This window comes from Calonectris borealis, chromosome W (assembly GCF_964195595.1).
Source record: "Calonectris borealis chromosome W, bCalBor7.hap1.2, whole genome shotgun sequence".
Lineage (NCBI taxonomy): Eukaryota > Metazoa > Chordata > Aves > Procellariiformes > Procellariidae > Calonectris > Calonectris borealis.
This window is the reverse complement of record NC_134351.1, coordinates 46,870,447-46,942,535: the sequence shown is the minus strand read 5'-3', so window position 1 is coordinate 46,942,535 and position 72,089 is coordinate 46,870,447. Positions and strand designations below refer to the sequence as shown.

Sequence of the window (72,089 nt, the reverse complement as noted above, 5' to 3'; positions counted from 1 at the left end):
CTGAGTGAAACCCTTTGAGCTCTCCTGGACCGCAGCGGGCTGTGCCCAGCATCTCCCTCTGAGTGGGACGCCTCTCAGAGCTTGTGACCTCTCAAGTCTGCGATATTCGGAGGACCGTCACCAACGATGGGACCTGGACTGAACCCCTTCACTCCTCAAAGCTCAACCCTTCGCCTGTTGAGAAAGAAATGCCTAGACATTCGACATGAATATTTCTTCACTGAAATTGAGGGGAATTTTTAACAGGTATACCTTCTGTACATATTTTTTTTTTTTCTGTCTGTATGTATGTGTGGACTAATAGTAAGTGTAATCTGTAATTAAGTCGTGATTATAGTAGACTCTACTAACACTTGTTTTGTAAATATTAAATTAGTTAATGATTAAGTGCTACTAAAGTTTGTTAATGATTAGATGATGATGAAGTGCTGCTAAACACATATAGTCCCTAAGATATAAACCCTTAGATGATTTTCCTTTATATGTTTCGTCCGTGTAATAAGTAATAGAGCGAACCTTGCCATCGAATTCTGTTAGGTCGCACCTTTATAAATCTCTATTAAAATCACTTTCTGCTAATACCTTTGATGGTGGTTCTTTAAGCGGCCTCTAAACCACTCATTCGCAACAGGGACTGTGTCAAAGGACTTACAGAAGTCCAGATAGATGACATCTGTAGCTCTTCCCTTGTCCACTGATGCAGTCACTCCATTGTAGAAGGCTACTAGATTAGTCAGACACAATTTGCCCTTGGTGAAGCCCTGTTGGCTGTCTCTAATCACCACCCTGCTTTCAATATGTTTCGACATGTCTTTCAGGAGGATCTGCTCCTTGATCTTCTCAGGCATGGAGGTGACGCTGACTGGTCGCTAGTTCCCAGGGTCCTCCTTTTTACCCTTTTTTAAAATGGGTGTGATGTTTCCCTTTTTCCAGTCACTGGAAAGATAATTCAGACTCTTCAGTCTAGTAAAAAGGGTGGGTGGGGTGTGTTGGGATGGGGTAGTTCAGTGCTATTATCCTTCAAATGCATTTTGCTGAAACATTGTATAGGAAGCATAATTCCTACTTCTTCTTACTTCCCTTGCCTATCAGACAGTATGAAACAATTAAGAAAAGTCTCATTAAAATGTTTGCTATAATTAAGAAGTAGCTCAGTTAGGAAAACATTTGATTCTTTGTCTTGCATATGTTATGATTCATCTGTTGGCAATTCCTTCTTGTTTGTTTCAGTGTTGCCATAGCAATCCTTGCCTTTCAAGTACCAAGTAAATTGTTGAAAAGTACATTTTTTTTTATTATTTAAACAGCATGCTCCTATAGAAGGAAATACTTTATTACTATGGGCACCAACATTTCATCTATTGTAGCTACACCCCCCCTTTTCAATATAAGCATATCCATTAAGATCCCACTTTTAAAATTATTTTCTTATCATGACTTCAGAAGACTTTCTCCTCACAATGGCATTCAAAAGATTTGCTCCTCAAAAAGGGCATGTTAATCAAATTATAAGTGTTAATATATTTCCTTTTTCATATCTGTTTTGTAGTATTGTTGTGCAAACCAAGCACTTAACAACAGAAGTCTGCTGCGAGGTACCCACCAAGCCACTCTCTCACTCCCCTCCTGTGGTGGTGCATTCACACCCCCTTTTTTTTCCCTGGGCCACTTGTTGATCTGGGCCGCTTGTTGATCTCAGAAATTTCCATGAAACCTCGGCCTTGGTGTATTGAAGTCTGGCAGTTGAGCGCTCCTTGACTGTATCAGAAACTCTGCATAGCTGAGGCTGGGAACATCCTCCTACTGCCTGGCCCAGGTGTCCAGTAGAACAACACCGAAACCTTGAGAATTTTTTAGTAATTACCACCTGGGACTGTGGCCAGGATGGAAATTTACGGATGACTAAAGCCAACCATCTTGTGAACCTATAAACGGTGGTCCTAAGCGAGGCCCTTTGAGCTCTCCTGGACCGCAGCGGCTGCGCCCAGCATCTCCCTCTGAGTGGGACGCCTCTCAGAGCTTGCGATCTTTCGGGCCTGCGATATTCGGAGGACCGCTAGGTCCTGGGTGAGTCCCTTTCGAAGCTCAACCCTTTCACCCGTTGAGAGGGAATGCCTAGACATTCGACGTGAATATTTCTTCACTGAAATCAAGGGGAATTTTTAACAGGTATCTTCTGTATATTTTTATATATATATATTTTTCTCTGTGTGTGTGAACTGATAGTAAGCATAATCTGTAATTAAGTTGTGATTGTAGTAGACTTACTAACTCACTTTGTAAATATTGAATTAGTTAATGATTAAGTGCTACTAAAGTTTGTTAATGATTAGTTGATAATTAAGTAAGTGTTGCTAAACTGTGAATGAACCCTAGACTGCTACTAAACACATATAGTCCCTGAAATATAAACCCTTAGATGATTTTCCTTTATATGTTTCACCCGTGTAATAAGTAATAGAGTGGACCTTGCCATCGAATTCTGTTAGGTCGCACCTTTATAAATCTCTATTAAAATCACTTTCTGCTAATACCTTTGATGGTGGTTCTTTAAGCGCCCTCTAAACCACTCATTCGCGACAAATTGGCGTAGTCAGCAGGATGGCAAGAAGTATCACTGATTACTTACAAAAACATGGAATAAATCCAAGTCCCAACTTCTCAGAAGAATGGGCTCGTAATAATTGGCATGATTGGGAAGCTGTGGAAAAACAACTAAATGTAGCCAGGGGCTATATAAAAGATGGAAAAGGAATTATTTGCAAAATGTTAGGCACCTGTTTAGAAGCTGCTTATCAGTATAGAAAGAAAAAAAATAGAAGGGAGCAGGACCTGAAAGAAGAAATAGAAGGCAGAAAGGAAGCTGAATTAATACTGTCCTTGAAAATCAAGCAGCTGCAAAAACAGTTACAGGAAGAGAAGAAAACGCAAAAGTTGGAAGAAAAGATCGAGATGATGCTTATGCGGGCTCCCAACCCCCCTGACTTTGTACAGATTAGGAAATTAATTGTATCCCCTGAGGAATGGGATGGTGATATTTGCGGTGATCCTGATGACTATGATGAGGGAAATGATGACCCCTTGTTCCCTTCAGATTCCTCTGAATATGAGGCTAGACCCATCATTAAAGCAAAATATATTTTAATTCCAGTTGGTCCTCGACAACAATTGGTAAAATTTCTCATAGTTACGGGAGCACAAATTTCAATATTAACACAACAAGATGCTGAGAAGCTGGGTGTACGACCTGGACGGCAAAAAGTTAAAATCACTGGAGTGAACGGAGCAAGTGTTATGTGCCAAGCTGCAAAAGTTAATTTATGGCTCCTGGGTGAGAAGCGTATATCATCCACTCGCTTTGCAGTTAAAGATCACAATGAAAATATTTTAGGTTTTGATGTTTTGAACGGCCGAACCTGGCGTCTGCCGGACGGCAGCGTGTGGTCCTTTGGTTCAAATTGTCGACCCTAACCCTGATAAAAATCGGGAGTGTGTGTACTCCGCGCAGCCCCTGCACTCCCTGATTCAAAAATCACTAACGTCGCACAGTATCCAATTTCTGCTGTGGCACGAGCTGGAATCTCTGAAGTAATAGCAGATTTGGAGAAACGGCACATTATTTCCAGAACCCACTCCCCATATAATTCACCGGTTTGGACAGTCCAAAAACCAGACGGGAGGTGGCGACTAACAATTGATTATCGGCGCTTAAATGCCAACACAGCTCCGCTAACGGCTGCAGTACCTAATATTGCAACTTTAACAGCCACACTACAAGCAGCCGCACACCCATGGATGGCAGCACTAGACGTAAAGGATATGTTCTTTATGGTCCCCTAGCAGGAAAAGGATAAAGAGAAATTTGCTTTTACTTGGGATGGCATACAATATACCTTTAACAGACTCCCACAGGGGTATAAACATTCACCCACAATTGCTCATGCTGCGCTTGCTGAACTTTTACAGACAGTCTCACTTCCCCAGAATGTGAAACTGTACCAATATATAGATGATATTCTAATTGGAGGAGATTCCTCTGAAGAGGTAGGGGAAGCAGCAACAGCAGTGTGGCAAGTGTTACATAATGCAGAAATTGAAATCCCCTCTGAGAAATGTCAGGGACCAAGTAAAAAGGTAAAATTTTTAGGTACTTGGTGGATTGCAGGTAGTGCAACAATTTCCACCGGACACCCTAAGTAAAATAGAACAATTGCAGATGCCCCGATCTAGGAAAGAATTACAACAGCTTATGGGTGCTTTAGGATATTGGAGAAAACATGTACCTGGATTTTCTATCATTGCTCGCCCACTATATTCACTTTTACGAAAAGGAAAATCATGGGAATGGAATTCAGAACATGAAGAGGCAGTCAAAACTCTAATACAGGAATTAAAAGCATATCAATCATTGGGACCACTACACCCCCACGACCCTATTATAGCAGAATGGGGTTTTGCAGAGCATGGTACTTACTGTAACCTGTTCCAAACTGGCCCTGATGGACCAAAAAGACCTTTGATGTTCAGCTCGACTGCATTTAAAGAGACAGAACAAAGATATTCTGAGTGGGAAAAGGGACTATTGTCTTTAGTCCGAGCAGTGAAACAAGCTGAGAAAATACACCAGGAACAACCCGTACAAACCAGAGGTCCATTTAATTTATTAGAATCAGTTCTAAAGGGGACTGCCCCCCCAGAAGGAATTGCACAAAAGCCTACAATTAGGAAATGGTATGCTTATTTGACAGGAATTGCAGAGGAAATGAGATTAACTGAAGGACACACTAAAATTTCCAAATTACAGATGCCTATAAATGCAGACACATTAGCATTACAACAACCTTTTAAACCCTCACCTATTTTAAACACACCTCCTCTCACCGAGGGAACACCAGTTGAAGATATTTGGCTTACTGATGCCTCAGCAAAAAGAATAGATGGCAAATGGCAATACAAGGCTGCTGCATTAAACATCAACACAGGCAAACAAATTATAGAAGAAGGTGAAGGTAGTGCACAAGTAGGAGAATTAAGGGCAGTTGTTCTAGCAGCACAAAACAGAGCAAAAGTTATCTGTGTCGACTCCTATGCCGTGTGGGTGGTGCATTCCAGGGTGGCAACACACTGGAAGCCCTGTGAGCTGAGCATTCGTTGTAAAAGCTGAGCCTAATATTCCCCCTACTGATGAAAGAAAACGCCTGCTAACATTACAGCCAGGACAACCTGTTATGGTAAATTTACCACAAATTGGAACCGTGCCTATGACTTTAACTAAACCCCGTGGCCCACTGGCTTGGGAAGCTACTGATAGCAGTGATGCAAAATATAGAATCAGTACTAGATGGATTTTTCCTTCTTTCTAAAAGGGGTAACCTGTTCGGCCTTCCCCACTAAAACATCTTCTTTCTTTTTCTTTAACAGGAGAAGATGAATCTATATCGATGGCAACAACAACAGCAGCAGCATGTCCCCAATCCAATTTTGTTTTTCCTCTTAATCAGGACAAATATAATCCTTCTAGTTCAGACACAAGATCCCTGGGACCATGCACTACTAAATTACACTGGAAGTGTGGGAACTCTACCAACAGATAAGACAAACCTGAACCTTGCTATTTTAGTTATACATGGGAATGAGGCATATCCAAAGGATGAATGGAGATGGGAGACACTACACCAGAAAGAAATTAAGATATCTCACAATAATAATAATAATAATAATCAAATTTTATCACTTCAAGCCACACCAGGGGAAGAAATAAAAATAGGGTGCCGTGCAATCAATGGATCTACCCACAAAAAACCCACTGAAATTAAAATATACTACACCAATTTCTCTAAACCTAAAAACAATGAGAAGTCTTGCTATAAGACACTAGAACCAGATTGTTGGTACAATTTCACTTTTACACAACCTGTACTCGCATTTTGCTTCTGGGGTAATCGTGGTGTAGAACTATTGTTTGATTTTATGATTAGTGAGCGCAAAATTTGGAATTTGTGTACGACAGGGTGGCCGTGGATTGATGCATACGTGCCTTTTAACGTACCTACATCTAATTTAAATTTATCTGCAATAGTACTACACAACAACATCACCTTTCATAGGCAGGAATGGATTATTACAGATGAAAATGAAAATCAACAAATTCCATCCTTAAAGGGAACCAAAGGAGACACCATTTCGATAGGATGCCAAATTGAAAATCACACTAAATGTATGACAGCAACCTTACACATTGTTATAAACAATGTTGAAGGAAAAGACAACATACATACCTGTCCTTTTAAACACGAATGCTGGTATACTTTTACTATATCCCATTCAGTACTCGTAAGGTGTCTTTGGACAAACCCTAACTCTCATTCCAGCTTAGGTTTTCAGTTCAGGATTGATACCGCACAACCATATTCACCAACTCAGCCTCCTATCAAACTGTCTCCTTACATTTATAACATTGGTCCCTACATAATCAAGAACATAGGACAACAGCAAGTGCTATTTAATCCATCGTGGTCTCTAAAACGAGTGGAGCTATCAATGCAAGTTGATATCTCTACAATTAAACCTGCTTGCTCACCATTCCTGAATACGTCTTTTACAGGATGGTTAGCGTGGGTGCATGGGCGAACCCTCACCTCTCCAAAACGATCAAGGAGAGATGTGATTGGCATTCTGGGAACAGGACTAGGAATATTGAACAGCGTGGATGCTGAAGTTTTAGCAAACAAAATAAATTCAGCAACAAGTGATTTACATAAATTAGAACACCCATTACGATCTTCTTTGACGGCACTAGAAACTAGTCAAAGGCTTTTAGCTAATATATTGCCTACGTGGGAAAGAATTAATGAAAAGGACCACCAACTAATCACAAATACATTTGGCATAATTCAAAATAACATTTCTCTAGCTCTTAGCTGCATCCAGGCTCAATTATGGATACAATCTACTGTGGCAGCAATTATAAGGGAAGGTGATGAGGGCACCTTGCCCACTGAAATCCGAAAGGTAATTTGGGATAATGCAACTAAATTTGAAAAAGAATTTCAAGCTTGGTGGCGTCTAGTCAATTTTACTTATGACCCCACTGACACAGCTTGTTTTAACAACACGCAATGCTTTGGTATACACCATATACCCAATCATTGCACTAGGATTAAATCACAATGAAACGGTACTCTATCTGTTAGAACATAGAGTATGGGCCCCAAAAAAATGGGAATAAATGGCAAACTATTGATGTTGACGCATGTGTTGTGTGAGAACAACAGGGATTTATTTGTGAAAGCAATACCATCAAAGCTCAAGACATTTGTCTAGATACTAGACAAAATGTTTGTAATTTTGAAATACATCCTGATGAAACCCCTGAAACTGTACTTATATATGTTGGACATGGATGTGTTTGCATGAGAACTCTTTGTGATTCTATATTTACAGACAACACCACTGTGGAAACATCTAACCACTCAAATATCTGTATTTGTAATGTTACCAAGATTATGGGATGCGACTTCAACTATTCAGCTCCTGTTACAACCCATCAGTTGCTACAATCAAGCTATACGTCTTATCAAGATCTACTACCTACCCCCATTGGAATGAATCTTACATTAATACGAAAACTGTTACAACATGATGACCTGAGTCAATTGCTAAACCAGATTCGAAACAACGGACAAAGAACTCTGATTACTGTCCATCATGATGCAGAGCAGATACATCATGTCCTAGAAAAGGTGAAGAAGGATGGAGAACATCACTGGTGGGATGCTTTATTTGGATGGTCACCAACAGTAACAGGAACTTTGAGTCAGGTATTATATCCCATGACAATTTTACTAATTTCTATTGTGCTATGCTTATTGTTGAACATTATTCTATGAGTGTGGAAAATAACTAAACAAATAGCACTAATACCAAAACCTCCTCGTATATATAACATTGCTTAATTGTATTTAATAAAACCTTAATAATTAAGTATACAAACCAAAAATTTCCCTCAAATTACAATTGGAATATGGCATTAATCTATTTATAGGCACAGAGGCAAGAGGCGACCACACTGCCACTCTGTGATCACGAAGGATTTACTTTAGTCACGGGGTGGATTGTGGTGGTGCATTCACACCCCCTTTTTTTTCCCTGGGCCACTTGTTGATCTGGGCCGCTTGTTGATCTCAGAAATTTCCATGAAACCTCGGCCTTGGTGTATTGAAGTCTGGCAGTTGAGCACTCCTTGACTGTATTAGAAACTCTGCATAGCTGAGGCTGGGAACATCCTCCTACTGCCTGGCCCAGGTGTCCAGTAGAACAACACTGAAACCTTGAGAATTTTTAGTAATTGCCACCTGGGACTGTGGCCAGGATGGAAATTTACGGATGACTAAAGCCAACCATCTTGCGAATCTATAAACGGTGGTCCTAAGCAAGGCCCTTTGAGCTCTCCTGGACCGCAGTGGGCTGCGCCCAGCATCTCCCTCTGAGTGGGACGCCTCTCAGAGCTCACGACCTTTCAGGTCTGCGATATTCGGAGGACCGTCGGGTCCTGGGCTGAGTCCCCTTCGAAGGTCAACCCTTTTGCCTGTTGAGAGGGAATGACTAGACATTCGACATGAATATTTCTTCACTGAAATCGAGGGGAATTTTTAACAGGTATACCTTCTGTATATTTTTTTATATATATTTCTCTGTGTGTGTGAACTGATAGTAAGCATAATCTGTAATTAAGTTGTTATTGTAGTAGACTTACTAACTCACTTTGTAAATATTGAATTAGTTAATGATTAAGTGCTACTAAAGTTTGTTAATGATTAGTTGATAATTAAGTGTTGCTAAACTGTGAATGAACCCTAGACAGCTGCCAAACACATATAGTCCCTGAAATATAAACCCTTAGATGATTTTCCTTTATATGTTTCATCCGTGTAATAAGTAATTGGACCTTGCCATCGAATTCTGTTAGGTCACACCTTTATAAATCTCTATTAAAATCACTTTCTGCTAATACCTTTGATGGTGATTCTTTAAGTAGCCTCTAAACCACTCATTCGCGACACCTCCTCAGTGCGAAAGGGGGGAGAAAATAAGGTGAAAAACTTGTGGGTTAAGATAAAGGCAGTTTAATAAAGAAAAGCAAAGGCCATGCGCAAAAGCAAAGGAAACCAAAAAGATTTATTCTCTGCTTCCCATCAGCAGGTGATGTCCAACCACTTCCTGGGAAGTAGGGCCTCAGTACGTGGAGCGGTTGCTTCAGAAGACAAACACCTTAATAATGAATGCCCCCCCTTCTCCTTTCTCTTAGCTTTTATTGCTGAGCACAACTTCATATGGTATGGAATATCCCTTTGGTCAGTTTGGGTCAGCTGTCCTGGCTCTTGCCCACCCCCAACCTACTGGCCTTTGGGGGTGGGGGGGTGTTGGAGAGACAGCCTTGATGCTGTGGGAGCACTGCTCAGCAGTAGCCAAAACATTGGTGTGTTATCAACACCCTTCTAGCTACAAATACAAAGCACAGCACTATGAGGGCTGCTATGGGGAAAGTTAACTCCATCCCAGCCAGACCCAATACATACACATATACCAGAATTCCAGTCTAGCATCTCTATGTAAATGGAATTACTTTCAGGCAACTGAGCAACACCAAAACCAAAAAGAAATGCATTAAAAGATACAAGGTGTCGTGGTTTAACCCCAGCTGGCAACTAAGCACCACGCAGATGCTCACTCACTCCCCCCACAATGGGATGGGGGAGAGAAATGGAAGGGTAAAAGTGAGAAAACTTGTGGGTTGAGATAAAGACAGTTTAATAGGGAAAGCAAAAGCTGTGCATACAAGCAAAGCAAAACAAGGAATTCATTCACTACTTCCCATCGGCAGGCAGGTGTTCAGCCATCCCCAGGAAAGCAGGGCTCCATCACGCGTAACGGTTACTTGGGAAGACAAACGCCATCACTCCGAACGTCCCCCCCCTTCCTTCTTCTTTGCCCAGTCTTATATGCTGAGCATGACGTCATATGGTATGGAATATCCCTTTGGTCAGTTGGGGTCAACTGTCCCGGCCACGCTCCCTCCCAGCCCCCCACACACCCGGCAGAGCACGGGAAGCTGAAAAGTCCTTGACCAGTGTAAGCACTGCTCAGCAACAACTAAAACATCAGTGTATTATCAACATTCTTCTCATACTAAATTCAAAACACAACACTATACCAGTTAATAGGAAGAAAATCAACTCCATACCAGCCGAAACCAGGACAAAGGCTTATGAATTGTTGGGCTTTTTCCTGCTTATAAAAGCAATGTCTTATCAGGACTGCAAACAAATGAACTGGGAAAGGAGAACGGATATTGCATAAAGTGATGTTGCTGGTTCGTTGGGGGGTTTTTGGCAAGTTTTTTTTTATTTTAAGATCATAGGATAATCTAGGTTGGAAGGGACCTCAGGGAGGTCTTTAGTCCAACCTCCTTCTCAAAGCAGAGTCATCTTTGACATCATACCAGCTTGCTCAGGGCTTTATCCAGTCAGGGCTTAAAAAGTTCCAGGGATGGTGCATTGGGTGTATGTGGCAAGGTTTTGGTAGTGGCAGGGGGCTGCAGGGGTGGCCTCTGTGAGAAGAGACCAGGGGCTGCCCCCATGCCAGCCACACTTGGTTCCAGCTGAGTCTGCAACAGACCCACTGCAGGCCACAGCTGAGCCAATCAGCAAAGCTGGTAGCTCCTCTGTGTAAACATATTTAAGAAAGGGCAAAATGTTGCCTGGGAGTGAGGAGTGAAGAAAAAAAAAAAGTGTGAGAAACAACAGTGCGAACATGGTCAGAAAAAAAAGAAGGGGAGGAGGTGCTCCAGATGCTGGAACAGATATTCCTCTGCAGTCTGTGGAGAGAACAATGCCGGAGCAGATATCCATGCTGCAGTCCATGGCGGACCCCACGCTGGAGCAGGGGAAAAGTGTGAGGAGGAAGGAGTGTCAGAGAGGAACTGTTTTGAACTGACCGCAGCCCCACATTCCCCATCCTCCTTTTGCTGTTCGGGGTGGGGGGAGGAGGTAGAGGAGTTGGGAATGAAAGAGTGAAGTTGAGCCTGGGAAAAAGGGTGGGGGGAAGGTGTTTTTAGTTTTGTCTTTGTTTCTTACCATCCTACTCTATTTTTAATTGGCAATAAATTAAATTCATTTTCCCCAAGTCGAGTCTGTTTTGCCCATGACAGTAATTGGTAAGCAATCTCCATCTTTATCTTGACCCATGAGCATTTTCATGTTATTTTCTCCTCCTTTCCTGTTGGGGAGGGTGAGTGAGAGAGTGTCTGGGTGGGTGTCTGGCAGCTGGCCAAGGTCAACGCACCACAGATGGACACAGCACAACCTCTCCGGGCCCCTGCTCCACTGCTGGACTATCCTCATGGGGAAAATGTTTCTCCTGATATCCAGTCTGAACCTCTTGTTTCAATGGGCCATGCATCACTGTGAAGAGCCTGGCAGCATCTCCTTGATCCCCTCCCCACTGGTGCTGGGGGGCTGCTGTTAGGTCCCCCTGAAACCGTCCCTCCTCCAGGCTGAACAAGCCCCAATCCTGCAACCTCTCCTCACAGAACCTCTGCTCCAGCCCCCAACCATCTTGTGGCCCTCTGCTGAACTCCCTCCAGTTTATTGATGTTTTTCCTGTACTGGGGGCATCAAAACTCGATGTAGCATCTAGATGTGGTCTAATGAATGCTGGGTAGAGAGTGATAATCACCCCCTCGACCTCCTGGCTGTGCCCCTGTTCACACAGCCCAGGACACTGCTGGCCCCTGCTCAGCTCGCTGCCTGCCAGGGTTCCCAGGCTATCTCCACAGAACTGCTCCCCAGCTGGTCCATCACCAGCATGTATCATTGCCATGGCTCTACCTTCCCAGGACTCGGCATTTGTCCTTGTTGAATTTCAGGTTCCTGTCGGCCTATTCTTGAAGCCTGTCTAGGTCCCTCTGGATGGCAACTTTTTCCTTGAGTGTATCAACTGGTTACCCCCAATTTGGTGTCATATGCAAACTTGACAAGAGTGCTCTCCATCCTGTCCTCCAGATTATTGATAGACATGTTAAACATGACAGGTCCCAGGATAGACCCCTGTGGTACCCCACTTCTTACCAGCCTCCAGGTAGAATAAGATCCAGTAACTATTACCAATCATCCAACCAGTTTTTTATCCATCTGCTTGTCCACCCATCCAGACCATAATGTCCTAACTTGGATACGAGAATATAGTGGGAGACAGTGTTGAAAGCCTGGTTAAAGGTAAAGGACATCCACTGCTTTTCCCTTGTCTACAAATCCAATCATTTTATTATCAAAGGCACTCAAGTTGGTTAGGCATGATTTACCCTTGGTAAATTCATACTGACTGTTCTCAATTTCCTTCTTCCCTTTCGTGTGCTGAGAAATGTGCTCTAAGAGGACATGCTCTGTGACTTTCCCAGGGACCAAACTGAGAGTGATCAACCTGTAGTTCCCTGGATTGACTTTTGGCCTTTTTTGAATACGGGTGCGCATTCTGCACTTGTCAGGAACCTTCCCCAGTTTCCACATTTCAAAGGTGTACTTTCAAGTACATTGGTCAGCTCCCTCAGCACCCTTGGGTGCAGCCCATTGGGTCACAGGGACTTGTGTGGGTCGGGTTCTCGCAAAACCCTCACTCAACCCTCATCCCCAGCTGGTAGCTCCTCTTGCTCCTCTTTGTGCCCTGTCACTAAGCACAGAGGCCTGGCAGACCTTGCCGGTGAGACAAAGAAGGCAGTGAGTACCTCAGCCTCATCTGTGTCCGCTGTCACTAAATCACCCCCTACCCTTTCAGCAGCCATCCCATATTTTCCTTGTTCAGTCTTTTACTGCTAATGCAGCAGTAGAAGCTCTTCCTGTTGCTCTTGACATCCCTTGCAAGTCTCAGCCCCAGCTGAGCTTTGGCTTTCCTGACACCATCCCTACATGCCCAGGCAATGTTTCTAAATTTATGCTTTGTATCCTGGCCCTGCTTCCCCTTCCTGTACGCTGCCTTCCTGTACGCTGCCTTTTTGCATTGGAGCTGTGCCATGAATTCCCTACTTAGCCAAGCTGGTCTCCCAAAATATTTGGGAGGATGCTATCTTTAAAGACTCACTAGCTTTCTTGAGCTCCTTTACCCTTCAGAGCTGCCTCCCATGGGATCCCACCTACCAGCTTCTGAAGTCAAAATTTGCTCTCCTAAAGTCCAGGGTCTGTGCTCTGCTGCTCTCCTTCCTCACTCTCCTCAGGATCTTGACTCCGCTATTTCATGGTCACTACAGTCAAAGTTGCCATTGATTACCACATCCCCAAACAGTGCTTCCTTGTTAGTGAACAGCAGATCCAGCTGTGCATCACCCCTGGTTGGCCCATCCAGTACCTATATCAGGAAGTTTCCCCTGACACTCTCCAGAAATCTTGATTTATTGTGTCCTGCTGCATTGCTCTTCCAGGAGATGTCAGGGAGGTTAAAGTTCCCCAGAAGAACTGAGGTCTGTGACACAGAGACTTCCTCAACTTGTTTAAAGAAGACTTTGTGCACTTCCTCACCCCGAGTGGCCGGTCTGTAACTCACTCCCACACATTGTCAGCTTTACTGGTCTCTTCTGACCCTGACCCACAAGCTCTCACCTGCCTGTCCTCTGTCCCACATATCCTACTGTTTCTTCACACAGAGGGCAGTCCCCCTCCTCATCTTCCCTGCCTGTCACTCCTGAAGGGCTTGTGTCCATCCACCACAGCACTCCAGTCATGTGAGCTTTCCCACCACCTCTGAGTGATTCCAGCAATGTCGTATTTTTGTGACTGCACATAGAGCTCTAGTCCCTCCTGGTTGTCTCCCAGACTGCATGCATATGTGCAAATATACTTGAGGTGTGTGTCCCTTCACCCTATTTTATCATTTCTGAAGTTTTGCTTGTTCCCATCACCCTGCATCCATTGCTTTCCACCTCATCCAACATTTCCTCACTTAACTGTGGTTTGCCATCTCCCTCTCCATCATTCCTAGTTTAAAGCTCTCCTCACCAGGTTGGCCAGCCTGTTGACAAAGATGCTTTTGCACCACTTTGCTAGGTGGATCCCATCTCTTCCTAGCAGTTCTCAATCCACAAAGTGGGTCCTGTGGTCGTAAAAGCTAAATCCCTGTCCATGACACCAGCTGCGCAACCAGGTGTTGACCTGCAGGATCCACCAGCTCCTCTCCAAGCCTTTCCCCTTCACCAACAGGATAGATGAGATGCAACCTGGGTCCTCATGCCCTTGACCCTCATCCCCCAGAGCCATGCAATCACTCTTGATATGCTCAAGGTCTCCCTTGGTTGTATCATTGGTATCCACAGGGATGAGCAGCAGGGAGGAATAGTCCAAGGGCTGGAAAAGCCTTGTCTGTCTCTCCACAACATTCCAGATCCAAGCCCCCAGCAAGCAGCAAACCTCCCTAGACAGCAAGTCAGGTCAGCAGATGGGGGTCTCTGTCCCCTGCAGCAGGGAGTCACCCACTATCACTCACTGCTTCCTCCTGGTGCTCCTGCGGGATTCAGGCTTGGACGCCACTGACGCTTCTCCAGACAGGGCCTTCTGCCCCTCGCCTGCTACCAGGGCACTGAGCCTAGTCTGCAATTACAGATCTGCAGGCAGAACAGGAGCCATCCTCCTGTTACCAAAGTCAACTGCTTCCAGCCCTCTCCATGTCTCTGTCCCACAGTTGAACACAGTCTCTGGCTACCTCTGGTTTTGTGCAGTTAGGGGTTCAGGCTTTGGTCTCTGCAGGGTTTCTGTGAAAATCTTGTCTTTTTTTTTAATTATCTTCCCTGATGCTGTGCAGTCTGTTCACTCATCTCCTTAAGTTGGCAATGTGGCTCCTTGGCCAGCACACCCTTCCTGCAGATGAGGACATCACTTCCACCTGCACCAGGCACTGCCTGCAGCCCCAGGCCTAGGGAGCTGATTCCTTCCTCTGGAGCTTTGTCTGAATTGAGGCATCTGAGGTATTTTACCCTCTATAGCTCAAGTAAACTGTCAAAATATCAAAGTAGGGGACAGTCAGTTCCAAAACCCAAAATATTTTACAAAAAGTCAGCTGCTTCTTTGTGAATCAAATGTGTTGAAGATAAAGGTCATTCTGCATCTGGTCTTCCTAGTCACGGTATTACAGACTTTTTCCATTAATGCAGTATCCAATATTTCCAATAATATCTGCCACCAGGTGGCTTAGGCAGAGTAGCCTTGTCCTGGTTTCATCTGGGATAGGGTTAAATTTCTTCCTAGTGCTGTGTTTTGGATTTAGTATGAGGAGAATGTTGATAACACACTGATGTTTACAGTTGTTGCTAAGTGCCCTCCTAGTCCAAGGACAGCTCCCGTGCCTACTGACTGAGCTAGGTACACAAGATGGGAGGGAACATAATCAGGACAGCCAGCCCAGCTGGCTAATGGGGTATTCCATACCATGTGATGTCATGCTCAGTATATGAAGGGTAGGCGTGATCCAGGAAGTACTGATCGCTACTTGGTTATCGGTCAGCGCGGGTGGTGAGCAATTGCATTGTGCATCACTCATTTTGTATATTTTATCATTATTATTTTCCTTTTTTTTCTGTTCTATTAAACTGTCTTTATCTCAACCCACGAGTTTTTCTCACTCTTACCCTTCCGATTCTCTCCCCGTCCCGCTGGGGGTGGGGGGAGTGAGTGAGCGGCTGCGTGGTATTTGGCTGCCTGCCAGGTTAAACCATGACTTTTCTGTAAGGCATCACACTGTCAGCTATTAAAATGTCTTCTCACAGCAGCCATTCAGTCAGGTGTTACCTGTGGTATATGTTCTGCTATTAGTTTAAGTACCTAAACCCACATCGAGAATGCCACTATACCAGAAGATCCTGATATTAGGCCTTATTTATTCTAATTATTTGTATTGAGACTCATGCGGTCACATTCTAACCACTGCAGTTTTGCACTCATTAGCTAAACTCTACTGTCATTGAACACCCAGTCTGAAGCCCAGTGCCTGATTCCATACTCCCTTGGGTTGAGAGTTGGCTGATTTTCTGGCACAGTGAATTCTGAAAACTCTGAAAAATCTTACTGTGAGAAACACTGAACCTAAAATCTAAAAACCTAAAAAATTAAAAACCTAAAAATAAATTATCTAGGTATCTATGGTATCCCCATTTAGGTATTTCATAGCACTGTATTTAATGGTAGTTACTTAAGATTCATACTTCTCCCTTAAGGCAATGAAGTATTTTCACAGCTGTGGAAACTGAGTGATGTCTTATGACAAAATTAAAAATTCCTAATAAAAAACCAATAACTTTAAATGTATATTCTCAATTCTTCACTTTTTGCTGTCAACAGTTGTCATAACTTCACCATACATGCTAGTTGAGATTTTGCTGAATTTTTAAATGCAAATCTTATACTGTTCCTCCTTTCTATTTTAAAATTATTAAATGAATAATCTCAGTAAAAGAACAAATTTTAATTTATTAAGAATTTTTATGAACAACAGGGAGTAAAAATTAATTTTAAAACTGACTTGCATGCTGTTGGCAAAATAAACCCTGCAACTGAAATGTGAATTTTGGTTGCCCCTATTGATTTATGAGTCAGAATGGAACTCTTTCACTTGCTCACCACTCAGTTCTTCAGTGCCAACTGAAGACTGGAGTCGCTAAAGTCCATACATATAATTTTCACATATGCTGTACAGAATGACTGCATTAAAGTACTTCTTTTACAATTACAGAGGGAATCTACTTAATAGACTTTTAACTTTTAAATATTGTTATTGTATACAAATAGAAATATTATCACATTTTGAAAATGATTTATAGGTGACATAACTGCTTTCAGCAAAAATAAAGAAATGGATATGGAAGCCATAGTTGAATCACCCTAGATAATAGCCTTTTTCACAGGAATGTGCGCAGGTACATCAGAAGTAGAATATTCTTTCCTTTAATCGTTGATCAGTAAATCTGGTTGCAACACTTTCAAAAGACATTTTTGTGAAAATATCCTGGTTTTCTAAGCTGAAACATGAAAGAGACTTACTGAGTTCTACAGAGCTTTCGTTGGGAAGGTTTTATAGCATCCCAGGCCATACAGTTACTTCAGATTAGAGAGAATAAAATTGATAATATTTTATCTAGAAATTGATATTTCAATGCAATTTTACTTGTGAAAATACTTTAAAGGTTTTGGTTTTACTCCAATGCAGAACAGAAACAAACTTCAAAAGCTTGAATGTTATAATGAAATTGAATTGTCATCTCTCACGAACTTTAATAATCAAGAATAATACTTTGCATTATAGTTTTGCTTTTCAGAGGATTACAAGATTGGACTCAAAATATCCATCCAGATAATAGTACTTTTTAGAGCCTCTTTCATCCTAAGATCTCAAGTGTAATTAATTAAGCCTCACAATACTCTAATCATTAACATCCTGCCTACATATTACAGAAAATACAGCACTGAGGTTAAATAATTTCCCACTGTCATACTGGCAGCCTGCTGTAGAAATCACATTTCCTGACTCCCAGTCCTATCATCTGATCACAATGACTCTGTCAAGTTGTGGGAACTATTGACTATCATGAAGCTACAATCCAAAATATTATTGTCCACAAAAGCAGAAGTGACACTAGGTCTCAAAGGAGACAAATGTTAAAGACAAGGAGGCAAGCTGTATTTAATAAGTGACTTACTATCTGTTGATAAGGAAAGTTCAAAATAATTTATTTTCTTTTTCAAAAAATGAGCTATTTTACTATTATGGTCAAATGATGCATCATTCATTTATTAAATAAGAGCGCACTATTACATCTGAAATGTGGACTAATTATTCTAAAAGCATTAATCAATTTGTTAAGAACTCTGCAATAATAATGTAGTCCCTTTGTTGCTAACACAGTAAGATTTACCTCACATAACCGTAATCTGCTTATTGATACAAATATCTCCTTTTAGTTAATTTCAGGAAAACTTAGAAGTGCTCTAGTCTGATAATTTTTAGACTGAAAGTTGAAGTGGATTGATTAGGAGCAATTTTTTATGTTTTACACAATAAAAAGATGAACTACATGGTTCACAGAGCCAATTTGCAGAGCAACCTCTTCCCTCTAATTGCTGCTAGACTAATGTAGAAGCACACTCCTAGGAAGTAGAGAAATCCATTTACCCAACCATGTAATTTAAGTAACAAATGCAAGTAGTGGATTTTTCCATTACCTTTCATATTAGCCTTGCTACATTCCACCTGTGACCCTCATTTTATGAGGGCAATGCCCTTTTATACAATTTTATAACTATAATAAAGGTCCACTTCAAAATCTTTCAAAGTAGACTAAGGACATTTTAAAAAAACATAATTAGGGACACAGCCAATCTCACTAATTCCTGGTAATGTATTGTAAAATCAAATTATTTGCTAAAAGGTCTAATAATTCCACATCTTCAGATGTAGAAAAGAACATATCCTCTATTTCCTCTGGCATGAGCATCTAGTGACTGTTCTCTTCTGACTACTCACTCTGCAGTTGCCCCAGCTACTGTGAAATTTATTTTAAGAAGCATTTTTTTTGTAACAGGAAATGGACAGACTCAAATGGACAGATCTTATTTAAATCGAGATAGGATTTTTTTTAGTACTCTTCACATGAAAATAGATAACATTGTAGTTGGAGAGAAAAAGGAAAAACATACACTTAGCTCCACCCATTATAGCAAGTCAGAGTATACAGATCGAAGCAATTAGCTTTATGTTTCAGATGTCTTCTCTAAGGAATGCTTTTATTAATTGGAGGAACTGCATTAAAAAGAATGACATAAGTAAAAACTATTCTGGGAGCAATGCTTCAAAGTTTCTTTAATGGAATAAGAATATTTTTTAAAATTCCATAAATATCTAGGAAGAAAATGTTAATGTTTTAAGAAATTTATTTCAAAACAAAGTTGTTTAAAATCAGATTGTGATAATCACAGTTTTTCAGTACTGGAGGTAGTCAACAGCAATTAGCTTCTTTGTGGATTCAGTACTGGATATCAGAAAAGTTTTCTGTTCAGGTAAAGTGACCATATCTTCTTTACCATCTCTTGCCAACATATGGTACAAGTTGCAATCCTAAAGTTACAATTACCCAAATAAGCCAGGTTTATATCAGAGATGCCTGCTATGTGTGAAGAGGTATAACTGATGAGTGACAAGAGTTGTACCAGCAGAAGTCCCTGGCATAAATAGAATTCCACTGACAAAACCACTTTAACCATTGGAACTAGTAGATGCAGAAATGAGGACACAGCAGTGGATAGGCAGAGAAGACGACACATTTGTAGATGACGGTTAGCTTTAATTAGGATTAAAACAAGCCTTTTAGGTAAGCTTAAGTATAACTGCATCCACCCCGGGACAGCTTTAGAAATTTCCCAAGTGTTGGTATTCTTAAACAGATAAGCACTCTGCATGTTAATCTTAAAATACTTTTCAGCTGTTTATAATTTTACAATCACAGGAAAACACATCTGAAGGGACTCAAAGTTATCTAGTTCTATTGTCTATTGTCTCTAAACCACAATAACTATACTCAGGTCATTCCTGACTGATTTTGTCTACCTGTTCCTGAAGGTCTCCCAATCATAGAGCCCCACAACCTCCCCAGGCAACCTATTTGAGATCTCTGTGAATAGTACCTTTAATAATTTTTCCTCATGTTTAACCCAAATCTTTTTTGCAGCAATTTAAGCCTGTTACTTCTTGTCCTATTATAGATACAGAGAATAGTTTAATCTCTTTGTGTGTAATAGCTTTATGCATATTTGAAGACTATCATGTTTCCTCATTCCTCCCTTCAGTCTTCTTTCAGGTAAACAGCCTGATTTCTTTCAACCTTTCCTCACCAAACATGTTTTCTCTCCTGATGATCATTCTTGCTGCTTGTCTGGACTTTCAATGTGTGGTTGACATCTTCCCTGAAGTGCGATTCCTAAATCTGGACAGAGTAAACCTGCACAGATTTACCAGTGCTGACCAGAGGAGAATTACAGAGGAGGAAGCCACCGAGGCGAAGGGCTCCGGAGGGGAGGATCGCGCCGGGGGACCCTTCCTGAAGCGGCGAAACCGCGGCAAAAACCGCGAAGGCAAAAGCGCAGGGAGCGAGAGGGTGCCCCAGCCCCCCTCTCCTGAGCCGGAGGAGCGAGCTCCTGACTAGCGGCAGCTCTGACTCAGCGTGGGCGGGGACAGGAGGGACGGCGGCCAAACCCCCTCAGATACAAGAGCAGCCCCCAGGGAGCGCGAGCGACCCGGAGCGCGGCGCGGCAGTTTGTGGCGGCAAGGCGCAGCTTCGCTCCAGGCTCTAGAGGCTAGCTCAACTCGTGGTTGTCGCCCTCCCAGAAGAGGACCTGGCCATGGTTTCCACTCGGCCGAAAGCCATCGCCAGGAGAAACGTGGCGACCCAGATGGAGCCCCTACGCAAACACACATCTGTCCAGGTCTCCGGCTGCAGGGAGTGCCTGAGGCTGTCCCTTGTACAGGAGGGCAGCAGAGATGACACCTGTGTGCGCTGCGACCAGGTGGATGATCTGCTCAGCCTGGTGGCAGAGCTGAAGGAAGAAGTGGAGAGGCTAAGGAGTATCAGGGAGTGTGAGAGGGAGATAGATTGGTGGAGCCGCACCCTACCATCCCTGAGGCAAGGGCAGCACACGGAGGCTCCGCAAGAAGCAGAGGATCCCCTGCCCTCTTGCCACCAGGCAGAAGGAGACCCAGGCAATGGAGGGGAATGGACACAGGTCCCTGCTCGGGGTGCCAGGCGAACCCCCGGCCGGCCTTCCTCACCTCAACCTTCCCAGCTGCCCCTACACAACAGATATGGGGCTCTGGAACTTGAGGGCCAGACAAACGAGGACGAAGATGAAGGCCCATCCAGGGGGTTGCCCAGGGCGAGTCAGTCAGCCCCACACTTTACGACTGCCTCCGCTAAGAAAAAAAGGAGGGTAATTGTCATTGGTGATTCCCTTCTGAGGGGGACGGAGGGCCCAATATGCCGGCCAGACCCATCCCACAGGGAAGTCTGCTGCCTCCCTGGGGCCCGGGTTAAGGACATTACTAGGAAGCTCCCTAGTCTCGTGCAGGCCTCCGATTACTACCCACTACTGGTTATACAGGCTGGCAGTGAGGAGATTGCAGAGAGAAGTCCCGAAGGGATCAAAAGGGACTTCAGGGCACTGGGGCGACTGGTGGGAGGATCGGGAGCACAGGTAGTGTTTTCCTCGATCCCTTTAGTGGCAGGGGGGAACACTGAAAGGAACAGGAAAACTCATCGGATCAACACGAGGCTCAGGGGCTGGTGCCATCGGCAGAATTTTGGCTTCTTTGACCACGGGGAGGTTTACACGGCACTGGGCCTGCTGGTGACGGACGGAGTTCAGCTGTCTCACAGGGGGAAAAGGATTCTCACGTATGAGTTGGCCAGGCTCATCGAGAGGGCTTTAAGCTAGATTCGAAGGGGGAAGGGGATAAAACCAGGCTCACTAGAGAAGAGCCTAGGGACCGCACGCCAATGTCGGGGGAGAAATCGGCAGCCCGGCTCAAGTGCATCTATACCAATGCACACAGCATGGGCGGCAAACAGGAGGAGCTGGAAGCCATTGTGCAGCGGGGTAGCTATGACTTAGTTGCCATCATGGAAACGTGGTGGGATGAGTCTCACGATTGGAGTGCTGCAATGGATGGCTATAAGCTCTTCAGAAGGGACAGGCGAGGAAGGAGAGGCGGTGGGGTAACCCTGTATGTTAGGGAGTGCTTCGACTGTCTAGAGCTCAATGGTAGTGATGACGAGGTCGAGTGCTTGTGGGTAAGGATGAGGGGGAAGGCCAACAAGGCAGATATCCTGCTGGGAGTCTGTTATAGACCACCTAGCCAGGATGAGGAGGCAGATGAAATATTCTACAAGAGGCTGGCAGAAGTCTCACAGTCGCTAGCCCTTGTTCTCGTGGGGGACTTCAACTTTCCGGATGTCTGCTGGAAATACAACATGGCAGAGAGGAAACAGTCGAGGAGGTTCCTGGAGTGTGTGGAAGATAACTTCCTGATGCAGCTGGTAAGCGAGCCCACCAGGGGAGGTGCCTCGCTTGACCTGCTGTTCACAAACAGAGAAGGACTGGTGGGAGATGTGGTGGTCGGAGGCCGGCTTGGGCTTAGCGACCATGAAATGATAGAATTCTCAATACTTAGTGAAGTAAGGAGGGGGGCCAGCAAAACCGCTACCATGGACTTCCAGCGGGCGGACTTTGGCCTGCTCAGGACACGGGTCGAGAGGGTCCCTTGGGAGACAGTCCTGAAGGGCAAAGGGGTCCAGGAAGGCTGGACGTTCTTCGAGAAGGAAGCCTTAAAGGCGCAGGAGCGGGCTGTCCCCATGTGCCCTAAGAAGAACGGGTGGGGAAGGCGACCGGCCTGGTTGAATGGGGAGCTCTGGCTGGGACTCAGGAAAAAAAGGAGAGTTTATCACTTGTGGAAGAAGGGGCAGGCAACTCAAGAAGAGTACAGGGATCTCGTTAGGTCGTGCAGAGAGGAAATTAGAAAGGCAAAAGCCCAGCTAGAACTCAACCTGGCCACTGTCATGAGAGACAACAAAAAATGCTTTTACAAGTATATTAATGACAAAAGGAGAGCCAAGGAGAATCTCCATCCTCTGTTGGATGCGGGGGGGTACGTTGCCACCAAGGACGAGGAAAAGGCTGAGGTACTTAACGCCTTCTTTGCCTCAGTCTTTAATAGTCAGAGCAGTTATCCTCAGGGTACTCAGCCCCCTGAGCTGGAAGACAGGGACAGCGAGCAGGATAAACCCCCCATAATTCAAGAGGAAGCAGTTAACGACCTGCTATGCCACCTGGACGTTCACTGGTCTATGGGGCTGGATGGGATCCACCCGAGGGTGCTGAGGGAGCTGGCAGAGGAGCTTGCCAAGCCACTCTCCATCATTTACCAGCAGTCCTGGTTAACAGGGGAGGTCCCGGATGACTGGAGGCTCGCCAATGTGACGCCGATCTAAAAGCAGGGCCGGAAGGAGGATCCGGGGAACTACAGGCCGGTCAACCTGACCTCGGTGCCGGGGAAGATTATGGAGCGGTTGGTTTTGAGGGTGCTCACGAGCCATGTCCGGGACAACCAGGGGATCAGGCCCAGCCAGCACGGGTTCATGGAAGGCAGGTCCTGCTTGACCAAGCTGATCTCCTTCTATGACCAGGTGACCTGCCTAGTGGATGAGGGAAAGGCTGTGGATGTGGTCTACCTGGACTTCAGTAAAGCCTTTGACACTGTCTCCCACAGCATTCTCCTAGAGAAGCTGGCGGCTCACGGCCTAGACAGGTACACTCTTGGCTGGGTAAAAAACTGGCTGGACGGCCGAGCCCAGAGAGTTGTGGTCAACGGAGTTAAATCCAGTTGGTGGCCGGTCACGAGCGGTGTTCCCCAGGGCTCAGTACTGGGGCCAGTCCTGTTCAATATCTTTATCAATGATCTGGACGAGGGGATCGAGTGCTCCCTCAGTAAGTTTGCAGACGACACCAAGTTGGGCGGGAGTGTTGATCTGCTCAAGGGTAGGAAGGCTCTGCAGAGGGACCTGGACAGGCTGGATCGATGGGCCGAGGCCAACTGTATGAGGTTCAACAAGGCCAAGTGCCGGGTCCTGCACTTTGGCCACAACAACCCCAGGCAACGCTACAGGCTTGGGGAAGAGTGGCTGGAAAGCTGCCCAGAGGAAAAGGACCTGGGGGTGCTGATTGACAGCCAGCTGAACATGAGTTGGCAGTGTGCCCAGGTGGCCAAGGCGGCCAATGGCATCCTGGCCTGTATCAGAAATAGTGTGGCCAGCAGGAGCTGGGAGGTGATCGTGCCCCTGTACTCGGCCCTGGTGAGGCCGCACCTCGAATACTGTGTTCAGTTCTGGGCCCCTCACTACAAGAAGGACATGGAGGTGCTGGAGCGTGTCCAGAGGAGGGCAACGAAGCTGGTGAAGGGCCTGGAGCACAAGCCTTATGAGGAGCGGCTGAGGGAACTGGGACTGTTTAGCCTGGAGAAGAGGAGGCTGAGGGGAGACCTCATCGCGCTCTACAACTACCTGAAAGGAGGTTGTAGCGAGGTGGGTGTTGGTCTCTTCTCCCAAGTAACTAGCGATAGGACGAGAGGAAATGGCCTCAAGTTGCGCCAAGGGAGGTTTAGATTGGACATTAGGAGAAATTTCTTTGCTGAAAGAGTGGTCAGGCCTTGGAACAGGCTGCCCAGGGAAGTGGTGGAGTCACCATCCCTGGAAGTATTTAAAAGACGTGTAGATGAGGCCCTTAGAGTCATGGTTTAGTGGGCATGGTGTGTTGGGTTGACGGTTGGACTCGATGATCTTAGAGGTCTTTTCCAACCTGTATGATTCTATGATTCTACTTCATGTGCCTTTCAGGTTACAATCCTTTTTATATTTCCCCAACATCTGTCTTTTCACAGTCACATGAGGTTGAGGCTCACTCATCCTGTGATCCACTGTAACCCATAAATCCTTTCCTGAAGAACTGCTACCTAACCAGTTCTTGCCTATACTTAATTTGTGCAGTTGATTGCTCTTCCTCAAGTATAATATCTTGTACTTGTTCCTACTGAATGTCATTTTGTTTTTTTAAAACCATATATCTGATTTGCCAAGATCATTTTGAATCATACTTTAATCATTCAAGCATCATGCTAGATTCCTGCCTCAGGCTAAACTGAGAGAAATTTTAGCAGAAATGGTTGAGTCATTTCTGAGAATAAGGTGATGGAAAAAAATGCTATTTTGCCCAGTGACTGTAAGGATATTTTAGAAATACTACTGCATACAGTCTGAACTCTCATGTCTCTGCTCATAGGCACTATACCCCCAACTTGGCTGCCTGTACCTTTCTGCCATACCATCAAGCTGCTTTTTCTCCAGCTCCGCAAGTTTCCAGTGTCACAGCTTTCAGTTTCTGCCTATCTACTGTCATCTTATAGTTCATGCTCAGACTCTTTCTCACATCTATTCACGTTTCTCACTTTAGCTCTCCTGCCCTTTCCCTTCTTTACACTTCCACATACCCAAATTTCCTCTTCTTCTCTGTCTACCTGACCCCTAGCCCTTGCCTCCCTCCTATGCGTCTCTCCAACTTTTGCTTCCTGTTCTTCTGTCCATGTACCCAAAAACTCAGGACTGTCTTCTGCCCTTACACAACCCCTTTGCAAAAATGTTTTGCTGCATCTTTGATGCTTTCATTTCCTCTAGCCTCTGCCTGTTTCTTTCTGTTTTCTGAAAACTCAGTTCTCCCCCACTGCAATTACCCATTTCTCTCCACTGGGGTCAGTGACTTCTACTGTCTGCAGGGTAGGAAAAAATTCTCTCATCTTAGCTGGTGTGCTGAGTGCCAGAATGCCACTCACAGCCAATGACAGTAATTACAGGGAAATCCTAGTCAGTCATTTCAGTTTCGAGAGACAGCACACAACTGCGCAGTACAGTTAAGGCAGAAAGCCTGTGAAGGGAGGGGGTATGTGTAAACTGGTTATCTTCAGAGACCCTATTTTTATTAAATTTGGGTAAATTTTCACAAGATATCAAAAAGTATCTACAAATATTGGGGATATATTAGAGTAAGAAGACAGCACTGTCTCCACTCCAGGTGCTACATGATTACCTGAAATCATTTAAAAAGCAGAACAAGACAACCCCTCCCAACCATATACACTGATTGTGGAGGAAAGTTTGAGAATATATATCCTTAGGCTCGAATATCAAGAATTAAACAAAAAAGTCTTAATATTTTTGAGATGTGTTTAAAAAAAAAAAAAGTTATGCCACTCATGCTTTCTTAGGGCAGAAATCACTCCTCTGTTCCCACTATTGTCGTCTTATTCATCACTCAAAAGCCTGGAGCAAGGAGGGAACATGATGGAAAAGTGCCGCATTCTGGTAATCTCTATCTTGTGAAATTAGCAGCCTCAACTGTCTTCAGGATTGTAAACTAATAATCTTACAGTTCAAGTAAACAAAACATGTAAAGGATAGAAGAAAAAAAAGTATTAGCATTATACAACAAGAAAGTGAGAAACTGGAAGACAAGATTAAATTCTTCATAAGGCTGTCTGTGAGACTGAGGTACTTGTTCTTGGTAATATAACTAGTTCTATGTATTTATTTTTTTAACCTAAAAAAGATTTTCCATAAAATGGTACTCTCTAACATCATTGAAGTTAACAGTTCTCAAAAAGATCTTTCAAAAGAATGCCATGATTATTATTTTATTTAGTATTGCTATGAATTCTGTATCCAAACAAGTATTAATTAATATTATTATGATTAATATTACTTATAAATGTTCAGTTAGTAGGTTAAATTAGTTGATTTTAGTGCTTGGATAGAATAACTTATTTTTGTGGGTTTGTTTCTGTTTTTTTTTTTTTTTTAAAAAAAGACTTAAGAAAAATAATTGATATGGGAACATGAATGGATTATGGCATTAACTGTACTTCTATTAGTGATTGTGAGCATATTATCTCTTTTAAACCAGAGAGCATCCTGAATAAGGTCTATTTTGTATTAGAAAGGGATAGCAATACCAGTGAACTCCTTTACTAGGAATACAGCTTATACTTACAAAATATTTGTTCTGCAAATATAAATTTAGTAATCCCTGAATGAAAGATGGTATACGACAATCACATTTTTAGCCAATATTTTATGTTGACAAAACCTTCTGTTGTAAGTCTAGTCCAACTGTTGCACTTTCTTAATTTCTATCAGGAACTATTAAGTGCAAAGGTACAACCTCTGGCTTAGGGGGTTCACAAGCAAGAGACTGCTGAAAAAATATCTCAGGGAAATAGCACTATATGCTTTCCATGCTACCCTAGGCACCCACTACTGGCCATTTTCAGGGACAGAATACTGAATTATATTGGACCATTGGTCTCACCCTATACAGGTTTCTTAGATTTTGTTTATAAAACAGAGAGTTATAAAAATGTCATGCACTTGCCCTAGTATTCCAACATCAGTTAATATTTTATTTTTTTGTATTAGTTTATTGTGTTTACAAATGGTTTTCCATACATTGGAGGTGTGGAAAATCACATTTTGCGTTTACCACATCATTTATACATTTTTAGTAATGTATTCTGAGAACTCATTAGGACACACGGTTGGAAAATTCTCATTTTAAGTAGAATAGTTATTAAGCAACTTCAAAATTTAATTAGAACTCTTTGCTGCATTTCATTATGAGGTTATTTCATAATTACTCAGCAGGTTCTAGGTATTTACTAATGCAGAAGTGTACATGATATTGCTGAATTATAACTGCACAGCTGGAGAAGATACTTTGAAAAATGAAGAACAGATAAATGCATTGTTTAAAAAGCATCAGGGGAAAACTCAGCATTGAGCAGAATCCTTTTTCTCCCCTATAGCTACTATTCACAGTTGCAAATAATGCTACAAAATCCAGCATGGTCATCTATCTTGTAATGACTACCTAATAGAACCAGTTGGTTCTTTACATATGCAAATTACAGGAATTAGGATACATATAAGTAAAAGGAAGGTATGCTCCTAACTAACGGAGAAATGGGGGAACTATTACAATTAGGCCCGTACTCACCAAGTTGAATTTAGTGCTGTGGGCAAAACTGGGTTCTAATTATGCTGAGACACACCATGTGGGTTTTTCTTGGGGGGAAAAAACCCCAAAACCTACAATTCATAAAAAATGAAGTTACCACCACCATTCAAGTCTGTTTAAAAAATATGGTAATATGTTGCTACCACTCAGATATAAACATTATTATTATACAGACATTATTTGTGCACTCATCCACAGAAGTACAGTCCATATTTTAAGCTCATGCAGAAGCAGGTTTTCTGGCAGGACCTGTGACCCCGCGGGGGACCCATGCTGGAGCAGTCTGTTACTGAAGGACTGCACCCTGTGGAAAGGACCCATGCTGGAGCAGTTCATGAAGAACTGCAGCCTGTGGGAAGGACCCATGTTGGAGCAGTTCGTGAAGGACTGTCTCCCATGGGAGGGACCCCACGCTGGAACAGGGGAAGAGTGTGAGGAGGAAGGAGTGGCAGAGACAATGCGTAATGAACTGACCGCAACCCCCATTCCCTGTCCCCCTGCGCCTCTCAGGGGGAGGAGGTAGAAGACTCAGGAGTGAAGTTGAGCCCGGGAAGAAGGGAGGGGTGGGGGGAAGGTATTTTTTAGATTTGTTCTTATTTCTCATTGTCCTACTCTGATTTGATTGGCAATATATTAAATTAATTTCCCTGAGTCGAGTCTGTTTTGCCCGTGACGGTAATTGCTGAGTGATCTCCCTGTCCTTATTTCGACCCACGAGCTTTTCTATTGTATTTTCTCCCCCTGTTCTGTTGATGGAGGAATGACAGAGCGGCTTGGTGGGCACCTGGTGGCCAGCCAAGGTCAACCCACCACATCAGTATAAATATATATGATTTTCTTTTTTAGCGTCTCTTGCAGCCAGATCAGCCTTTCTGTAATCACTTATTGTTTTTCAGTGTCCCAAACAGTTTAGAATTTACCTTTTTTCCCTCCTCCCTTGTTTATTATTCTTTACTATTTCTGACAAAGCCATTGCTTCCTTCATGGAAGAAAAGAGAGGATACAGTAAGCTTTTTTTCATTGTTATATTCAAATACTGAACAACTTGGCTTCCTTCTCTTGTGTTCTTTACTTGGCCTCTTCCTATATTTTTATCCTACCTTCCTCCAGCTGGTTCCAAAAGACACCTGTTGCTGTCCATCAGCAGAATTGTGTCTATGGCTGGAGTTTCACATGTTTTAAACAAGCATATGCACCTCTCCATGACACCCCACTTCCCCCATCCCCACTTCTTTCCACCCCTGCTCCATTTCCTCTTTTGTACCTCAGGGAACTGATCCAGGCTAAAAGCCAAACCAACAGCAGCAACTAAAGATAGTTTTTAACCTAGCAGCATTATGGTGATGTTTTATAGTTTTTAACCCAGCACAAAGAAGATGGTGTGCAAGCATGAAAACGGGGCAAGAGAAATCTAATAGCTTCATTCAATGGTGTTGTGGTTTAACCCGGCAGGCAGCTAAACACCACACAGCCACTCACTCACTCCCCCACAGTGGGATGGGGGAGAGAATTGGAAGAGTAAAAATGAGAATACTTATGGGTTGAGATAAGAACAGTTTAATAATTGAAATATAATATAATGATAATAATAATAAGAAGAAGAAGAAGAAGTAATGAAAAGAAAGATAACAAAAAGAGAGAGAAGTAAAACACAAGAAAGACAAGTGATGCAAATGAAAAAAAAAAAAACCAAAAACAATTGCTCACCACCAACTGACCGATGCCCAGCCAGTCCCTGAGCAGCAGCCCCCCAGCTAGCTTTCCCCTAGTTTATATATACTGAGCATGATGTCATATGGTATGGAATATCCCATTGGCCAGTTTGGGTCAGTTGTCCTGGCTGTGCCCCCTCCCAGCTTCTTGTGTATCTCCAGCCTTCTCAGTCGGTAGAGCATGAGAAGCTGAGAAGGCCTTGACTCTGTGTAAGCAGGTCTCAGCCATAACGAAAACATCTCTATATTATCAACACTGTTTTCAGCACAAATCCAAAACATAGCCCCATACTGGCTACTACAAACAAAATTAACTCTATCCCAGCCAAAACCAGCACAAATGGCAATGCTGACTTATATGGATGTGGGACTATTGCATGAAATGATCAGGCCCTTCTTTTTTTCAGTCAGCCAAATTCCACCTAAATCTTAAGGCATTTAGGGGTATGATTTGCCTTTATTTTTCTATACTCAGCATAGCTATACTGATTTACTGCTTTAATATGGACACTACTTTATTAGCTGGGCTTATTACAAAAATGGAAACTGGCATAAATTATACCAGTTTAAACATCTTTATACTGATGATGATACTAATGATGATGATACTGATATTGATACTAATACATTATTAACACAATGTCTATAGATTTTGTTAGTCTGTGTCAATTGTATCATGAGTAATGTAGTTACACTGAACCTGTCCCCCATAAACAACAAACAAATCCAGCTAGTGTGACTCAAAGGCCTTAGGTTAGCCCAGACATCTGAACATTTTACAGGCTTTTTCCTTAAAATGAACATGAAAGTTTTTGCTTCCAACAATATGCTAGATGAGATACTACTGTCAAAAGCACAGTAGCCTGAAGTTTTGACACACAAAGTTTGTAAGTACTATGGAAGTATTAAGCAGCACTTGCTGTAGATGAAGGTCTACTATGAACAGGCCCAATAAAAATTTTGCTACTGATTGATCTGTGGACACCACTAATGCAACACAGATATGCTGTATTTATAAAGAACAATATTTCCTTGCCTAGAACAGCAACCTTAGTTTAAATATATTTTTCTATTTAAAAAAGAGTTAAATTAAAATCAGAAAAGAATGCTGTACTGGGCCTGGCTGGGACGGAGTTAACTTTCTTCATAGCAGCTGGTATGGTGCTGTGCTTTACATTTGTGGCTAAAATTATTGATAACACACCAATGTTTTGACTACTGCTGAACAGTGCTTGCACAGCATCAAGGCTGTTTCTCACTCTGCCCCTCCAGCCAGTAGCTAGGGGTGGGCAAGAGACTGGGAGGGGATGCAACCAGGACAGCTGACCCAAATTGGCCAAAGGGATATTCCACACCAAATAACATCATGCTGAGCAATAAAAACTGGAGGTAGAGGAAGAAGGGGGGTTGGCTTTCAAGGTGGCCGTTGCTTGAAGACTGGCTGGTCATCAGTCTGCTTGTGGGAGGTGGTGAGTGATTGCCTTTGCATCACTTGGGTTTTTTCTCTTTCCTTCACTTATGAAACTGTCTTTAACTTGACCCATGAGTTTTTCTTGCTTTTGCTCTTCCTATTTTCTCCCCCATCATGCTGGGTGGGGAGAAGTGAGCAGCTATGTGGGTGCTTGGCTGCTGGCAGGGGTCAACCCACCACAAATGCTTAAGACAATGTTCTTTTAATGTTGCTTTACTTAATCTTTTGCCTTTTTTTTTTTCATTTAAGTAAAGAAACATCCTGTTAAAACACCCTTCTTTTAAGATACCTGACATTCTCACCAATCACACCTTCCTTTTCCATTCATAAATCCTCCCCCTCTAACAATCTCTTATGCTCCAAAAGTGAAGTCAGGAATAGAAATGTACAATTTCCCAACATCAGACTAACAAACACAAAATTTTAGCTGGCAACTTATTAGAATGTCTCCATCATGATAAAAATTTGGTTTGCTTACTTCCATCACAAAACATCTCTCTTGAATTTTTAAATACCTGGTAGAATACAGTATGAACAAACTGACCATATTTCTCAGGAAGATCTAAAGTGGTAAATTACACTGAAGACATAACATCTGATTTTTAGATTCAAAACTATTAATTTCACAAAATAACAACTTTTCAGAAATAATGTGCCTTTAAATCAGTTTAAGATTATCATTGTTGTGAAAGTACTTAATATTTTTTATCAGACATTTTCATATATCTGAAGCTGAAAAAAAAATTTTAAGAAAGCTTTCTTCTGCAAAGAGGCAACAGAGGCAGTAATAATAGTTTATTCCTGTCTACAAGACAGTAATTTTGTAAGAGCTCCAGCAATACATAGTATACTGTTGAAGTATATCACAGTCTATGTCACAAGAATAACTTACTATTACAAGAACAGAAAATATATAACAAGAGATAAATACATAGCCGTGTTTCATTTTGTACATTTGCAACAGTCTATGCAAACTCATTAACTATACTTATATATGAATAGTTAATACTTAGCTGTGAGCGTACACAATTATTTCACTTTTAAATTTTTCTATGTGTACCCAGGGCCTAATTTACTGGTTATTAACTTCATAAAAGCCACTACTAAGATATTATTAGATCAAACTAATTCCCAGTTCTGTTTTTCAAATAGCAGAAATGGAAGAAGTATCACTGAATCAGGAGTTTTAAATACAATTGGGAAAGAAATAGTAGCCTAACTGGTATCACCTGATATAAGAAAATCCAGATTTTTTTTCTGCTTCATGCTTAGTCATCTACCAGTACTAGAGACAGTAGATTTAGTATTTTGCTAGAGATATTGAGGATTATTTTACATTGTTCTTTATTATTTTACATTAAATAAGATGATAGCCTATGTTCTACAAGATTAGTATCAATCTCATTTCCTTTTATGATAAGCAACAGACCCTGTAGGTAAGACATTTGCTTTTCTCCTATTTTGGCTTTGCCTATGCTACCAAATGTGACCACATTACAGTATTTAAAAACTTGATGCCTGTCTGTTGAACTTCATATCTGACCACATGTGTGTTCTTAGTAACTTGTGAAATAAAAGGTAAAATCTCTTTCAGTGTTTTTGTATTTTAACATACATTTTAAAGAGATATAATATTTATTTTATTTAGGCACTTGCTGCACATATGCTTTATGCAGTATGTCAGTTTAGGTATGTCAGCTCAAAGGTATTTCTCATCAATTTTTGTACTCAAGAGGAAATCCTCAATCTGTAAGTAAAGGATCCAGACAATAACACGTTTTCATGAAATGTATCTATTGAATGATTTTTTTAAATGTTTTAAATTACAAGTGGATCTTTAATTACACTTTCTATTTAATAGCACTGTATTTTCTAGTTTGTAGAAACTGTATGAGGGCAACTACACTAATAGGTGATACCAGGGGGTAAATTATCTAAGCACGTGTTTAGGAAGCCAGCAGTCCTGGGGCTGCTAAGTATGTTTTTCTTTACAATAAATGCCAGATTTGTGGTTTAATAGTAACCTTTCTGGCCCCCCATTTCCCCAAGCCTATTAATAGAGTCTGTGGAAATGTAGTACTACCTACTGTGGGGAAAGATACAGTTAGGGAGTATTTAACCCAACAGACATATACAGCTCCATGGGACCAGACAGGATGCAGCTGAGGGTGCTGAAGGGAGCTGGCTGATGTCATTGCAGGGCCACTCTCTATCATATTAGAAAGGTCATGGCAACTGGGGAGGCGTTCCTGATGACTGGAAAAAGGCAAATGTCACACCCATCTTCAAGGAGGACAAGGAGGATGATCCAGGGAACTACAGACTGGGCAGCCTGACCTCAGTCCCTGTGAAGGTTAAGAGCAAATCCTCCTTGAAGCCCTATCCAGGCACATGAAGGAGAAGGTGGTGATCGGGAAGAACAGCCAGTATGGGTTTACCAAGGGCAAGTCATGCCTGACCAATCTGATTACCTTCTACGAAGAGATTACTGACTGTGTGGTTAAGGGGAAAGCAGGGGGGAAGCTACCAAACTGGAATACACAAGTTGAACATGAGTCAGCAGTGTGCTCTTGCAATGAAGATGACCAACCACATACCAGGCTCTATTAGAGAGTATCAGGCAGGTCCAGGAAAGTGATCCTTCTTCTGTATTCAGCACTTGTGAGACTGCATGTGGAGTACTGTGTCCCATTTTGGGCTCCCTACTACAAGAAAGCCACTGACATAGTGGAGCAGGTCCAGCGGATGGCTGCCAAGGTGGTCATGGGGCTGGAGCATATGCCACTCCGTGGAGAGGATGAAAGAACCGGGTTTGTTCAGCCATAAGAGAAGGCTAAGAAGCAGAAACAGGTCAGATTCTGACAAGAACACATTGCAATTTGCCCTGTTAGAAAACACGATGTGAACAGGGAAAAAATCCTCAAGGACAAAAGATTAAAGTGACACACTGGTACAAAAGTCTGCTACACATACATTTATATGAGAAGCAGAGTTGTAGGAAACTTCTACCTCTTATGTTGGATTAAAAAAGAGTTGCAATGTCAGGCTGCCCTTAATCTTCAGTTTGCTGTCATTATTCCTAGCACTCTGTTCCTTCTAGGACGATAATTAATAGAATTGGATTAGAAATGAGAAGTAGTATTTACTTTTTAAAGTCCTTTTTGCCCTTTCCTCCCAGGTAAATACATTTAAGTTTGCTTGACACCAGATAACTCAAAAACACTGTACTGTAAATCACTCTACCTACAAAGAAAAGCTTAAAGTTATTTTATTTTATTCTAAACAGAAATGTTTGAGATTATTATAGCAAGCGAAGGGGAAATTCAAATTGTAACTGCTCAGCAGTGGTAATTTGTGACCAAGGAATGATCTTGGCCCAACTGCAGAAGGGATTGAACTGGCTGGAAACAGGAATGCCAGAGACAGAACGACTCCCTGTAAGGGAGTGAAGTTTCCCCTGGTGATAAGAAACAGCCACAGCATTGTCTTATAGCCGTCCTGGAATGCAAGTGCTCAGGGGCCACCTTTGCACAGCAGAGCTGGGCCGGGGGATGGACCCAAGGCCAGCTGAATGTTCATAAGTCCATGGGGCCAGATGGGATTCACCCCAGAGTACTGAAGGAGCTAGTGGATGTTACAGCAGGACCCCTCTTGATCAGCAGGATCCCCACCAAAAGTCTTGGGAGTCTGGGGAGGTCCCCACTGACTGGAAGCTAGCCAACGTTATTCCAATTTACAAGAAGGGCACAATCTCCAACAACCTCTGTGGTGGGTTGACCTTAGCTAGCAGCCAGGTGCCCACCAAGCCACTCTATCACTCCCCTTCCTCTTCTGGACAGGGGGAGTAAATAAGATTAAAAACTCGTGGGTCGAGATAAAGGCAGTTTAATAAAGAAAAGCAAAGGCCATGCGCAGAAGTAGAGGAAACAAAAAGATTTATTCTCTACTTCCCATCAGCAGGCGACATCCAGCCACTTCCTGGGAAGTAGGGCCTCAGTATGCATAACGGTTCCTTCAGAAGACAAACGCCTTAATAACAAATGCCCCCCCTCCTCCTCCTTTCTTTTAGCTTTTATTACTGATCACGACATCATATGGTAGGGAATATCCCTTTGGTCAGTTTGGGTCAGCTGTTCTGGCTCTGTCCCCTCCCAATCTCTTGCCCACCCCCAGCCTACTGGCCTTTGGGTGGGTGAGGGTTGGAGAGACAGCCTTGATGCTGTGGGAGCACTGCTCAGCAGTAGCCAAAACATTGGTGTGTTATCAACACCCTTCTAGCTACAAATACAAAGCACAGCACTATGAGGGCTGCTATGGGGAAAGTTAACTCCATCCCAGCCAGACCCAATACAGCCTCTCAGAAAATAAGAACCCAAAGATCACTTGCAGGGTCATGGTTTGCTCAGGTTTTCTTTTGAAAGAGAAAAGGGAGGAGAGGAAGGGAAGGGACCCAGGAATTCATACATTTATTACCTGTATGAAATAAAGCCTAAAAAGGCTCATGCTTTACAAAGCTTTCCCCTCTTCTACCTCCCTCCATTTTTACCTTACTTAACAAATTATCTCTAGTTTTCTTTAGGTCTCTTGGAGTCTCAAATGATGCCTCTTAATTATTGGCGGGGGGGGAAGGCAGTAATGACAGTCTCTTAGAGCAGTTTACCATGGTCTAACAGCTATTATTTGGAGGAAGAAAAGGCTACCAAAGAAGATACTGACAGTCCAATCCAAAAAAACCTCCTAACTACCAATTTTACATTCTTTGAAAGAAAAAAAAAATATCAAGGAAAGGAAAGAACAAAAAGCAAGCAAACCATTTCTGATACTCTATACACACTTTGAAAGTGACTAAAGAGCTTCCACCAAAAAGTTTTCATTTATACTTTGTTAGGCTTGTTTCTTTTCAAATACATTCTAAAAGCAGAAATAAAAAAATTTCAAAATTAAGGCCAACGTAAGTATACATGTACAACATATACGGAACACAACAAGTATTTGAGTACATTGTTAAAAGATTAGACTAGTAAACATTAAGAGCTAATGAATAAGGTTGGCTATGGGTTTAAAACAATTAGTAATGATTAACATGCCAAAAAATAGATTCCCTGTATGTTACAATCATTCTTTTCTGTTAGTAAGTCATGTTAGAAACGTTTGGAGGGGTTGGTTTTGTTTTTTTAAAAAAGTACATAGCTTTTAATCCCATTTATGTATACACTTTTTTCCCTCACATGAATATTTACAAGATAATCTTTCATTTCTCTACACTTTAGGTTCTTGCACACTGAATACATATTTGAATTTTCAAGTTGGCATTATTGGAAGTGACTGCATCTAAACAATGATTCTTTGTTTAAATGTACTCAACTGCTTTACTCCAAGACAAGGCTGGTAGTGTCCCATAGCTACCTTTTAAAAATCAGGTAAATAATCATCCTTGAAAAAAGTGCAAGAATGAGCTGATTTGTTCTTTATTATCCATTTCCTGACAGTCTGCTACCCCAGATCACCAGTCAAGAAGACAGAGGATTTTGCAGAAGGAAAGTGATACATGAATATTTTAAATCAAGCCCAAAAAGTTCAAAAGTTTATTTCAATATTATCACCATAAGAAACAAACTGGTAAATTCCTACCTGCTAAGACATCTCCTCCTCTCACTTTTCCACTATTGTTCCTGAGAGAAAAAAGGCATACCACTTAACTTTAAAATTTAATTTTCAACAGTCCTTTAGGGGAAATCTTGACTTAAACATTTCCTAATATATAATCTACAAGTTTGCGCACATTCTTTATTCAAACAATTCTTCAATTGTTCTAGATGCCTTGCATCCACATCCTGTAGAACTAATACAGTGGCTTTAGACTGAAAAAAAGAATTAAACTCTATAGTCATCAGAGATCTATCAGTCATCTTTGACATTTCTCTAAACCATCCTTAAGCTTTGGATGTGAAATGGGATCTTTTTCAACATATTCATTTCAGGCACTGAAAATCCAATCAAACTTGTTAGAATATCATCAGCAAAATCTACTTCTAGATAAGCTGAACCATCAGAAATTTTTGTCTTTATACCCCTGGACCCATTGCTGCTTGTGAGGTTTCCATTAAGAGTTACAATAAAACATCTAACTTTCAGAATTGGCTTTTTTGCAAGAACAGAAATATAGGTAAAAGGTGGAGAAACTAAATCAAGATCACGTGCCTCTACTGCTCTACAAGGAAAGGATTGCATATCATTCTCTGGCTGATCTGCTTTTGGATCAGTTTTTCAAAAACATACTGGTTCATTGTTAGCATCCTGCTGTCAGAAGTGCTGGAATTTATGTCTGCTCTCAACTAGGTCTATATCATTCCACCTTTCTTTGGTAGTATTTTCCAAAGAGAAATCTGCAGAACTGTAAGTCTGATGTACGCTATTATGCTGTGAAAAGTTACTTGTACTTATTTTCATCTCCAGCAGATACTGTTCTTTCAGAAGTCTTTTGCTTGCTGGTAGCTTTTACAGGCTTCTCTCATTTATATAATCTTTTTCATAAGTGCCATTTAAAGATGAATCACATGAACTTCTAGACGTATGTAGAAGCCTCTCAGTTATTAAATCTATGTTTCTCTTCATGACCACTGACAGCACTTCTTCCAGATCTCTTTGGATCTCTTCTTCCAGAAGAAAGTCATCTTTCAAAGGAAAGTAATTTAAAAAGCCATCAACATTCCACAGGAGGTGAAATTTGTTCATCTGAATGAGGCAAAGGATTTCCAAATCCTTGTTACAAAACATTTTAATCATGTGCAGTGAGTGAACCTGAGGCTGTACTAAAATTGTCACTTCTACTGCAGTATCCGCTTTCTGAAGGTGTTACATTATTTAAAGCAAATTCATTATTTTCATCAAGACTAGCTAAAAGATCTTCATTTGAAGGGCCTAGAGTTTTTCCTAATTCATCTACAGGCCTTGGAACATTTTGTTCATGATCAGTTTGTCCAACGGGATTAAAGTTCTCAGCTTCCCCAATTAATCTAGCAAGGACTTTTTCCTGAGTATACTCCACTATAAGAACCTCCACTTCATCCAATTCACCAAGAATTTCACATTTTCTGGTTTAAGAAGAAGGACTCCAAGACAATATGCAATATTCCCCTGTACAGTGTTTTTTGTTCCAGGAAGAAGATTACTATGGAGAACAGGGACTGATTGATATTCCATGCCCTGAATTTGATCTATCCCATCAGTTAGTTGCAGCATCAGCATTTGAGTACACTTTGCTTCCCAGGATTCTTGGAATGCTCAAGTGTTGGCTGTTACTTCTTCATTTACAGTATTTTTTCATCTGAGCTTCTGCAACTGCAAATATGCTGGTTGGCTAACATCAACCAGTGAATCAATCTGTATGGAGCAGAAACCAGACAACTCTCTTTTGGGAGCATCTAAAATGCAATCAGGCAAAATGGGATATTCCAAATCTCTTAGATCTGGTAAGAAGCCATTGCTCAAATATCTGTCTGTTAATCTTAGCTTGACTTAAGTTACTACCGCTATTTTTTTCACAGATACAATTAATACAGGCTTCCAGCCATATCAAAGGAACTTCAACATGCCACGTAGATGAAAGCCAAGTTTCCACTCTTGCTGCAACATTAGATGCAGACATTTTCTTTTAAGTTAAAAGAAAAAAGTGAATTCTCTAGAACAAAATCCAGAAAGATGTTTTTATTCTTCTGACAATAGCTGAAGTTATGACATCTCTCACTTGCATTGTATAGAAATTTGCTCTCAATTCAAAGTTCAGCTAGTCTAAGTGTGACAATGTAGAAGCAATTACAATTAAAAACACTTCCACTGATGCTAAAAACAAACATGCAGTTCCAATAATTAAACAAGTAAGCTTCAACCAGCATAAACAGCCTATACAGTTTACTCATCACAAAGTATCAGGAAAGTACTGAGACTTCTACAAGCAACCCTTCTTGGTGGCTTCATCTTTTCCTGTTGATTTAATTGGAAGTATACACCTGAAATCCTTTTGCTGTGGATGGAAAGAGAACATATAATAACTAGAAGAAGAAAGGTTCTCCTCCAACTGTTTTTTGTTTGTTTTATTCCTATCAATGCTGCTGTTCACACCTTTAAAAATTGACCCAAGTAGTTATTCTCCCATCTCATTAGCACTGTTAAGAACACAAGTGAGAAGCCCCATTTACAATACAAACAAGTTGGGATCTGTAAGTATTTGTACCACAGGGGCGATTTTTACACTTTAACACAATGAAAGCTTTGGAACTGACAACAGAAGGCTAGCCTGAAATATCAATGTTATCTAGAGACCCAGTCCAGGGTTTGGCTGCAATAGTACCAAGTTTTGGCGGTCATTGTCTCAAGAACATCAGTGGTTAATAAGCTCTAGCTTCTTGTTAGTTTTGGAAGTAGCTATGCACGTTTAAGTTGTATAACTGCATTTGGAACCTGTTTATCCCCTTAAGGTTGACCAAGGAGCTCAACCTCCCTACAGAATTACACCAAAGAAAAATTACTGTAAGAATAGTTAAGAAACACAAGGCTTGTCTTCTGACATTATAACCTGCAGCTAAGAGAAAAATACCCTGCCTTAAAGTTCTCCCCAAAACTCCACCACTTAGAAGAAACTGTACAGTTACTTAAGGAAAATAACCCATTTGTTTACTCATCAACGGGTCTAATCCCGTGGGCCTCTTGTAAGGTAAGGACCAGCACGTCATGCCATTTTCGATAAGTTTTTCATCTTGGCCATGCAGTCCTTAGGCAGCCTGTCACCCGCTTGGCAATGCTACCCTGTGCCAAGACCCCCAGGGGCAGTGAGGCCAGCTGCCACCCCGCATCCCCTGCAGGCACCAACGAGCTGCAGTGGACAGCGATGGACACTGAGGTGAGATGGCCTGCCCCACCAGAGTGTCATATCGGGGACAGGACACATACCTCCCTACTCCTTAAACAGGCTGACTGAGCCCAAGCCCCTTCCCCCACACCCTACCCTCAGCCGAGCCACCCCACACTTATCCGGGGCAGGGGCGGTGCCGAACGAGCGGGCAGAACTAGCAGGGCAACCCACCTCCCATCACCCGAGTTGCGGGTGCGAAGGAAGAAGAGAATACACCTGCCCTCTGTGCATAGCCCCCAAAAACCCCGCGCAACCCAACAGCCAATAGGAGGCGTGGAGCCACGCGCGCCCTTAAGCATCGCAAGAACCCTGCCCCGCCCCCTCCGGTGCTAGGGGACAAGCACAAGGCGGAGTATTCGCAGACGCCATTTTTTCCCAAAAAAACCTGAGGTCGCTCTCGCTCTCCTTTACCGCTTTCCATTGTCTCCACTGTTGTTGCCGCTCTTCTCGTGGCTCCTGTCAGGCAGGTAAAACAACCAACCAACCAACCTAGGCACACCGCGGCGGTGCAGGGTGGATCGCACTCCTCATGATACCCAGGCCTGTCTCGCCGTGGTCCACACGGAGGGCGGGGTGAACTAGAGGCCATCCCTGCCCTGACGGGCAGCTGCCTTACCCAACGGGGCCGCAGTGGGTCCCCACGGGGGGAGGAGAGGAGGCGGCTGGGCCAGTCGCCTGGCGGTGCTGGTGGATGTGTGTGTTGGTGGTGGGAGCTGCTCACCTTTCTCTCTCGTACGTGGTGGGTGCAGGTAAGCGTGGCTCGCGCGTATAGCTGATGAAGGTGAGGAGGGGGTGTTGCGCGCGCGCTGGGGGGGGATGGGCTAAGCCGGGCTGAGGGAAGTGGAGCTGTTGATCGCACCCCTCTCGATGCTGCTGTGTGATACAGTAACGCGGGAGGCTCTGAGTCGCCACCGGGCCCCAGGATTTTCGTGGGCTCCCGCAGGGACAGCGCTCTTCCCCGCTGGCGGGGCGGTGGAATTGGGTAGGTCTGGGGACTGCTGCGTGGAGAAGGAGGGGGCCGGAAGTGACTCCTCCTTAGCTAATGTGGAGTGGCTTGGCACAACCTGCGGGCCCAAGGGGGCCCATCTGTCCTGAGGGAAGGGCGAAAAGGGTGATCTGTGTCTGCCGGCAGCCGTCGCGCCTCGGCGACCTTAGTGCGGGCACGGCGGCCCAACCGGTGCGGCTCCCGGAGTGGCGCTGTGGTGGAGGCCGGCTGCACTAGCGGGTGCGCGCTAAGGCCGGGGGAGCGGCCGCTGCCGCCTTCCTGCGCCTACCCTGGGTAACTGTGCATGGGGCGAGTTTTTGGGAATTATGGCGGGCAGAGAAGAAGAGGAGGGAGGGCGCTCTCGGCTGCGGCCTGTGCGGAAGCGGCCCTGCCAAACCGATTGGAGAGCGCTCTGCAGCAGGGCCTGCTTTCTTTAGTGGCGATCGCGGAGTTCTTCTCGTGGCGGGGCCGTTGCGCTCTGTCGGCCCCGCTTGAGCTCGGGTGAGGGCCGCCGAGTGCCTCCTTTGTGTCTCCCTGGGCAGAGTGGGGGAAATCTTGTGACCGCGTGGTGGTGGTGGTTTTTCAGCTCCCGGCTCCGCCTAGCAGCGGGTAGGCGCCATTACAGCGGCCGCCATTTCTGCTGGTCCCCGCCACCGCGGAGGTGGGTCTCGGGCTGCGGGGGTTATGTAACGCCGCCTCCTCGTGTTCCCCCCCACCCCGCCCAGGGAGTGAGCTGGGCTTCCGAGCGCTCTGCGGTGGCGGGCGGGCTGGCTGGCTGGCTGGCTGGCTGTGCCCAAGCCCGAGCCGACTGTGGCGCGGCTTGCGCATGGGCTGCGGAAGGGGAGGCGTCCGGGCGGGAAGGGCTGTTCGTGCCGGAGGGACCGGGGTACAGACGCGCCAGCATTTCCCAGCCCTCTACTCATGTCCGTGGCCGCTTTATCCTTTCGATGTTTTTAAAAACATTGTGTTAGTCAATTTAATCCCGCAAACTCGATTTACACAACAGAGCACAGTAACTAATTGAGAGCACCTTGTCTTGAACACTGTATTACACTTTGTCCCCCCGCAGCTCTAAAATTTTTGGGAGGGTCGTAAATAGAATAAGGTCTGGAATAGAATAGAAGAGGGTCTGGAAGGGCTAGCCATTTGAACCAGGTGAAATTTCTCTTCCCGCCTTCCCCCCCCACCCGTGCTCTGGCAACGTCTGTTTGAGACTTGGCTATTCTTTAAGCGGCGCTTTTCCATTAGCTCAAATTAGGAGCCTGGAAATACTAGCATGTGCTGGGAAGGCGGTCTCGAGTGCATGCCTACTAGCAGTGCTTGCTGTTAGCCTGCGCAAACAGGGTAACTGTTACAAATTAACAGATGATTGAAAGGATGTTTTAAAAAGTTAAACGTACCTCACTTTTTCTTCGTGGATACGTGTCAACCGTTTGTTCAGGCTATGGAAGTTGAGCAATAAAATCCAAGGGGGGGAAAATAGCATTCTTCATTTGGCTGTTATCTGTACAAATGAATTTTTTAAGAGAATAAGATGCAAAATTGTTTTGCCTGGACTTCTAATAGGTTTTACAAGTATTCTCACATGGACTTAACAAAAATAGATCTTGAAAGAGGTACCTGTTTCACAAAGTCAAAAAAGTTCAGCTGCTTTTGAGATTCTTCGTGCATGTATGCAGAGGTTATACATAACTACAGTGTGGTATTTTTAACAGAATTTTTCTAGTGTGGCTTGTGTGTAATTTCTTTTGTTCATCTGTTATATTGAATGGAAGGCATGATAGAATGCCTGATAGTAAGTTGATAAAGAACTTATAAAATTAATGCTGGTGATTATAATAACAACTTTTTAGTCTAAATTGTTTAGAACTAAACAATAAGCAGATTGATACATAGTGTCTCTTAAAAAGGAAATTGAAGATATGTATTATATAACATCCTAAAAATAGGAACCGGATAATTGTTCACTTTAAATATCTGAAAATCATTATCAGTAAATGTGATTGCTTAAAACTATCAAATGCTTGAAAACTGAGCAAGTCCAGAATCATTCAGACTGTGATTGTTTATCTGTAAGTTTACAGACTTGATTATTTCTCCTCTTAATGATGTGTTTGGCCTTGTTATGTTTTCTCATTTATAAAGAAAAGCTTTGCAGCAAAAACTTGGGTCAAACCCCCGTTTTTAGTTGTAGCGAGAATCAGACCTGTAAGTGAACAGAGCCTGATCTATGCTGTTTTCATAGGCTTCTGAAGCAGTAGGCTGTTGGGTTTTGATCCCGCCCAGAACACTTGAGTTTTGCTCTGCAAGCGTATATAAAACCGGTAAGTTCTAAAAGCGGGCATCTCTTTTTGTTTTTCTCTTTAGTACGATGTATAGTTTGCTTTTTTTTTTTTTCCTCCCCACAAAATAGATGTACTAGCTTTTTTTTATTCTGCAGCAGGTTTTATCTGCATACCTAAGAATAAAAGGTAATGGAGACTGAACAACAGGAGGAGACCTTTACCAACACAGAGACAAATGGTAAATTTTTTTAAAGGGCTATCTTATTTTATGGGGGGGGAAGAACCTTTTTAAGTCTCAATGTTTCTAACTATTTTGGAATGCTTTAACTGTATCAAATGTTTGTATTGGCAGCATTTTTGCATTTAATCTTTTAAGTGTCCCGTATGGTTTTACATGGTTTTTGTATCACGAATATGTAATTTTTCTTTGGGAGTATTTTAGACATGGCATAAGTAACTAAAAGTTATAACTAAGGATTTGAAAATATTTGATAGCTAAATACTCAGTACTTGTCTGGACAGTGTGATCATGTAAAAATACTGTCAGACATATCTATTACTGTATTTTATTTATTGCAGTTGTTACTTTGAAGGAATGTATATATATGTGAAATATCTCTAAATATTAGCTAAGCGAAAAACTCTTTGGACATAATTAGTGAAGAAGAGTTAGGGCATTAGCATTGAGTTGATTCATGCCAGTTTTTCAAAGCTATTTGAAATACTGCTTTCCTGTTGTTCCACCAGTATTTCAGTATTGGACAAACTACTTTTGTTCTTTTGGGCTTTAAGGTTTTCCCAATTGTAAAAGAAATACTAGGTAGGTGATGCAGCACTGCTTTAAACAACATGTTGTAAATTTTTCACTAAGTTTGCAAAATTCTCATTTCATCTGTAGTTCATAGATTTGGAATGAGTCTTCAATAATTAATTGATACATAGGCTGATGAAGTAAAAACCTGTTTCTGTGCTATAGATACTCAGGGTAGATGTCAGAATTAGCGTTGGGCTAATAGGAAGGAATGCTTCATTAGGAATACAGTGCATAAGCTTGATGTACAATTTTATCGTGACTTAGAAAGTTAAATATATGTTTGTGTTTTCCCCCCTATGGACCTGTCTACAGGCAAACGTCCTGCAGAAGATATGGAAGAAGAACAGGCCTTCAAAAGATCTCGGAATGCAGATGAGATGGTTGAATTGCGCATCTTGCTTCAAAGCAAAGTATGCTTTTTCAGTATTGCTATGTTCCTGCTTATACCATTGCTTAAGACAGTGGTGACAAAGTGTATGTTGTGGTGTGTGTTTAGAAAGAACGTGTGCTTTATTTAATATAAAATAACTTATTAGGAATATTTGTAAGTGTGCATGAATGATAGAAGTGTATTGCAATGGTATTATCTTCAATAAATATCTTCAAGGATGAGTCTTTAATGATCTATGGGACTTTTCTGATTTTAAAAAAATGTATTCGTTGAAAAAATAAAGCAATAGAAATTATAAGCCACTTTTCTTATGTTTGAGTGGAACGTAATTGTTTCCAGGGGAATGACTGTGTATTAGTCTTTAGAAAGCAAGCAGTTTAGAGAATGATCAGCTTAAATATGAGAGGCAAGATGAGGACTTCCTCAGGATTTTAGTAATTTTCCCAGATTTAGTAAATCTGTATGTATCAACAGGAGGAAATATGGGAGTAATGTTTCAGGGATTGTAATCGCTTCATTGACTAGTATAAATTGTCACAGTAAAATTGCTATTTGTGAATCTCCTTTAATGTTTCCAGTCATTACAGATGTTTGCGCTGTCTGAAGTAACTCAGTCTTCTGTGTCGGGGCAGGGGAATGTTACCTTAACTCTGCATGGCATTTCTGATGAATAGTCAAGTTACGTGGAGTGCTGTAAAATGTTTGTGGTGCTGTTAGCATCATGTATGAACTGCATAATAAAAGCAATAATTTTGCATGTAGTTCTTGAAATAGCCTGGTAAAAATGTAGTTTTACAATTGCCCCTCTTGAATATCTGAGTTTATTCCTGTTGATTTTAGCAACTGGAGATTAACGATTGTTTATATTGGCTTTACATTCTTCAGATTGTACCTACCCGAGTGGTCAGTTAAGTTACATAGGTTTAAACCAAAAGTAGCATTTGAAATTATCAAATGTTCGGAGTGCAAAAGTGAAATTTGCAAACAGATTAAAAAAAAAAAGTGATCAAATAAATTAGGGAAATCCTTGACCTATACAACATGCATGGAGTCCCATAAGGTATTTTTTCAGTCATGCTCTAACTATGAGATGGTTTTAACACAGGCAGAATTGCCTAGAAACTTAAATTTGAAATTGAAATAATATTATTGAGTATTTTTATCTCTTTCCAAAGTTCAGTGGTAAGAGCTATTTTGACTTTTTTTTTTCCCCTATGGTAAAACCATGTCAGTTTATCTTTCGATTTAATTTAAACCTTTCAAAAGCAAAACAAGCCCCACCCCACCCCTAAATGCATCCCACAGTAATGCAGAAATAGATACATTGTTCTTAGTCTTCAGTTCAAAAATGTAGTCTGTGCTGTATTAGCATAACATAACTTCTGAAAACTATTTTCCAGAATGCTGGAGCAGTGATTGGAAAAGGTGGCAAAAATATTAAGGCACTTCGTACAGATGTGAGTATATATGAGTTTAAATTAATTTAACACCAATTCTTTCAGAGCACTACATTGAAAACTTGATTGCATACATTTCTAGAAATTGAGAAATTCAAATCTAGACAACAATAATCTAATTATAAGCCATTTATAATGATTATTAGAGGAGATAACTTCAGTTTTTCAGTTTGTGTTGTAATTAAAACCCAGCTTGAGTTATGCGGGAGGAGAGGTTTATATTAAACCTCTTTGCTTTCAAACAGGGTTCCTCTAAATTACACACTTCAAATGAGTTAACATCTTTAATTAGAAATTTTGGCAAAGCTTAAAACCCTTAACTGTACCATTTCCCATATGTGTGAATCAATTATAGTACTATTGAAAACTATTGCAGGTGGCTGGCTTAACCCAGTGATAGAGGAATTCTTTAACTTCCTTTAAAAAAAACCCATAATTGTCCATCTGTTCTTACTTTAACAGCTTGGACATAAAGCACAAAAACATTCATGTTAAGGTTGCATGATTTAAATACGGGTATAGAACAGTAAAGAAATATTTTATTCTGTTACTTGGAAGCATTTTTAAATGGTCATGACTTATTTACCTATTCATATTTTATAGTGGGTTGACTCTTGTGATTAAACACGTTCAGCGTAAATGTTATGTGTTTATAAAACTTGACAATGCTTCTTAAATTCCATTTGTTTACACTCCTGTACATCAGCTACAATTTCAGCAATTTTTTCAAGCAAGACTGTGTTCAACACAATATTTGCTAATATATCATTACAGAATCAGTTCCATCTAAGTTCACAAACTATAGCAACTAGAATTGAGGATTAAGCTGAAATGGTCAGGAATCATACATACACTCACTAACTTTGGCAGCTAGTGTTTTTGTTTGTTTGTTTGTTTGTTTTAAGTAAATAAATACATCACCTAAGTCCAGATAATTTAATTGGTCTGGAATACTAACTTTCCCAACTTGCCCAAGGTTTCAGTAATATAGATCTCAACAGTTTTTGTGTCTACATTCATGAGCCAGCCTGCTACTGAAACATCATTATGTTAAAAATAAAGAGTAGTTTAGTCAGATAAAGTAACTCATTAAGATCCATACTGTTAAGCCACAGTTGATGTAGCAATCCATTATTGTGTTAGTCTTCAGAACAACTTAAGCTTGTTTCATTAACTGAGAGTAATGAGTATAGTTTGTATTAAATTAAAATTTATTGCTTTTCCCCCTTTTCCCTCTCCTTGTTTTTTTGGCCATATATCTCCGTTACCCATGTACTGGATCGACTTGCCCCTGCGTTGCCCACCATGACGTTGGCCCATCCGCCCCTGAACGCCCATGTGAAAACCCTGGTTGGCTATGCCCAAAAATGTGCTCGTTGCCAAACGGGTACCATACTTGACAACTTCTGATTGAATACCCATGCCCAATGCCAACATCCACGAACGCCAATGACCAATGCAGTACAATGCAAGTGTTTCAGTCCCAGACAGCAGTGGCCCCGAGCGGTATGTCCCAACAGTTTATGCCTCACTGCCTGATTAGAAAGAGAGAAATGTATTTTATTACCTGCCTTTTATATAATTAAATAGTATCCCCTTATAGACCGTGTATTGTTTTTTAAAGTTTTCTGTCTTATTTTCCCCATTAAGTCTTTTTGTCACTGAACTTTTACGTGAGTTGGCCACCCAAACAATCCACTAATTTTATTTCAATGGAAGGAGCACAGCTTCAAGTGTTGCATATTCACTGCATTATAAATCAAATTGTTTCAAGAGTCTCTTGCTCTGTCTTTGTGGCCCACCTTGCTCCCCCCCCCCCCCCCCCCCCCAACATTGTCTGTTCATAATTATTTCTGATGAAATACTAACTCTAGTTCACTTTCCTTCACTTCTCATTTGTATTACGTTTTTTTTTGTTTGCGGGGTTTTTTGGGTGGGTTTTTTTTTTTCCTTGTATTTATATTCCTTTTTTGCAGAGCCCATTAGTAATCTAATTTCTAACTGGTCTCTCAACTTTACTCCAGCTATAATGTTGACCACTTGCATATCCCCACTTTTTCTACAAGAAGGTGTGCCAGTTTTACCAATGTAATGGCGAGGGTATGCTAAATTAGTGGTGGCGGGGAACATGAATATTCACTTCTACTTTCAGTTCTGCGTCGATTTCTTGCCCACTTAATTTGAGCCCTTCCAAAAGCTCTCGCTTGCTCGCTCTCTCTGCAAGACCTACCTAGTCTTAAATTCATCATGCATATATATTGGGCATAAACAAAGATGCATGTGTTGTAAATCCAGTGAACAGGTTTACTTTAAATGGGGAATATTAATTGTAAGTTCTTCTGTGTAGTCAATCTTGCTAGAATTTTGTGTATGATTATGAATACTAAACTTACTTCTACTACTTTTCCACCTTCTCCATATTTTCTGACACTATGGCCTCTAACAGCATCTTGAGTATAAGTGCAGATACAGAGACAATTGGAGAAATCTTGAAGAAGATTATCCCTACTTTAGAAGAGGTATGTCTCTTAGATTTGTTTCTTCTTCAGAGGTATAAATTTAGATTTTTAAAACAAGATAATTCTAGATGATTGTGTGCTATTTTTAATATATTAAATTAGAAAATAAAACCCAGCCTTTGTTGAAAGGAGGCCTATAGCTCTCAAACTACATGTTAGCATTTTATTTGGTAGAGGACAGAGACAATCTCTTCCTAGAAAAGTAATATTTGGAACAGCCTCCTCCTCTTCAAAACACCTGTCTCCTGTCTTGTTTAGTCCCCAATTTGAAGTAGCTGTATCGTAATTTACATCCTGCCTTGGCTTTGTAAGCGAGTGTGTTGCGCTGTTTGGGATCTTAAAATTTTATACAATGATAATAAAAGAAATAAGGAAAACTAATTTGACATCACCTCATGTTGATGCAAAGTACTTAAATAGGTGTGATTCTATCGTAGCAAATACAGCATTACAGTTCAGCAGCAAATTAAGTCATACCATGGTGTTTGGAGAAAAACCTTAACAAAAAAACCCAAAATTAGTATTTTGATTTTTCAATTATTTTTTTCCCCTGACTAATATTTTATTCTTTCCTTGTATGCATCTTACTTACAGTATCAACACTACAAAGGTAGCGACTTTGACTGTGAATTAAGACTTCTAATTCACCAAAGTCTAGCAGGAGGAATTATTGGTGTCAAGGGTGCTAAAATCAAAGAACTCAGAGAGGTACTGTTTCCTATTCTTTTCAGATTCTGCTTTTATTCTATAAACAAATTAGGGTTTTGTGTTCATAAACAGTGAGTGTAAGCATCATCTGTGCAATAATTCCTTCAGAACATATTTTATACATGATTTCTGTGTTCTGAAATCAATCTGAGTTACTTATTACAACTTTCTTGCAAAAAGTCAGAAATAAAGTGGCTGTTGGTGATAGAGCCTAGGACTTCTTATAAAGCTTTTAAGCATATTAGCAGTAGAGTAACCTTTATAAATAAAGGATACTTTTTAAAATTAAAATGCTATTCATCACTCCTGGAATGAACTGCTGAATAGACTTATATTGGTGGTGTTGGACATGGAAAATGGTTTAGTGTGGACGCATCTCCATAAACTCTAACGATGATAATTTAATAGATGTTTGAATATTGCTATAAAAAGGTAGTATGGGGTGGGGTTTTGGGTGGGTTTTGGATCTTTTTGTTGTGGGTTTTGTTTTTTGTTGGGGGGGTTGGTGGTTGGGGTTTTTTGTTTGGTTTTGGGTGGGTTGGGTGGGGTTTTTTGTGGTTTTTTTGTTTGTTTGTTTTGTTGTTTTTTTTAAGTTCCGCTTCCTTGAAGACCACTGTTTCCTTTGTGAAGGACCGTTCCTTGTGAAGGAATGAGGTTTTGTTCTAAAAAGCTATTGGTCTCTGAATCTAGGGTGGTGTTTTCTAGCCTTTCCTGGCATTGTGTCAAAGGCAATTCCAGGTCAGTTTAGGCATAAGCTACTATTTGTGCGGACTGAGGAAGGCAAGATGACTAGACATAATCCTGGCAACATTGCTGTCTTGCATCCAAAGCATGTTTTTATGACATATGAAGGTTTATATAACCTGTAAGCTTATAATGGATATGTGGTCCTTTTGCTAATATTTGATTAAATGACCATGTAGATGGGCCATAATTGAAAGATTTTTAAAATTGAATTTTTTTCCTCTTCACTAGCATTTCATACAAACTGATGTCATTGCAGGTCTTAAAAATATAATAACCTGAGATTAAATTTGTTGTAAGAACTCAGAAGCAAGCATTCACTTAAAATGACTGGAAGTTTAATGGTCTGGTTTGATTGTTTCTTTAAAAATGTTTTAGTGTGTGTCTTACCCATTTTGTTTTCAATAAGTTTATAAAATTGTTTAAAATACTTCTATTTGAAGATTTTGTTTTGTTTTGTTTTTTTTTTCTTCAACAGAACACTCAGACCACCATTAAGCTCTTCCAAGAGTGTTGTCCTCATTCCACTGATAGAGTGGTGCTTATTGGTGGAAAACCTGATAGAGTTGTGGAATGTATCAAGATTATCTTGGATCTTATCTCTGAGGTAATGTGTCTTAAACTTATTATTCTTTCATTGGTATTCATGAAAGTCAGGATGATTTGGATGGAAAATTATATCTTTCCATTTCTATTTTGAATTCAGTGCCTCTTACTTCTCCAGTAACAAAATAAGTGTTGGACTGTTAGCACCCTTTGAAATTATTCCTGTTTTTTAGAATTGGGGTGTACCTTATGGGAGAGGGAAGCAATTTTTGGTACCAATGGACTGTTAGTCATGCTTTACATATCAGTAAAATAAGAAATTTTAAATTGGGGAGGAAGTGAGACAAATGTACATGCCACCCATCAGTAACAGCAGTTTCTCTATCATAGTTAAGTTCTCAGGAAGCATATCGCCATCCCTGCCTTTCTTATCAGCATTGTGAAATCAAGAACGTATTCAGGATGTATAAATTCATATTTATACGTTTAATATAGTAATTTAATGAAATATAATAATTGTAACAGTCAGTGCTAACCAGGGGGAGGGGTGGTGGTGTGTTGTGTGTTTTTTTTTTTTCTTTTTTTTTTTTTTTTTGTGTGTGTCTTAGTCTCCAATTAAAGGACGGGCCCAGCCTTATGATCCCAATTTCTATGATGAAACATATGACTATGGTGGCTTCACAATGATGTTTGATGATAGAAGGGGACGTCCAGTAGGCTTTCCAATGCGTGGAAGAGGAGGCTTTGATCGAATGCCTCCTGGTCGTGGTGGACGACCTATGCCTCCATCAAGAAGAGATTATGATGATATGAGCCCTCGCAGAGGACCTCCACCACCTCCGCCAGGTCGTGGTGGCAGAGGTGGCAGCAGAGCTCGTAATCTTCCTCTTCCTCCTCCACCACCTCCTCGAGGCGGGTAAGCTGTTGCATAAACGCATTGTACAAAACTCAAGTTGAATAAAATTTGCTGAATTATGCTCGTGTTTCCAGGACTTGTTTCACACTCCATATTGGTAGTGATTATGCAGGATTGAGTGTGCATTGCACCAGAGAATTTCAAAAAGTATTTGAATTTAATTATTTCTGCAATGTAGCAGTCTATCAGGACTATAGTCAGTAGTTCTGTAACTTTATTATATGTCATTCAGAACTTGGCTAAAGCATTCAGAAATTCATAGTTGTGTGCAAATCATGAAAATTTGAATTAGAATATATAAACTAGTTTATAACATGAGTCATGTGCTGCTGCTTTTTCTCATTTTAGAGATCTTATGTCTTATGACCGAAGGGGTAGACCTGGAGACCGTTATGATGGAATGGTAGGAGTTAAAATTCATATTGTTTTGTTTAGTAAATACAGTTAGCACTTTGAATATCTGAGGAAACTGTTCTTGAATACATTAAGTGTGGGGCATGTGTGCTTCTGATAAACTTTGTTATCACCAAAATGTTTTGGCCATACAAATGGTCCCCCCAAGAAGACGACTGGGGTGTAAAGGATATTTGGGATGTGATCTGCTGCATGGTTTTGGTTTGTGGGGTTTTTGTTGGTTGGTTGGTTGTTTTCCCTACCTGCCATCAACAATGGAATAGAAAGTTAGTAGAGCACAGTCCCTGCAGGTTTTATTACACGGACCTTCTTTTAGACTTTTTAATCAGGATGACAGAAATAAGAATTGGGAGGCTTTTCAGATCAAGAAAGCATGTCAGAACAATGTTTTCCAACAGATGTTAGCAGAATTTAAGAGAACATGAATAATATCTATAAAGAGCTCTAGTTGGTCTGGCAGATGATTGCTTTTTCAAATCAATTCCTGTCTTTATGCTGATTTCTATGCCTGCAAAAAAAAAATCTACTGTAATTCCAAATGTTTTGGAGCCAGGGCCACTGATAAATTGAATTTTAAATTAAATTAGGTACATTCAGCCATGTTGGGGGGTGGGGAGAATTAAAAAAGGCTTAAAGATACTTTTCCATGTTGTACTCTGAAATGTGACTTCCTGGTAGTCATTTACTGTTCCCTTTCCTGGGAAGAGAAATCATAGGCATCTGGGAGATAAATCTCTGCGGTAACAATCTTTTTTTCTCCTCTGATTCTGTTTGGCACACTCCTTAAGATGTACAGGTTAGATGAAGAGAAAAGTGGAGAGGAGCTATGAAATGGGCTACCTAAATGAGATTTACACATTGCCTCCTTCTGGGAGGAAGAGGCAATTACTTCCAGTAATACATACTGGAAGTACATATTACAAGAATGTCAAAATTGGGGCACCAGAAGCCTAGCAGAAATATTGAAAGGAAAGACTTGTACTTAAAATTACCAAAAACGAACAAAAAAACCCCACCCCCCAAAAAACCCAACACCAAAAACACCAAGTTGTCTATGCTACTCTGGATCTTAAGAAACTGGAAGAATCATGAACTATACCTCTAAGATCCCTTATTTGTATTCTTATGTTTTCAAAGCTCAGTTTTTGTGTTTTCATATTTGCAGCTGGTAAAACCGGTGTCAGGGCATATAAACAGAGCAGTCTGCCGTTCCTTAGGTATCTGGTTGAGCGCAATCTTCAGCTTGGGCAATAGTGTGTTCTAGTTCTGTTCCATTCCATTTAGAATAGAAAATCTATTTGAGCTCTATTTAGTCTGATCAGGTTGACCTTGGCTTTCTTGACATGAGTTTCTACAAATAAGTGGGAGTCATCTCTGCTCATTTTCCATGTTCTGAAAAGCAATTTTATTTCTTCTTCACAGTGGAGCTGCTCATGGCTTTGGCTGCTTTATGCCTGAGTTTCATAGCCTGCCTACAATGAGTACTGCTTTCTGACACAGATTGTATTTAATTTCTAGTTTTAGCTAGCCATAATCCCAGTATCCTTAATTGTATAAGCAGATGAGAAGTCTTTCCATGGATTGCGAGGCTGAAGCTGGAAGTGTCATGCCAGAAATATAAGGTCGTCTTGAGCTACTATGCATTTCATATAGAAACCATTCTCTAGCAAAACATTTAAACTAGAGTAAAGCAACATCATTGTGGTTTGTGAAGTAATGCGTGGGAAAGGCTACTTTCAGAGAGCAGGAATGCCATTTTACATAAATACAATAATTACAAAAATACAATAAATACAAAAATACATAAATTCCTTTTAAAGAATAGGTTCTCTTTTCAGACCAACATCTTGGAGATGTTGAATCTACAGAAATCCTCATTTTCTGCCAGTTCTCTTCTCCGCTAAAGGCGGAAAAATTCAGTAGTTCAAGACTTTTAAGATGGTGAACCAAGAGTGGAGGGTGAAACTTGAATTTTCTGAGGTGCGACAATACTGACAGCCTTGTAAATTCTAAGATGGGAGGAAAAAATAATTTGGAGAGATTATATATAGATATATAAAAAAAAAATCTCTATTCTGAGTCATTTTACTGAAAGACATACATGCATTGTTTTCACTTATTACAGAGGTATATATTTTAGGCTGTAACTACTCCAAATCAAATGCCTATGGACCATAACGGCTATTTTGATAGCTGAGAAAACAGAATGTGTTTCCACTATTTCTTTTTTTTTTTTAACACCCCCATCCCCATGGGTGCTTTAGATATACAAGTGCACAAAAACATACCGGGGAAAAAAATAAGGTGGAGAAGTGCATATAAAGCCATTTAATCCCCCCCCTCCCCCCCTTTTTTTTAAATGGTCAATTCCTAATGCTTTCAAAGTATTTTTAAATTTAAGTTAATTGAGAACTAAATCAGAATGTCTGTTTAAAAGTAGAGTGTATGTTCAGACGTCTAATCTGGTTTTGCTCATTCAAATGATTCCTACTTATTGATATTTCTTTTATATATATATATATATGTATGTGTGTATATACACATGTCTGTATAAGCACTTCAATAAAGGTACATACACTAAAAATATTAAAAGTACTTCATGTTTAAGAGATTTGACATTAAGGAGCATGTAAAAAAAAATCAGTGAAGGAAAGATGTTTGACACATTTATCTATATAAATACTAAAAGAAATTAACAAAATTTCTGGGCCAATCCTTTAAAAATAAGGGAAAGTTACAATAAGGAATTTGCCATCAGTTAGGATTGCATGCATATTCTTTCATTAGATGTAAAAGTCAATAAATTCTTATTAATACTATGCGCTTTGTCTTATCCTGTCAGTGTTTCATTTCATTTCCATTGGTTACCAGTAGTAGCTAGCACAAATGAGTCTGTAGAGAAGAAAATTCTGTTATGTATCTTAAGTTATCCTGCACCTAGTATTTTAGGAACTGTTTTTAAACGAGCATTTATATTTTGATGTGCTATTCATGTTGTGTTGCACGTTTTAACCCAGCAAAGGCCTTTGCCTTAATAGTAATTTAAAGTGGATTCTACAAATTATATTTTTATAATTGTTTGTTGATTTCCCCCCCCCCCCCCAACATTTGTTGTAGAATTCTGAAGGAAAGAAATGCTATGTATCATATTAAAAAAAAAGAAGTAATTGGATTTCAAATATAATTAGGCAGTAATAGATTGTTAGTTTAGCTATTGGCTATATGAGGTATATGGAAATTAATTAATAAAATATGAGAAGCCATGTCCTTCCTGCTTGACCTGCTGTTGACATAGATATATCAATGATAGTTACTTGTTTTATTAAATGCCTTTTCTGGGGTTTCTTTATGCATGAGAGAAAGAAGGTTTTGGTATCTGAGAGTAACATCTTTTAGTATATAGTACAGTTTTAGTACTCAAAGGTGTTTTTTTAAAAAAAAAAAAACCACACCAAAAAAAAACCCCAAACAAACTGTTTGAACAGTAGCTGTCTGACATTCTTTGTAAGAGGAAAATCTGTTTACAACACAGAAACAAGGAAGAACGAAGTGTGACAAGTTACAGTTCCCTTGCAGTGAAAGTAAAAGGGAGTGAATCTTGTAGCTGGTCTATATCATGTACTTTTGAGTCTTTGTAGTAGTTTAAGTAGTGCAGAAAAATGTTTCTCTATATTGGTATGTATGTCTTTGCTTGCCAAGTTACCTATAAGCCTCCATGACATGGACTTAATTTGGATTCATTTCCTCTTTTTCTCCTATTATGTTGTGCCTGGAAGATGATGCAGTGTCATGTGGATGCCTGTGATGACATGCAGCCACCAGAGTTGGTGAGTGTGCTCATGCTTTTATTTGACTGGTTTAGTAGTTGATTTTTGAGAAAATAATTTGAATTGTTTAAGTGATAACTGGAATTTCTTGAGATTGAATGTAGTCAGTGGCAGCTTGCACCTATTGAAAAATACCTAAAGCTGTCCTTCTAACTCAGGTTATTGGCAGTTTATGTCCTGAACAGTGAATCCTATACAGGCAGTTAATGTTCCACAATGGAAGTATGCAGCAGCACAGCTAAAAGAGAGAAGCTTTTCTGTTGTATTGCCTCTTTTGTACCCTATTTTAGTGTTCTAAGTTGTAACTTTCACTGTAACTCTTGCTTTTCAACACCCTGTAGGTGCATCTATTTAGGAATATGTTTTATGTTAATTCCATCATGTTGTGTTTTCTCCTGTTTCAAACAAGGAATGTTAAAAAAAATTATTTACTTATAGTTGTGGATAAACTATTATGCATTACTTATCCATATATTTGAAAGTATTCCATTTGATTTGTGTTTATCAAACTTCTTACTCTTAGGGGGTTTAGGAAGGAAAGTTCAAAGGGTGTCAGCAAGTGTTTATGCTGTCTAGAAGATGGCAAAGTGCCGCCAAATATTAAATGTTAGTTCCTAGCTTACGTAAACACTGCAGTTATAATTACTCATCTGCTGTCAAATTCATTTGCTGTCTTGTAGTCTGGGGAGGAGAAGCAGCAGAAAGGGTCAAGAAAAGGATTGTTCATTAAAACAAGTTAGCCTGAAAAAGGGATTCCCTGTGCAAAATATCAGCAGAAATAGATGGAAGAGTATGTGTGTAGAATATGCAGCTCTGATCAGCCTCTGAATTAAGTTCTAAGCAGTGTCCTTCATTCTTTTGTATTTTGCAATCCACTAAAAGCTCTATTATGTTGTATTATGATCTGTATTGCTAAGCAATGTGATTACACAACACAGGTTGCTTAGAAACAGATGATCAGCTGAACAATTTTTTTCTGAATAGCTTCCATTTTGATGTGGCTCCAAAAAGCTAGCAGGTAAATAGTTTTTTGGAAAAAGTTGTTGCATTACAACTTCTGCAAACAAGTAATTCACACAAATTCCTGTATTTCTGTAGTTCAGTGATATAAGTTGAATTCTAGAGAAGTGTGCACATCTACTCTCTGTTTCTACAGGAAGATATTAAAATGGGTGTTTGTGCATTTAGAAGGCATTAGATCAAATTAAGCACTTGATATCAAGTACCAGTCTACAAATCCTGAAAATAAAAGCAGTCAGGAGTGCTGCATTGCAGTGATTTGGATTTGGTATATGGTAGTTTTAGCAGAACAGCAGTAATTAGTGTCATGATTGTCCCTTCTAAGATACAAAGGATTGTAGCATAGTCTGAATGGAGAGACCAATTATAAAGTTATTATTAGAGTTGACTTGGTTTTTCCTCAAGACATAGATGGAGTAAGAGGGTTGACAGTTACCAGGTAAACGTCTTGTCCCAAACTGAGACTTTAATTTCTCCTGATCTGTATAGGTAGTAGTAATAAGGCTGAACTCTGATCTTTTGATTTGAATGTTAGTTTAGTCCAAGGGTCAGGAGCAGGAGTAGATCAGCATCAAGAGCTGTTTACCAGCTGAATTGATAAGGTTGCTTGGTAAACTGGTATGGCTGGATCTTGATGACTTATTCTTAGAGGTTTTAACAGAGTAAGCTAAGAGGTTCTCATGAGATATCCCCCCCCCCTTTTGTTCCTGGTCTCCCCTCTTCCCCAGTTTGCCTTTAATGACACTTAGATTAAGGTTGTGGGTTAGGATTTTTGCATAAAATAGGCTCAAAGTTAACAGTATGATACTTGAGATGAAAACATGTTAATGAATCATGGCTATTTGCTATTTAAGGGTTTTCTTTCTCTTTTTCTTATAGTTTGAGGGTGGCTCTGGATATGGTAAGTTTTTATAGAGAACTTTGACATGCACTTCATTTAGTCAGTAAGAGGCTTGATGCATACGTTTAAATCAGACTATTCTTACACAGGGGGCCGTGGTTCATATGGAGATCTTGGTGGACCCATCATCACAACACAAGTAACGATTCCCAAAGATGTAAGTGAAGCTGACTTGCTTTCCACTTGTGTATAAATAAATAAATAAATAGAAAGTCACAGCCTTTTCTCAGACTATGTAAGTAAATCAAAAGTATTTGGGATGCTTGACGAGTACTTTTAATATAAAGCAAGTGTTTCTAAATCACCAACAGTTTATTCTTAAGGATGTTTGTTTTGTCTTCACTTTAGAGATGCACTGAACTATTTTTTTAATTGTTAATATTCAGTAATAGAGATGGTCTACATAACTTGTTTTTACAAACAAGCATCTGGTTCTTCCAACTTTATCCCACCTGTGTTTATATAATAAATGTTACAGAGGATGTTTTGAGGCTGTAAAAGAGTAAGCTTCCATTTCAACTCTTAAAACTAAATTGATGGAAGCTACTTGAACAGTACTGTGTTTTTGCAGAGAAAGTTATATCAAGAAATGAATGCTTTATTTTCTCCCCTAGTTGGCAGGATCTATTATTGGAAAGGGAGGCCAGAGAATCAAACAAATACGTCATGAGTCAGGAGCTTCAATCAAAATTGATGAACCACTAGAAGGTTCAGAAGATCGAATAATAACTATTACGGGAACACAGGACCAGATACAAAATGCTCAGTATTTACTGCAGAACAGGCAAGTTGAAGCTTAATGCTGTCCTTACTGTCAATTTTAAACTGACTTTCCTACTACTACATTCTAAAGCTCTTCTTCTCTGCAATATAGTTTTTAGAAGGCAGGATTTAAGTAACTATTGAACCTAACTTCTCCAGTGGTAGTTCTGCCTTGATTCTCTTTTCTCTGTTCTAACTAAAATGAAGATTCCCTCAAAACTAATCTTGATGGAAGACACCTTAACCAAGCAGTCCTCTCATTTCTCTGGTGAAAATTGCTGCAAAAAACCTACTTGTAATAAATTACATAGAACCTGTAGAAAATATAGAAGATTTCAGTGGATGTTGGTCTAGTTCTGTGTGGAAGACTAGTGATTTTGTTGTTTTTAGATAACTTAACTGACAACAAATCACAGTCTGCCATATGGCACAGATCATGCCTCTACAGGACAAGTTGAAATCAATTGGTGCTGTTATGCAGCATTTCACACCTTGCTGGCATTACTTTCTCTTCTGCCAAATATTAACAGTTTCGGACTTTGTTTAGTTTTGCTTTAATAACATGTTGGCTATCATAGCATTTGTTAATGTTTAACTTGAATGTTTGGCTTTAGATTACTAATATTTAAATGTGCTTAAAATAATTATATGCCTATAATTATTAGCCATTAATCTTTTTAAATTATTTACTTTTAAATGTATTGGGAATTTGTAGTTTAATCTTTAAGAATGCCATTGTGAATATTGATGCAAGATGTATGGTCAATCATTCTAATACATGCTTTTTTCTTTTTCTTTTATAGTGTGAAGCAGTATGCAGATGTTGAAGGATTCTAATGCAAGATTATTTTTTCTTTTTTATAGTGTGAAGCAGTATTCTGGAAAGTTTTTCTAAGACTAGTGAAGAACTGAAGGAGTCCTGCACCTTTTTTTTTTTTTTTTTTAAAAAAAAAAAAATCTGCTTCTGTTTAAAAAGCCAACATTCCTCTGCTTCATAGGTGTTCTGCATTTGAGGTGTAGTGGAATCTGCTGTTCACCAGATGTAATGTTTTAGTTCATTACAAATATTTGGGGGAAGGAAAGGCCGCACAAGACTAACACTGAAATTTTGAAACAGCAGCAGAGAGTGGATTTTATTTTTGTTCATTGTTGGTGGTAAATTGTAATGGTTTTTCTGTAACTATTGTGAACACCCTGCTTTTTATGTACACTGTAAAATTTTTTTTTTTTTTTTTTTAAGGGGGGAGAAGACTGGTCATCCATATGTCCCTGGCATCCTTTGAGAGCAGTGTGCAGAATGTAATGCTCTTTTTTAAGATATATTTTATGATTTTTAAATAAATTTAGTGAACCTATTATTGGTGATCTTTTTTTTTATATATATACATAAGGTAATATCTAAAATGGATACACCCTTCCCCACAAGAAAATGCGTAAATGAAAGTTGCTGTTAAGCTTGCTCTTATGCTTCTTTCATATAGATGGAGTTACGTGTTTTTGGCAAATTAAAGAAACAGTGTGAAAACAGTGGCTCAGCTTTGCTATTTGGGGAAAAAATTACAAAAATATTAATGCAAGCATTGTGTGAAATTTGACCTTTTTTGCAAGTTTTTGGCCCTCTTTGCAGTACATATATATATTGGTGGCAGTATATAAATAAAATATTTTAAAAGTTTGTGATGCCACTGAGTTAACAGTGGGTTAAATACACCTGGTTCTAGACAGCTTGCTTAATGCAAATAACAATGTTAAAAATAGCAGTTGGTGTATCATTAATGAATGAATTGTAGTTTTCAGAGCTTTCATTTGTGTCAGGTAGAAACTTTTATGAATTGACAAATTGGCAGTATCTAACTTGATTTTCATTGTATACAGAACTTAAACTTGTTTGGTTTCCCTGTTGTTTGTTGAATTCCATAGGAAATATTTGTGAGAAATTAAAAAAGATAAAGTACCTCTGGATATTTCATGTAATACCTTGGCATTTGTATTTATAGTTTACAAGTTTTAATTTCACTTCCTAAATAAAAACAATTTTAAAAATGCAAAAGAACTTTGTAAATCTGAATGTGATCCAGATTAAGTGGATTCTTTCACTTTGGGGGGGGGGAGGTGTCTAGAACATTTTACTTTTCTCATCTTTTTGAACCATATGGGGTAATTCCTGTCATAATAAGGAGCTACACTTACAATGTAATGGGAAAGGTCAAGGAGGTAAGAGGTGACCTCCTTAGCAGAGCTATAATCAATCCTTAGAAAACACCCAAAACCTGCTTTTGTCTAGGGCAATGAGTATGGCAGTTTTCCCAGTGAATAAACATACATGTAGAATTGGTGCTTCCTTGAGAAAGGCTAAACATAAGTTATATGGAGAAATCAGCAACCTAGAAAAAGGTGTCAGACAAAATGCAAATGAATTAAGAGAGAAAAACATGGGTGCAGGATATTTTTTTTCTATGCACTTCTACATTGTGTATGTGCAGGTGGTTTTCTGGGTTGTGTTTTTAAAATATTTTAGGAGGAGGAAAGCTGCACAAGTGTCAATATACTAGAGTGTAATGTGTTTTGTTTTTTCTTTTCAATGATCTGCATCTTTTAAGAAGCTAACCTAGTCTTACAAAGAAGTTGAGCACTGCTCTAGCTTTAGTAGGGTTTTCTTTAAGGTTTCCTTAAAACCAACCATGTATGATTTGAGATGAGCCTAAGGGATTCCTGCTGTAAAAGGAGCTGTGGGTTTGGGTCTTAGGTCTTTGCCTCTGTCCCCACCCCTCTTTCCCCTACTGCCCTAGTGCTGAAAAGCTGCCTGTCTCCTGAGGAGTACTGTGCTGGGGTTTTCTGCTAGGGGAGGGATGTAGGGGAATACTGATAGCATAATAGTCCTTACACTTGTACTTCAAAAATAGTTTAGTAATACAGATTGTACACACTGAAACCATTTATTCTTTATGGGGCCTTTTTTTAAAGGCTGACTGCTATGTACAGAAACTGCTGGATTTGAAATGTAGCCCTTAAGGCATGGGTTCTGTAGCAGCATTCACTGTTAGGTGCATGTTTCTGTACATTATGTCTGAAATTAACTTAAAATGTCTAGAAATCATTATTTTTTTGACTGCTTGGTGCATGAGTTACCAACCATTGCACAGCCAGAAAAGGCAAATGCATGTGTTTTAAGTAGGTTTGTACGACCCCATTAAGTCAAAACCAATGTTACATTATATTGTATAAGCAATCTACAGTTTATTTTAAGGGAATGATATTACTATAAAGCTGTGAGCTGGTTCGTGGAGCTCGCAGGCAGGCACTACTAGCAGGACAGCCTACCCCACTCCGAGCCACCCCCCGCGCGCCTGCCCAGTGAGCGGCGGGCGGTGCGGTTTCCCCTGCACCGCGCTAGAAGGGCGGGGCGGTGTGGCGTCGTTGAGTGATTGGTGGTTGTGGGTTGTGTGAGGGGTTGTCGCGTCCTTGGTAGCTGCTTTCCTGTGCCGGTAAGGGAGGAGTAGTTTCGGTAGTACCGCTTCTTGCTGCCTCTGATTGAAGGCCCGGCTGCGGAAGCGAAGGCTGTGCTGGAGCCGGCCGGCGTGAGGTGGTCAGGGGGCCGGGCGGTGGGGGAGGTGTGCTGTGGGGCTGCTTCCCGTCAGCGTCCCCGCGGGGTGGGGAGGAGACATGAAAGAAAAGGCAGCCTTGAAAATGTCTTCTGATGAAAATGCCTTCTTGGAAATGTTTTCTACCCTCAGATACGAGGCCGTTCGCGTGCCGTTCGCGTTCCACATACACACACCCCCACCCGGAGTCTGCCAAGTTCATAGCAGACAGCAGCTAGATGTCTTTGTGGACGTCTTATTTGTGACTCTAATTTGATTATTTCTTTCTATTAAAAAGACTTTCAGAAATGTCTGTAGTCGCCTGTTCATGGCTTCTCTTATTTCACATATATTCTTAAAATAAATTTCATATTTTCATGATAAATGAGAAAACCATGCTTAAACCAAGAATCCTCTGGGTTGATCTAGTAGTAAGCAGCTCCACTAAATCTGAAAAAACATATGCTTCTGAAAACAGTATTCTAGTACTCACTGTTGTCATTTCATAAGAAAAAAATCTGTTTGTAGGTTTAGATGGAAGTTTTAATTAAATTCCTCTATATTTGTGTGTAAACTAAGAGGAAGTTTGTATGAAGATACTTTTTGTAAATGCACAATGACTAGGAGCTAAGGTAAAGCATAGGTCTATACTAATGACTATATTTGCCTGGTATGCTATGTAAACACCATGCTAAAATATGAGGACTAAGCAGATGAGAAAAAATTACATGCAATCATGGTACCTTTCTTCCTTTTTATATGTTGGAAATTGTCATCTATAGAAGGGAACACTATGTACAAATACAAATTTAGTTTTAAGCAACAATTTGAGTGTGATCATCACTTAATACTTGGTTGTTCTTAAGAGTTAATAGACTTTTAAATCTTAGTTATAGTATGAATGCTCTCATCTGTAGTAGGTCACTCCATTAGATCTTTAGAAATGGTATGATAGCCTAAACATTTTTACTTTTCTGAAGGAATACCTATTACCAGAGCATTGTATTATGCCACCATGACACTTGACCAAGTTAGACATGTATTTCGCTCTGACACAGAAGTCCCTATGCCTTTGACTGAAGAGAGCGATTGTGTGCTGAATTAAAATGGAACAGTTCTGTTGGAGAGGTTTGGAGGGAGGCTCTTTCCTCACCTGTGTTAAAATGAGTAAGAAAAGTGCTTAGAAACTACTATATTTATAGTGGAAAATTTTCCTTCTTACAGAGATGAAGCAATATTTGAGGTAAGTTAGTTCTAACACTGAGTTTTTTATGATAAGAACTTACTCCTTACTGATTGTGGCTTTAAAAGATAGCTGTTGTCTATGAAAATTCTTCTGAAAGGATAGTTCAGAATTGATCTAAAATTTGTGAATTGTTGGGGTTTTTTAATCCAGAAAATGGTAGGTGAACAACAATGTTTATGTGGACGTTAATGTATACAAAAGTGAAATAAGAAGAAAAATTACCATTATTTTAACATTTTGCTTCAAATCAACAGAGATGGTCTAGATAATGAAAAGAAAATCGGACTTTGAAACTGTTGTTTTTAATTATGTAAATTGGTATTAGTAGTAAAAATAGGGAAGAAGGTTTTTTTAAATAATACTTTTGGACCAAAGTATACTCTTTTTTTTGTTTGTTAAAATGGGGTAAATGGGGATTTAATGTCTCTCTGAAAACAAAATCACACAGTTTACTAACAATAAAAGAATCTTGCTTGTCTTAAGTTCTTGAAATCCGGTTTTGTTAGTATTCAAAGTCAGTCCTGAACTAGCCAGGAATGTATTTCTTATGACAAGATGCTTTTTTTTTCCAGAGGAACGCCATTTTTTCATATGCTGTCTCTGTCTTCATCACTCTTGTAATTAATTGTCAGGGTTGTGCTTGTATCCCTTCAAAGGAGATGATGTTCTGCACATTTCATGTTTTTGGTAGCCATTGTTGTTGTCAGCTAATAAAACTGGCTAGCAGGCAGAGCTCAGCCTCTTCCAGCTATTGCCTGTTAGAGCCTTCACATCCAATGTTTTTGTCTCATCTTGGGCCTGCTCTGACAAGCTTTTACCCCTTTATTATGATACTGTCCAAGGTCCCAATTGGATCAGGACTCTATTGTACCCCTTATAAATATACATAACGTTTGAGATAAATTCTGCATGAAAAGTCAGTCCGTTTTGGGGGGTTTTAAATTTATTTGGGGGGTTTAAAATTTATTTAATCTTTATCTTTCCTCCCTTGCACCTCTTTTTCTTCCTTTATCTTTAGGATTTCTGCAGCTAATGAAGGAAATGAGACTGGTAGAATTGTGACAATGTGCAACTACTGTGAATCCACACTATAATTAATGTTGATTCAATAGATTTTGCATGAATGACTACATGAATGACTGGAATTAACCCCAAATATCATACTTTTGTCAGGGTTGACAGTATACTGAAGCTTTTTGAAATAGTTTGCTTGAAAGAAAAAAGCTGCTGGGAAGTAAATAGAGTCTGTCTGTGTTGTGGTTTAACCCCAGCTGGCCACTGAGCACCACGCAGCCGCTTGCTCACCCCCCCGCCGGGTGGGATGGGGGAGAGAATCAGAAGGGTAAAAGTGAGAAAACTCGTGGGTTGAGATAAAGACAGTTTAATAGGGAAAGCAAAAGCCGCGCACGCAAGCAAAGCAAACCAAGGAATTCATTCACTACTTCCCATCGGCAGGCAGGTGTTCAGCCATCTCCAGGAAAGCAGGGCTCCATCACGCGTAACGGTTACTTGGGAAGACAAACGCCATCACTCCGAACGCCCCCCCTCCTTCTTCTTCCCCCAGCCTTATATGCTGAGCATGACGTCATATGGTATGGAATAGCCCATTGGCCAGCTGGGCCAGCCGTCCTGGCCACGCTCCCTCCCAGCCCCCTGCACATCTGGCAGGGCATGGGAAGATGAAAAGTCCTTGACTAGCGTAAACATTACCTAGCAACAACCAAAACATCAGTGTGTCATCAACATTATTCTCACACTACATCCAAAACACAGCACTATACCAGTTAATAGGAAGAAAATCAACTCCATCCCAGCCGAAACCAGGACAGTCTGGTATTTTCTGTGTCGCTGTTTTTGCCTATACAGACAAACTCTTTATTAAGCATCAGTGACATATGTAGCTACTCCAGTGTTCAGTTCCATCTATGGTAGTATTCAGCTGTTATATCATTATGTCCAAAAGACTTTATTCTGACGATAATATAGCCTATACTAATAGTCTGTGCAGTCTTTTCAGGATAACTCCCTGGAAAACACCATTCACTGGAGTTTTGAGCCTATTGCATTTATCATTTAAAACTACTCTTTAGTAGGTGGCATCATTTTATTTTCCTTTGTCTCCTACTGTGATGTAAGATATTATGTTTACATGAAAAGTCAGAGGTTCTCTCTAATCTTTGAATTTACTAGTTTAATTCTTTGGGATTTTTTTATATATGAAATATTTTTATGACAGTTTTTGTTATCAAAAAGGATTTTTTCCAAGTAAAGTGATAAATAGAATATTTTTCTTATATTTATAGTGACTGTATTCATTGATGTTATGTCTTACATGAGATGATGCCGAGTGCTTTATGAAGCAAGGCTCCCTAAAAGCAGCAGCAGACTACAGAATGAAAAGCTGTTCCAAAAATGATCCCAGACCATAAGCATTGACATAGTAGTAAAGCTTATTGCACAAATATGGAAGCTGTTTTTCTGCTTTTACTAAGCAAGTTGTGTGTTTTGAAAGTGGCTGAAATAATGTAGACCAACTTTACACCCTACTTGTAAAAACAAACAAAAAAACCCTAATACCAGATGACAGGGATCATATTATCAACATTGTTTCAGGTTGAGATCTCACAAGTAAGACTTTGACTTCAATACAGGATTAGGAGAGAACTGAACATAAAATGAAATATCCAAAAACAAACCAGTGTTTTTCAGTAACTCTCAGTAATAGAAATATGTATGATAATAAAATAAATCCGTTAGTAGAATCATACTGTCACAGACTACTACAACTCTCCTATGTTCTGACCTCCTAAAGGAAATTGTAAAATTGAGACAATTCTTTGGCTATGTGTTTTGCCAAATATATACACAAAACACTTTTCAAAATTACACATCACTGAATGTAATTATATAAGTTGCCTATGTTCTTTTGCTTCTGAAAAGTAAATTGCAAACAAAAAACAACCACCACCACCTCCCCCCAACCTTTTTATCCTTATATGGATTTTTCATATTTAAATGCTGTGCTGAATTTGAATCCTGGTAGAAGTTATTTGGACTGATATAGTCGCATATTCAGGATTTTCATGCCCTGACACATACACAGTGGAGTCCTTTCAGAGCTTCCAGTCATTGATGTTGCATGTATGTACCTTTATTTCCCATCATCTAGGACTGAATATGTAAAATTTTAGTGATCCCCCTATTCTCTGATTTTTGTACTAGCTGTACTATCACACTTTGATCTTCTACCAACACAATACTCCTCCTTTCCCTTCATATCAGTAGGTCAGAATTGGTCACGTCTCTTGATACTGGCTCACTGCACTGGAGAGGAGATGCAAGTGTCCCCATGTTTGGTAGCTTTTCCTGGAAAGTGAGGGTGTTCTCAAAAAAGCAGTTTAGTTGTATTGCCATCAGGTAAAAAGTGCTCCATTTTGGACAAATTATACTATCTTTGAAACATAGTATCATCCACCTGAGGCTTTCATTGCCTTCTGTTGAAAAGAATAGTGGAAAATTTTACTAGAAATGCTAAGTAGTATTTTTCATATATAGGATTTACACAAACCTCAGAAGTTCTTTGCAGCACAAAAATTAACAATAATTAAAACAATGAAATTATAAATTCATGTACTTGATGAGAAATTCCAGACAGTATTTTTCTTCCAAATTAAATTGCTGCATGAGATGAAAAGTTCCGTTTGAATTCTCCCTTCCTCTGCTATTGCAAAATGTTGTAGTTCTGGAGTCTATCAATTCTTTACTATATAAAAAAAAATCTTAATGCTATCAAAAGAGCAATGTCCTTGGTTTTCATTAGCTTCAGGGCAGTAGGAGCTATAATGGGATTTGGTCTATTAATGTCGTGGTTTAACCTGGCAGGCAGCCAAATACCACGCAGCCGCTCACTCACTCCCCCCGCCCCCCGCAGTGGGACAGGGAGAGAATCGGAAGGGTAAGAGTGAGAAAAACTCGTGGGTTGAGATAAAGACAGTTTAATAGAATAGAAAAGGGAAAATAATAATGATAATGATAAAATATACAAAATGAGTGATGCACGATGCAATTGCTCACCACCCGTGCTGACCGATAACCAAGTAGCGATCGCTACTTCCTGGAACACGCCTACCATTCATATACTGAGCATGACATCACATGGTATGGAATACCCCGTTGGCCAGCTGGGCTGGCTGTCCTGGCTGTGCTCCTTCCCAACGCTTGGTTTGGTTTGGTTTGGTTTTTTCTTGAGCTGAATGTCCTTGACTAGCAGGGTACTTAGCAACAACTGAAAACATCAGTGTTATCAACATTCTTCTCATACTAAATCCAAAACACAGCACTAGGAAGAAATTTAACTCTATCCCAGCCAAAACCAGGACAATTAATTATTTATTTCCTTTTGTGATGTTTTAAATGGTATTTTATTATTTAACATACAAAATTGTCTATAGTATTCTCTAGAAGTAATTTTGAGCATCTATGCCAAGTAGGGAATGAAGTACAGAGAAAGAAACAGTTTTCAAAATGTTTGCAGAAGTTGCTGTTCTGTGAAACATAGTAGGACATCTTGTTCTTAGTGTTTTTGGAGAATAGCACTTAATGACAAAAATATGCTTTGTTCTCAGGAATAGTCTTGTACTGTGTCTAGCTAGGATGGAGTTAATTTTCTTTATAGCAGCCTGCATGGTGCTGTGTTTTGTATTTGTGACTAAAACAGTGTTGATAACACACCACTGTTTTAGCTATTGCTGAACAGTGTTTGCACATCGTCAAGGCCTTTTCTTTTTCTCACTCTGCCCCACAGCGAGTAGGCTGGGGGTGCACAAGAAGTTGGGAGGGGACACAGCTGGGACAACTGACCCCAACTGACCAAAGGGATATTCTGTACCATATGACGTTGTGCTCAGCAATAAAAGCTCAGGGAAAGGAGGAGAAAGGGGGGAAGTTCGGAGTTACGGCGTTTGTCTTGCCAAGTAACTGTCACGAAAATTTTGCAACTGGCCTGTGCCAACTGACCTGAGGAGAGAGGCTAGGACGCAAAGTATAGAATTACAAGAGTCATTCTTTATTCATGCGCATGAGGTGTCCCATTCAAATTGGGGCACCCCTGTCGCGACTGAGTGGTTTAGAGGCCGCTCAAAGAATCACTGTTGAAGGTATTAGCAGAAAGTGATTTTAATAGAAATTTATAAAAGCGCAACTTAACAGAGTTCAATGGCAAGGTTCACTCTATCACTTACTACACAGATGAAGCATACAAAGGAAAAGAGCATGGGAAGCTGAAAAGTCCTTGACTTAGTGTAAACACTACTTAGCAACAACTAAAACATCAGCGTGTTATCAACCTTATTCTCATACTAAATCCAAAACACAGCGCTATACCAGCTACTAGCAAGAAAATTAACTCTATCCCAGCTGAAACCAGGGTATCGTGTTAGAATTGAGTTGGAATGATTTATACAGAGGCCGAGAATGAAAAGGTTAAGGGAGACCCTCCCATTGAGTCACGAGGTTCAGAATAGACCCATCTGGATCTACCCCTAGTCCCAGACTTGGTCAACAGTATATGTCTAAGGGATTATATGTGTTTAGCAGCAGTCTAAGGTTCATTCACAATCTTAAGATAGATCATAAGATTTTAGCAGACTATCTTTGCTAGCAGGTACTTCCATCAATTCACACACACACGCACATGGATGCAAAGATGGATAAATATGCAAAGATATACCTGTTAAAAATCCCCCTCGAGTTCAGTGAAATACTCACGTAAAATGTCTTGGCATTTCTCAATGGGCGAAGGGTTGAGCCTCGAGGAGTATTGCAGCCCAGGTCCTGTGCCAGCTGGCGACGGTCCTCCGAATATTGCAAACTCGAGAGTTTGCAAACTCTGAGGAGCATTCATCTCAGAGGGAGATGCTGGGCACAACCTGCTGCGGTCCAGGAGAGCTCAAAGGGTCTCACTTAGGACTGCTGTTTACGGGGTCGCAAGATGATTGACTTCAGTCATCCGCCAAAACTCTCAAGGTTTCAGTAACAATAGTTTTGTTCCACTTGAGCTACGACTCAGATAAGGGTATCAGGGGATGACAATTATCCCCGCTCTTGTCCTCCACTTGGGCCAGGCAGCGGAAGTTTCTGGTACGATCAGTACATTCCCCAACCTCAGCTATGCAAGAGTTCCTGATACAGTAAAGGGACGCTTCACCGCCTGACTCATTACACCAAGGCCAAGGTTTAATGGGAGTTTCTGAGATCGTGGAGCGGCCCAGGAGAGGTGGGGGGGATGCACCACCACAACCCCGAATGCGGGTTTGCATAGGGTTCTTATACCTTTCAAGCATTCAGGTACAACATGATTTGACCAATCACTACTTAACACACACATACTACTGTTTGGCAAAGCAACTATAATTCTATGGCGTCATCATCCATCTGCTTCTTTCTTGATCTAGACATCCCTGGAGTCGGTCTTGCTATGGTTACTTATCTATGATGCCAGATAATGGGAGGGTTTCACAGAGGTGTTAGAGGGGCTAGGATGCTGGCGTTATCTCGGTAGTCAAGGGGTATCCTTTATTCTTCAGGGTGGGGGCTGTCCTTCTCCTTGCAATGAGCTGGGGTCCTTTAGTCATGCTTACTTAAGCATGACTATGCAGTATACAATGTAAACTATATATATATATAGTGGTGGGTTGACCTTAGCTGGATGCCAGGTGCCCTCTAAGCCGCTCTATCACTCTCCCTCCTCAACAAGACAGGGGAGTGAAAATATGACGAAGGGCTCGTGGGTTGAGATAAGGACAGGGAGATCACTCACCAATTACCGTCACGGGCAAAACAGACTCGACTCAGGGAAATTAATTTAATTTATTGCCAATTAATAAAAGAGTAGGATAATAAGACATAAAAACAAATCTTAAAACACCTTTCCCCCACTCCTCCCTTCTTCCCGGGCTCAACTTCACTCCTGATTTTCTCTACCTCCTCCCCTCCAAACAGCACAGGGGGATGGGGAATGGGGGTTGCGGTCAGTTCATTACGCGTTGTCTCTGCCACTCCTTCCTCCTCACACTCTTCCCCTGCTCCAGTGTGGGGTCCCTCCCACAGGATACAGTCCTTCACAAACTGCTCCACATGGGTCCTTCCCACGGGCTGCAGTTCTTCACGAACTGCTCCAGCATGGGTCCTTTCCACAGGGTGCAGTCCTTCAGGAACAGACTGCTCCAGTATGGATGCCCCACAGGGCCACAGGTCCTGCCGGAAGACCTGCTCCAGCATGGGCTCCTCTCCACGGGGCCACAGGTCCTGCCAGGAGCCTGCTCCAGCATGGGCTCTCCACGGGGTCACAGCCTCCTTCAGGGCACATCCACCTGCTCTGGCGTGGGGTCCTCCACAGGCTGCAGGGTGGATATCTGCTCCACCGTGGACCTCCATGGGCTGCAGGGGGACAACCTGCATCACCATGGTCTTCTCCATGGGCTGCAGGGGAATCTCTGGCTCCAGACCCTAGTGCACCTCCCCCTCTCCTTCTTCACTGACCTTGGTGTCTGCATAGTTGTCTGTCTCACATATTTTCACTCCTCTGTCTTCCAGCTGCTGTTGCGCAGCAGTTTTTTCCCCTTCTTAAATATGTTTATCACAGAGGCGCTACCACCGTTGCTGATTGGCTCAGCTTTGACCAGCAGCGGGTCCGTCATGGAGCTGGCTGGAACTGGCTCTATCGTCCATGGGGGAAGCTTCTGGTGTCTTCACACAGAAGCCACCCCTGCAGCCCCCCCGCTACCAAAACCTTGCCGCACAAACCCAATACATATATATATCTCTTAAGAAAGTTCATACAATTTCATACTATAAAGACTAATTGGTAAAATAGTTAGGGAATGAGATTTTCCTAACATAACTATTATGAATGCTGAGGCCCTGCTTTCCAGGAAAGTGGCTAAACATCTGCCTGCCAATGGGAAGTAGTGAGTGAATTCCTTATTTTCCTTGACTTGAGCGCACAGCTTTGCTTCACTTATTAAACTCTCTTTATTTCAACCCACAAGTTTTTTTCCCTTTTGCCCTTCTGATTCCGTCCCCCATCGCACTGCGGGGGAGGTGAGCCAGCAAGCGACTGGGTGGGGGCTTACCTGCCAGCCAGGGCCAACCCACCACAAGTCTGTATTGCATCTTGACAATAAAGTAAAATTAAATTAGCTTAAAAAATGTCATTTATAAATTGTGACTGCATGAAGGAGGGTTGTGGAATAAAACTGGAAATAAATGGAATCCCCATCTTTTTGTATTTAAGATTAGTGCAAAGACCTGCACCTGGGGAGGAACAACCCCAGGCACCAATATAGGATGGAGGCCACCCAGCTGGAAAGCAGCTTGACAGAAAAGGCCCTGGGGGTCCTGGTGGACACCAGGTTGAACACGAGCCAGCAATGTGCCCTTGCAGCAAAGAAGGCTAATGGTATCCTGGGCTGCATTAGGAGGAGTGTTGCCAGCAGGTCGAGGGAGGTGATCCTTCCCTGTACTCAGCACTGGTGAGGCCACACCTGGGGTCCTGTGACCAGTTCTGGGCTCCCCAGTACAAGAGAGACATGGACATACTGGAGGGAGTCCAACAAAGAGCCACAAAGATGATGAAAGGACTGGAGCATCTCTCATATAGAATCATAGAATCATAGAATCATTAAGGTTGGAAAAGACCTCTAAGATCATCGAGTCCAACCGTCAACCCAACACCACCATACCCACTACACCATGTCCCTAAGCGCCTCATCTACACGTCTTTTAAATACTTCCAGGGATGGTGACTCAACCACATCCCTGAGCAGCCTGTTCCAAGGCCTGACCACTCTTTCAGTAAAGAAATTTCTCCTAATGTCCAATCTAAACCTCCCTTGGCGCAACTTGAGGCCATTTCCTCTTGTCCTATCGCTAGTTACTTGGGAGAAGAGACCAACACCCACCTCGCTACAGCCTCCCTTCAGGTAGTTGTAGAGCACGATGAGGTCTCCCCTCAGCCTCCTCTTCTCCAGACTAAACAGTCCCAGTTCCCTCAGCCGCTCCTCATAAGACTTGTGCTCCAGGCCCTTCACCAGCTTCGTTGCCCTCCTCTGGACACGCTCCAGCACCTCCATGTCCTTCTTGTAGTGAGGGGCCCAAAACTGAACACAGTATTCGAGGTGCAGCC

The 72,089-nt window shown here is 41.0% G+C and overlaps 1 protein-coding gene and 1 pseudogene across 11 annotated transcripts; one reads left to right on the top strand and one right to left on the bottom strand.

Moving 5' to 3' along the window:
- Positions 1 to 37,613: 37,613 nt before the first annotated feature.
- LOC142074799 (recQ-mediated genome instability protein 1-like) lies at positions 37,614 to 38,526 on the bottom strand (annotated as a pseudogene).
- Positions 38,527 to 40,123: 1,597 nt separating this feature from the next.
- LOC142075090 (heterogeneous nuclear ribonucleoprotein K-like) lies at positions 40,124 to 59,433 on the top strand. Of its 11 annotated transcripts, none has more exons than XM_075136101.1 (16): positions 40,124 to 40,252; positions 43,020 to 43,098; positions 43,215 to 43,297; positions 44,174 to 44,283; positions 45,665 to 45,721; positions 47,184 to 47,227; positions 48,168 to 48,240; positions 48,835 to 48,948; positions 50,171 to 50,299; positions 50,847 to 51,154; positions 51,503 to 51,557; positions 55,345 to 55,395; positions 57,295 to 57,316; positions 57,391 to 57,473; positions 57,931 to 58,100; positions 58,882 to 59,433. In XM_075136101.1, exons 3-16 carry the CDS (start codon positions 43,249 to 43,251, stop codon positions 58,913 to 58,915), a joined length of 1,299 nt encoding a protein of 432 aa, XP_074992202.1. In that variant the 5' UTR covers positions 40,124 to 40,252; positions 43,020 to 43,098; positions 43,215 to 43,248; the 3' UTR covers positions 58,916 to 59,433. The 11 variants fall into 11 exon arrangements, with proteins under 11 accessions (XP_074992202.1, XP_074992204.1, XP_074992207.1 ...); XM_075136103.1 differs by having other exon boundaries at positions 40,124 to 40,256; positions 43,218 to 43,297; XM_075136106.1 differs by having other exon boundaries at positions 40,124 to 40,256; positions 44,186 to 44,283; positions 58,943 to 59,433.
- The last annotated feature ends 12,656 nt before the right edge of the window (positions 59,434 to 72,089 follow it).

Coding starts and splice junctions, on each gene's coding strand:
- LOC142075090 (XM_075136101.1), top strand. CDS start 43,249: ATGGAGACTGAACAACAGGAGGAGACCTTTACCAACACAGAGACAAAT. Junction 48,949..50,170: donor AAATCAAAGAACTCAGAGAG/GTACTGTTTCCT, acceptor TTTCTTCAACAG/AACACTCAGACCACCATTAA. Junction 50,300..50,846: donor TCTTGGATCTTATCTCTGAG/GTAATGTGTCTT, acceptor TGTGTGTCTTAG/TCTCCAATTAAAGGACGGGC.